We start from the raw sequence: 72,089 nt of genomic DNA on the forward strand, positions 1-72,089 counted from the left end.
CCCGACAGCGCTGGAAATCCCGATCGTGGATAGGTAAGTATAGACTAACCTAACCCCCCTAACCCTAATCCTCCTTAGGGGTGCCTAACCCTAACTTCCCCCCCAAGTGCCTAACCCTAATCCCCCATCTAAGTGCCTAACCCTAACCACCCCGTTCCCCGCTGCCTAAACCTAAGTCCCCCGGGGGGGTGCCTAACCCTGTCCCCCCCGGGGGTGCCTAACCCTCCTTCCCCCTAGCCTAGCCCTAACCCTCCCGGGGGGGTGCCTAACCCTCAGTCCCCCCCGGGAGCCCTAAATCTAACCCTCCCCCCCCGCGGCTGTCCGCTCGCGGCACCCGGCATCACTATGATCGTGATGCCGGGCGCCGGTCTCCCGACATCGGGGAAATGCGGGCGTCTACATCCAGACGCCCGGCATTTCACCCTTGCCGGTATATAGGCAGTCGGCTTCCCGATTGCTTCCCTATTGTTATTATAGTAGATAAATAGGCTGGCCTGGGATCCACAGATTACGATAGCTATGGCATTAAGCAACAAGTGTCTACATTCATTATTATTCTTTATTTGGTACGCATCCAATATCATGTGATATAATAATAATGGGCGTGATTCAGAACGGATCGCAATTTCAATCGCAGATGCGAAATCACGCGCAACGCAGCTGGGAAAATCCGCTACTGCCTGCCACAGCTCAGCTCGCAAAGAGACGCCCGCTGCTGCCTTCTCTCATCCGTCCAACCTCGCACTTCTAAGTAAATGTCGGTACCATCGATGCACATTGGCCTGTCACTCGCAATTTGCAGCAGGTTTGACCAGCCGCAGAAACTGCAAGTCTCGTCACACGCAGTGAGTCCACAAGCTGCGTATGCAGTCGCAGTGGCTAATTTACACACACGCCCATACAACGGCGTTCAAATGGACAGGCACGCCTGCGTCACCACCCTCAAACGCTGACAGCCTGTCACTCGCTCTGCGATGGATTCCTCTGCGTGCGTAATCGCAGTGCAGAACCTCTGGTACACCAATAAATAATAGTGTAATTCAAGGTGTTTAAATTGCATAATGTGGCCAATACAGACATGTCAGTTTTCATGTGACTTTTTAAAAAAAGCTCAATAATGGTTTAAATGATGTGGGGCAGGTATGCAGAGGTATAAATTATGTGCGACTATTTTGTGGAGGCGTAAATGATGTAGTACAGGCATGTGGAGGCGTAAATGATGGGGGACAGGTATGTGGAGGTGTAGATGATGTGGGACAGGTACGTGGAGGTGTAAATGATGTAGTACAGGCATGTGGATGTGTAAATGATGGGGGACAGGTATGTGGAGGTGTAGATGATGTGGGACATGTATGTGGAGGTGTAAATGATGGGGGACAGGTATGTGGAGGTGTAAATGATGTGGGGCAGGAATGTGGAGGTGTAAATGATGTGGGGCAGGAATGTGGAGGTGTAAATTATGTGGGACAGGTATGTGGAGGTGTAAATGATGGGGGACAGGTATGTGGAGGTGTAAATGATGTGGGGCAGGAATGTGGAGGTGTAAGTTATGTGGGGCAGGAATGTGGAGGTGTAAATGATGTGGGACAGGTATGTGGAGGTGTAAATGATGTGGGACAAGTATATGGAGGTGCAAATGATGTAGGACAGGTATGTGGAGGTGTAAATGATGTAGGACAGGTATGTGGAGGTGTAAATTATGTGGCACAGGTATGTGGAGGTGTAAATGATGTGGCACAGGTATGTGGAGGTGTAAATGATGTGGGTCAGGTATGTGGAGGTGTAAATGATGTGGGTCAGGTACGTGGAGGTGTAAATGATGTGGGACAGGCATATGGAGATGTAATTGATGTGGGACAGGTATGTGAAGGTGTAAATTATGTGGGACAGGTATGTGGAGGTGTAAATGATGTGGGACAGGTATGTGAAGGTGTAAATGATGTGGGACAGGTATGTGTAGGTGTAAATGTTGTGGGACAAGTACGTGGAGGTGTAAATGATGTGGGGACAGGTATGCGGAGGTGTAAACGATGTAGTACAGGTATGTAGAGGTGTAAATAATGGGGGACAGGTATGTGGAGGTGTAAATGATGTGGGTCAGGTACGTGGAGGTGTAAATGATGTGGGACATGTAAGTGGAGGTGTAAATGATGTGGGACAGGTATGTGGAGGTGTAAATGATGGGGGACAGGTATGTGGAGGTGTAAATGATCTGGGACAGGTATGTGTAGGTGTAAATGATGTGGGACAGGTATGTGAAGGTGTAAATGATGTGGGACAGGTATGTGAAGGTGTAAATGATGTGGGACAGGTATGTAAAGGTGTTGTATTGATGGGAGAGGAGTTTAGAACTTGCAGATGGGAGCTAAAAAGCTTTTTTTCTAACTTTTAACAAATTAGTTTTAAAACACAGAAAAATCACTTTACAGACAGTTGTATCCCAAAATACTGGAAAGACTTTAATGTGCTGAAAAACACTTGCTGGCTATCATTTATCCACCATAAGTAAAAAGTCAAAAAATTGTACTAACGATCAAACGATATAGATGGGTCGTTAACAACTGCAAATCATTAACATTATAAACCGTTTGGCAGCAAACAACCTCACGATGCATCTTCTATCTCTCCGTCGGCTGGCACAAAATGGTGGAGGGGGGTGTCTAGGAAAAGCGATGACATATTGTTCGTTGTTCATGAAATCGTTCATCATGCATACACACATAACAATGTGTGTCAAATCGTGAAAGACAGGTCGTGTTCTTTCTGCATGTTCAAAAGATCACAGACCCCGACCAACGACCAGCAGGAGCGTGCATCGGCATTGTTATCGTGCCTACACACGGGAGATTTTAAACGATTTCTCGTTACAATCGGTCGAAAAACGGCAATATCGTTTAAAATATCGTACCGTGTGTAGGCACCTTTAGTCTGAGACCCCCATTCACACTACACCAAAATCTGGGAAATTCCATGGTCGGATACGTTCACACTGAACCCGGGTCTGCCCTGGAATTTGGTGTGGACTTAAAAAGGACATTTTTTTTTGTTCACAGTAATGACATAATATAAAAATTTGCATTTTTAGAGTGAAGGCCACAAAGTTTGTTGCCAATTGTTTTTTATTGAAAAAGAATTAATTTTTACATTACAATGTAAGAAAATTATGGATATAGCCTTTATAAAGTTTTGGTGTATACATAGACAAAATTTCCACATAAAAAAGTTAAACATAAAATAATACACACTTACATTCGTTTGCTCCCCTTCCCTGTGGTCCGAGTGCCTGCAGTTGATGTCATCTGTAGGTGCATGGAACATCCAATACGTTGTCTAAAAACCTGGGTTGGATGCATTCACACTAGAACCTACCCAGGTTTCACCTGGGAAGAACCCTGGTACAGAGCAGAGTCATGGACCCAGGACTTCGACCTGGGTCGTTTCTGTTCACACATATTCACGTCCAAATACCTGGCTTTTTGTTGTATGTCTGAATGGGGTATGAGTGTACAACCTAAAATGTTCTCCATTGCCACAAGTAACCAATCAGATTCTACTTATCATTTATCTAGCACCTTCTAAAAGATAATAGCTAGAATTTGATTGGTTGCTATGGGCAACATCTCCACTTCTAAAAACTCTCACTTTAGTAAATATACCCCTAACAGTCTGGATTTTAGTGATATCCATCCTTGAGCACAGATGGTTAAATCAAAATAACTGAGGTTCTAATTAAGACACCCATGCTCAAGTATGACTATCCTTAAAACCTGGACTGTTCGTGTGTCTTGAGGACCGTGGTTGGGAACCCCGGCCCTACCCATACATGCCTACTCTCCCGATTTGGCCGGGAGCCTCCCGAAAATTGGGTGCCGCTCCCGGCCCCCCGGAAAAGTAGGCAGGTCTCCCGACTTCTCCAGTCCCCCCCGCAATGTAGCGCTAAACCCCCGCGTCATCATAACCCCGCCCCCTGCCTCGCAATGCCGGTAATATCGGCATTGTATAGCGGGGGCGGAGCCTAAATCATGTGATTGTGTGGCTCCGCCCCAAACCCCGCCCCTAAACAATGGTAATGCCTCCGGACACGCCCCTCTATAACGGCCCCGCCCCCCTGCTAAACCTACCTGGCTGCTTCCTCCCGGAGGAAGCAGCCAGGATGTAGGCAAGTATGGCCCTACCCCTCACAACAAGATAGCTAAAACAGCACAAGACAGCTCAAACACGCTGGTAATGCAGCCATACTTAACACAAAGGATCTTCGAAAATAATCAAGAATGTTAACATGATAAATTGCAATAATAAACAATTACCATTAATTTTATTAATAAATCATTATTCTACAATGGCTTTTTTTAATAAGTGAGATATCTGTGATATCTCGTGTTAAATTCTTCATCAATAGCGATGATACTTATCTCTGTAAAAATATTGCGTTGATTTTCATTTTCACAATATTGTGATGCTGATCAGTAGGCCCCGTAGTGATTTAACCAACAGAGAATATTTTTTATTCTATTTATTCACACAAAACTATTTTTTTTGCTGCAGTCTTTCCCCTTAACTGAATGCAGGTGACCAGATGGGGGTCATTATCACCCATTATAGATGTCTGCGTGTAACCTGTCATCATTCTCCAAATGAGAAGAAATACACTATGAGAAAAAAAATAAAAATAACTTAATTGCGTGATATATTCATTATTGTAACTGTTGATACCTATTATAATCAATATCAGTATAAGTACTCTCTTCCCATGATCACTGATTACATCACCAATGTAGTTACTAGTTTACATCCACTGAGCGGAGTCACCAAAGAGCAGTGCAGTAAGGATAATGGATGTACAAATCTAAAATAGACAGGGGCGTATCTATAATGGGTGCAGGGTGTGTGGGGAACACGGGCCCCTGGGCATACTTGCCGACAATCAGCTCCAGCCTTCCGGGAGGGAGCTGATTATCGGCTAACAGCGTGGGACGGGGACGGCCATTGGGGGCGGAGCCGGTCAGGTTGTTTCTCATTGGGGGTGGAGCCGGGGGCGGTTCCGCACGATCGCGTCATCATGGCTCCGCCCCCTCTTCACAATGCCATTATTTTCGGTGTTGTGAAGCAGGGGGCGGGGCCACGATGACGCGATTCAGCGCGAATCGCGTCACCGGCCCCCCGTGCTGCGGGGTTTCTAGTTGTTTCAGGGGGGAGGTAGGGAGGGTCAGAGACTTCCGGGAGGCTTGCCTGCCTTTCTGGGGGGCCGGGAGCGGCACCCAAAAATCGGGAGGCTCCCGGCCAAATCGGGAGGGTAGGCAAGCCTGCCCCTGGGTCCAGGGGGGCCCCGTACCACACACCCTGCACCGATAATATTACTTACATCTCCGGAGTCCCACGTCGGCGCTGGCGTCTGGCGCTGTAAAATGACTAGAAAATGGCCGCGGCGGCCATTTTCCCGTCGTTTGCGCATGCGCAGTACAGGGAAAATGCCCGTCGTGTCCATTTTCCCGGTGATCTGTGCAGACACTATAGACTCTGGGCACACTCTAGTGCCCAGAGTCTATAACTCCGGCGCTGGCCACGCGCAACTCAGTGCGGAGACTGCACATGGACCCCCTCCTCTCTAGAAATACCCCTGAAAATATAACAATGGTTTTGATAACCATAAACATGTAAACCTGCGGTATTCAGCCCTCCAGCTGCTGTGGAAATACACATCCCAGCATGCCCTGCTACAGATGTGCTATAAGCTAAAACTGTGTCAGGGCATGCTGGAAGGTGTAGTTCCACAGCAGCTGAGGGCTGCATGTTAAATACCCCTGATGTAAGCCCTGTCCAGGGCAATCCCAGGAGAGTAATATACAAATTATAGTTTCACTCATCAAACCCCCTCTGTTACGTGTAACATCCTGAGGGTCCATACTGTCATCCCTGTATTTTAAGGGGACATCCTCCTACCTCGCATCTCTCTCCACTGATTCCATTACGCACTGTACAATACAATAGAGACTCATTACGTAATGAATTATGCATTCCAACGAAAGCCCCTGAATTCAGACCTTGGGTATCGTTGTTAGTTGGAGTGAACAGTTTTGTAATTCCTTGTTAATAGCCGTTGTTTGAGCTGTAATAATAATTCTATGGCACCTGGTGGAATTATTAATGTAAGGAAGAGTGGAACGGTGACATTATTCTGCATTCACCGTCCCAAGACTTGGAAATGACCCATCCTCTGTCCGGCAGGAATGTATATATCACTCCGGACCTCTCTGTCATTTGCAATTTTAGGCTTCTTAAATGGTTTGATATAATAAATGTGACTCTTTAGTTAAAACAAATAGCTGAGACCTAAATTTGGCTGATGTAAGGACAACAAGGCCCTAAGTAGCTAAGTACATTCTCAGACCCTTTTAAGATTATTAACTAAAAAATTTAGTCTGACCTCAGTGTTTATACGCTGTATGTTTATAAAGTCCATTATCTCTCTTTCTTAATAAACAATTCAAAGTACTATTCCAGTATGAGGCATCCAGCAATATAAATCAGGTTGCCAACAGAACCTGCAATGTGTAACTTAATTCCAAGTATATATTAGATAATCTTAACACCCTGTGGAACAAAGTGAGCTGCACTGACGTAAACAGTTCTCCTTATAAAAGAAAACTTTTGCCCATTCTGCCATTAATTAGCGAGGCAATCCCATAGAGAAAAAAAAAAAAGCAGTGTGTTTTATTATTAGCATATATCAGAGGAAGCTTGGCAATTACCATTTTTCCTTGGTTTGTTTCTCCAGGCTGCTATTGTTGATTTAAAGTTCTGCACTGTCATGTGGCTACCGTGGCACCCAGTCATATTGCACAAGATAGGCCTGATTCTAAGTTGGGCGCATCTTAAGAAACTGACGCATTTCCCGAGTCAACTGTGGATGGTTCTTAAACTGATAACATGTTGTGGGCAGGCAACGCACGTGCCAGCCAAAGTGCCACGAACTCACGGGTAGTTGGAAAGTGGATGCTAGCCTGTACTTCGGCATTGGCGAGACCCAGTACTGAGGCGCGGAATCTAACGTGTTGGCGGTATACACCAGGGACCCACGCAAAAAGGTTTGGACTTAGCTACATCCGACACGCAGGTCGCGGCCCTCAGGCTTTCCCTAGTACAGGTGCTGGTGTAGTCTGTAATGGAGCCGAGTACGAAGAAGACGCGTGCACTGCGCCTGCACGAGCCCCCTGGAGCGAGCGCAAAAAGTGCTTGCTCCGGGACTTACTACAAAAGGGACGGCTGTCGATGTTGATCGACAGCTCGCCAATTTTGTAGGCGTGGCGGGGGGGGTGGCTTCACAGACGGAGGTGTGGGCGGCCACACTGACATCACCAGTGATGTCAGTTAGAGAGCTTCTGGCTCAATTTGAGCCAGAAGCTCTCTGGGGCTTGCGGCCATGAGACCCTACCACAAGGGCCTCGTCGCAAGCCTGATGGTCGCGATGGTCTTGACCATTGCGACCATCATCATGGCCGCTCACAATAGCTGTGGTTGGTAACCCACAGCTATGCGAGTGGCCAAGAGGCTGCATCTAAAAAAACAAGCGCCCGCCCTGATTCAGAGCGAGCGCTCGCTTTTTGCGACCGCCTCTGAATCAGGCCCAGAATCAGGTCACAGCAAGCCAAGGTCAGGTACGAGCAGTAGAGATCACAAGAACGCTGGAGTATGGTTTGGGAGACTGTTCTCTGCCAAAGGAGAAGTGGCCAGGCTTCTCCTTATATAGCTCTACTTCAAACGGACGCCCGCTGTGTCCTGGGGCTGCGCGCAATTCAGGAAGATGCTACCGTCTCGCTTGAAGCTATCAGTTAGAAAACCTAAGTGACAGAGGGCCTGATTCAGAGCCAGACGCTATTTGCGCTCGCTCGTTCAGAAAAAGGGGCCGGATATTTTAATAGAGCGCTCGCCCTTTGCGGTCTGTTGACGCCTCTATGTCTGAGCGAGCGAACGAAACATGCGCTCGCTATTTTGTAAAGACGCCCCCTGGCCGTTCGCATCATACGTCATCTCTGCTATTTATTAGATTAATCGAGTACATCGAAAGGCATCTGAACTGCTCGCAGTGCTTGTGGTAGGATTTTCCTACCGCAATCATGCGAACAGTTCAGGCTAAGAGACAACCAAGTGACGTGGCCGGTGACGCTGCTTTGTTAATTATGCACACCCTTAAAATGCCGGTTTTGACCGTTTGGCACGCCTGCGTTCGGATCTCCACTCCCCGTTTTCAAGCACCTTTCCCTGTTACCACCCACAAACGCCTCATCCTGTCACTCAAATTAGCAGGCACTCGCTATTTTGCGAACACGCGATTTCCGACCGCACTGACCGCATTACGACCCATACGCATGCGCAGATGTGCGAACATCGCTCGGAGCGAACGAGCGGCCGCTTACGAGCGGCTCTGAATCAGGCCCAGAATTCCAAACTTTCCTAACATCTTGTACAGACAGGGGGCAGACTGAGCAGAAAATCTAGCAGTAGGGTATAAATTGCAATATCTGCTCCAATTGTGGAAACATTCATAGAAAGTTGTTAAATGTTTTTTGACCCAGTCACATAAAAAGATCTGTGTGATGTTTTAAGAAAGCAATAATATATATTATATATATATTGATAATAGCATATATAGGGTTACTGCACTTCCCAAAAGCAATAAAACATTTTCTATGTAATGAATAGGCACAATAATAAGTGATAATCGCAAAATGAGCCATTCATCTGCTAAAGTCCACGCGTGGAGGTCACAATAACACATCACCCGCTTGTGTAGAGTTTGTAGACTTATAGTATGGAGGTCACTGGTTGAGGAACTGAAACGATCCCCATAGATCAAGCCAATGTTTTTTTTTTCACTTTAATACAGAAATAAGAATTACATTCACAATATGTAGACATGCATCAGCAATTAGAGATTTAGAGCTGCATTCGCCAGATCAAAGCACAATCCCGATCCATCAGCCACGCGTTTCTTGACTCAATATCACAGGCTTTCAGTATTATTATCCTTTATTTATAATATGGCGCCACAAGGGGTCTGCAGCGCCTTACAGAGTACATAAACAGTATAACAAAACAAGAACTAAGTGACTTACAGTATAGAACGTTGACGAACATGGACAAGGTCTATAAACATTGCTGCAGCAGCAGTCTTAATACCCTAAATGAGCTGCGGGTCAGTGTAAGAGAGGAGCGGGCAGCCTCAGTACCAGCCCCCTCCTCTCTCGCAGCGCAGTGGCTCTGTGACATAGTGTACTGCACATGTGCAGGTCTCCGGGAACATGGCCCCCGGCCTATGCGCCTGATTCAGAGCCGGACACTCTGACCAGAGCGCTCGCTCTGAATCAGGGCCCTCCTACCTAAAAATGGAGCGGCCTCCTGGCCGCTTGTATAGCTGTGGGTGACCACCCACAGCTTATGCGAGCGGCCAAAAATATGGTCGCGATGGTCAAGACCATCGCGACCATCGGGCTTGCGACGAGACCCTGCGGTAGGGTCTCGCTGCCGCAAGCGTAGGAGTGCTTTTGGCTCTATCAGAGCCAAAAGCACTCCCACTGACATCATTAGTGATGTCAGTGGGGCCGGCTCCAGACGGAAGGCGTTCCCATGGGAACGCCTCCGTCTGGGCAGCAGCGCCCCCGGCACGCCCACCAAAGGGGGCGTGCTGTCAGTCACCATCCACAGCACGCCCCCTTTGGTGCGAGACCCATAGCGACAGCTTGGCTGTCGCTATGCGGGGCTCGTGCATGCGCACGACGGAGCTCCCTCTATCGGTTGCATGCGCATTAGGGCACCATCAACCTGCTTGCGAGCGCTCAGCGCTCGCGAGCGGGTCTGAATTAGGCCCAATGTTCCTGGAGACATCTCTATTGCACATGCGCAAATCTCTGGCAAGATGGGCAGTGATTTCTGTCTGTGGCGCAGGCCGAGACGGGACTACGTAGAGGTAAGTATAATTCTATGGGTGCAGGGTGAGCGCGTGGGCCCCACTGGACCCAGGGCCAGTATGCACCGCACATCCCGCACCCATTACAGTGCTGTTGTTGGCAGTGGGAAGGATATGATGGTATAAACGAGGGAAGGAAATGCACATCAGGGAAGAGGGCCCTGCTCACGGGAGCTGACAATCTAAAGATACTAGGTACACACCTGAACGGCTTCACTCGTCACCCAAACAATTTTACGACCTTCTTAGCAATAAAATGGTCTTGATAACATCTGATTTTGAGTGTACACCTAGTGATTTATCTGTATTAAGATTGTCACAAAGTTTGCAGTTTTTAAATGAACTATCGGATAGGGGTTGGGTACGGGATGCCGGTGCTCGGATGCCAGCATCCCGACAGGGTTAGGATACCAAACAGGCGGTAACCTAACCCTCCTCTCCCTACCCCTCCCTCCCCGTTGCCTAAACCTAACCTCCCCCCTAGTGCCTAACCCTAACCTCCCCCTCCCCGCACCCCAAACTTAACCATCCCCACTGGTGTCTAACCCTCCCCCTATTGCCTAACCCTCCCCCTTACCTTTGGGATGCTGGCGATCGGGATGCTTGCGCTGGGAGTCTGACAGGTGTTGGGATTCCGGCGTCGGTACCCTAAGTGTCGGCATCCCTTTTGCCGGTATACTGACCAGATCTCTCGGATAGATAATCCGAAATTCATACACACTACAAAAAGTGCACGATACCGGCTTATCGTATTGGAGAAATGTCCCGCAGCAGCTCCGATCCAATCATCAGTCTCAACGGGTTTTGAGAGTATGGAACGGCCTGATTATTGCCTAGTGTGTGCCTGGCTTTAGCAGTGACGATGGCCACCACTGTAGTAAATATAAATGTAAAGTCCCTTTGTGTATGTATTACACACTCTGTAGGTTCTGAGACACTGGCCTCAACCATTTCTACTTGTCTTAGATGGGGCTTATTCCCATCAAATATTCTTTCTAAACTGTTCACCTTTTGTTTTTATTTGCCTACAGGCACGCATTAATTATGTATTAATTCCATCCATCTGTCGAAGCTGAATAATTGGCTGAGACAAGTTCAGTTTAAAATTTAATCGCAGCGACGCCATCTTGCGAATGGCCGCAAGACGCCATCTTGAAAATGAGATCACAAGACGCCATTTTGCAAATGGCCGCCTAAGCGCCATTTTAGGTAAACTCACATTTTAGTACATGTGGCGATAATACTAATAGCACCATGCGATTGCATTTTTCATCATTTCCCATATGCACATTAATACATACAATAGCGCTGTTAACTAGTCGCATATTAGCGAATGCATAGGACTTTGTATGAAACCGCTGTTTTATTAGCTTTATGCGCACGCATCTGCCCCAAGTTAACTAGCGTCCTTATATCAAACCCTCAATACCCACACATTACATATTCACACATAAGGTTCAATAAGCTTTAGTGTATGATTTAAGTAGGTTCAGTTAGTTTAAATGCTAAGAAATAAAGATATTTGATAACTAAGGTATTATACATGCTAAACCAGTCGTGTTTGGAGTTGTACTGATGCACACTCTTTTCACAGTATTCCGGTGTTATCGGTGGGGAGATCGCATCATGCATTCCCGAGTTATGGATCGCAGAGCCTACAAGCAACAAAATGTATATTTTAGAAACAACTGTTAGGATGCTGACGAAGGCGTGAAGAGGAAGACCCCCAGCTGTTAGAGGCAGGGAGAGTCTGTTTGAACCAGCCTGTTAAATGTGCTGTAACAGATGCTTCACCCCTGAGAACCAATGATATCAGCAACAGACTTCCCTTTTGTCCTGTTTATTTTGGAGGGGTATAAATATGAGTGCACAAACGCTGATTCTTCATCTTCGTGCTGAATGCTGAATGACGAGGGGTCTCTTGCTGAAGCCTATCTCTGGGTCCGGAAGCGCCTGCGTATGTATACTGTACTTGGGTCTGTATAATTTCCTTTTGTGCCTAAATTGTGTCAATTGCGTGTAACTGTCTGAACTTTTACCTGAATATCACTTGTGTTTTGGAACCACAGATTCCACGTCTAAGTCTTTATTTATGGTGTGACTGCGTACGCAAATTAGCGTCATCCTTAGAAGGTATAGGCAGGACATTAGGAGGTATAGGCAGGACATTAGAAGGTATAGGAAGGTGTGTATAGAGGTTCTGATCCAGTATCGTTAGTTGGGGGCTCGTAGTGAAGTCACTTACCTGCTCACACGGTACATACGGTCATCGATATTTCAGCAAAGGGTGGAGTGGCCACATGCAGGGTTTTCCTGCAACCGCTTTGTGCTGAAAAATCGCATCCGTCTCCGTGTGAATCAAGGGAGCTGACTAGAATCCAGGGACAAGAGAGGAAAAAGTTTGTTTTCCTCTGTTGATAGAACCTTACGTTTAAAGGGGTGTCGCAGTACTGAGTACGCGGCTAAGTCGCAGGTTTGCGCATAGCAAAGACGCACTTTTGCGTACGCAGTTAAAAAGCCATTATACGGTTGCGGGGTAGTCGCATTATTGTGTATGCGGCTGGTCGCACAATAGCGTATACGTACTTCCGGTTGTGCTGCCACGTGTTTGAACAAAGCCATTGAGGTTTTCATTTTTTTCTATTACCAATATCTGGGTTAACGTGTATTTTTCTGCGCAGGAAAAAAGTGTGTAACAGTGAATATTTGTTGAACAAAGTTAAGGGTATCGTATGATCCTTAAAGGCTAGGTGCAAGGGTTAGTCTAGCCGCTCGGTAAGCAGCTTTACCGTTCTATACACAGTAGCAGGTGTACATGTTGTCTTTGTTGTAGAGAGGTGCGTGAGAGTAGCCGACATACAAACTCTCATAGGTGTGGAAGTTGCCTGACTAAATCTTATCCGGGTGTGGAAGTTGCCTTTTTCAAATCTTATCCAGGTGTGGAAGTTGCCTTACTAAATCTTATCCAGGTGTGTGGGCGCCGCCGACTTAAATCGTCCACAGGTAAGTGAAAGTGTCTTTATTGTCTTTCACCGGTTTAAATCTTTATTGAAAAGTGTAGGAGTTGTCTCAGAATGGGAGCCACGCAAACAGTAGAGATGTTAGGCAAGGATGTGCTGCTAATGGAGGCGCCAATCGGATCGGCCTGTCGTATCATGTATACCAAATACGGTACTTATGCAATAAGGTATTGTGATTTATGGTTTAATATGACGAGAAAGAGTGTTAGACCGTTTCCCAGAATTGGTAGTTTCGATAAAAATGTGTTAGACAATGTCCGGGATCACATCAGTTTGATGCGCTCCCGAGAGAAAAAGGTTAAATATTTTGAATGTTTAAAACTGTGGCAGCATGAAGGGGATGCGTGGCTTAACAATGTGCAAACGACGCAAACTAGCATCACGAGCACATTGTCAGAAAATACATCCGCGACGCTAGATTGCAATATGGGCGAGCAGCAAAATGGCGCGCACGTGCGACAAGGTAGCGTCGTGGAGAGTATTGCCAGCAGTTCACGCTCACCTCCCCCACCTTATGTGGATGGAGGTGCACGTACAGTAACCAAAAACACCCATAAAAATGTAACAAGCAACTTGTACCCTCTCTTAAGCAATTATAAAGAAAATGTTCATGATGCGGATGATGAGCCTATTGTAATGTCTGCCATTTCCCATGCTGTGCAGATGATAGATGCTGCATCACCACAATCACGAGTGGTGCCACCATCTCCATCGGTAACAGCAAGGGAAGTGTTAATGCCCTCTGCACCCGTAGAGGAAGTTGTTCATACCATACGTAGCAGCAGCAGACTAAACCCCCAGCCAGGTAATCAGGTCAAAGGTAGCAGTGCTACCGGTCTGCATCCCATTCGGACAATAACTGTTCCAAATGGAAATGCAGACACAAACGGTATAGTGCCCACGAGGGAAGTAGTAATGCATTGTCCTTGGACAAGAGCAGAACTAAATTCCATCATAAATGATTTCCCTGATCCCAAAAAGGAATTAGCCAAATGTCAAAGATTTTTGAGAAATTTGGGTAGTTCACATGAGCCCACTAATAAAGATTGGCGTGTGGTGTTAAGGGCCTGTCTGCCACGCAATATCGACGTGACAAAATTTATCACGGATTGTGTATTGGATGGTGACGTTCCCTTAACAGACCAAGTAAACCAAGGTAACATTTACCGCAATGTAACTCAATTGGGTATATATTTTCCAGTAGTAGTTAACTGCAACAAAATTTTCACCATTAAACAAAAAGAGAGTGAGACTGCAGAAGATTACTGCGATCGGGCTCTGCAGGCTATCACCCAGTACACTGGGATAGAAGATATTAAAGATAGCACTCACCACAGGGGAATGATAGTTACAGTACTTATGGACGGTCTGAAAGAGAGTTTAAAAACTCGGGTTCAGACCTCACAGCCTGGCTGGCGGGGACTTACAATAGATACCCTCATAGAAACCGCTACTGAACATGATAAAAACATCTCCAAAAAGAGAGAAGCCCAGAGCGAAAAACTAATGGCAGTCAGTATACAAGCTCTGGAGGGAATGACGGTAACACCACAGCCAACATACACACTTGCACTTGCACACACACTCACTTCTGAACAAGTATGTGCTCTCACTAACTCCACTCAACAACAAACACAGCTCTATCCCACTAACCCGATGCAACCACAGGTCCCAGGCTATCCACCAACCTCTTATCCCCACAATACCCTTACCCTCCCTATCCTTACCCATATCCACCACCTTTACCCTCTGCGCAAACCTCACAACACCACATGTCTTCACCCGAAACACGAACATGTTTTAACTGTAAACAAACAGGACACTTAAGTAGAAACTGTACAGTAAAAGTGATCTCACAACAGGGAAGACCTAGATATCCCCATAAGGGATATGCACAGAGGCCAGCAAATGTTCACCAGGCACCAGCTCCAATTGTAGCCGTAAATGCTTTATTGGAGAATGGTAGCCAACGCTAGGGGTCAGGTCATACCTATAGTCTACAGATGGTCAGGTTAATGGGAAGTACTAGGGAAGAACCGGTCATGATGGTTGATGTAGCTGGTACTGAATATCCTTTTCTTGTAGACACAGGGGTGACCAGGTCGGTGATAAAATCTCCCGTTAATTTGCAGGTGACAAACGAGACAGTACCAACAATGGGTGTAACAGGTAAAGTGGAACATTATCCTTTAACAAAGTCCACAGAGGTTACTATTGGGCCGTTGCATACCAGACATTCTTTTCTCCTGGCTGCTGCGGCTCCTACTAACCTACTGGGCAGAGACTTGTTATGTAAAATGGGATGTGTTATATATTGCACCCCTGATGGTGTATTTTTAGATATCCCAGAGAGAATGGTATACGAGGTGCGGGATATGTTAGACACTCCTCAAAGGATAATGTATCACTCTACCGTTTTAAATGAAACTCCATCACAAGTAGATGAAATGTCCCTAATTCCAGATTCCCTTTGGACTAAAGATGGACAGGACACTGGATTAATGGCAAACGTAAGCCCTGTAATGGTAAATTTAAAAAGCGGAAGGCAAGCTCCAAAAATTCCCCAGTACCCACTAAAGCAGGAGGTAGAACTAGGGGTTTTACAATAATTGAGCAATTATTGCAACAGGGAAATTTAGTTCGTACAGCTAGTGTAGCCAACAGTCCCATCTTTCCAGTGAAAAAGAGTGGTGGGAGGGGTTATAGGCTGGTACAAGACCTTAGAGGTGTTAATAAGGTAGTAGAGAGCCAATTCCCCGTAGTGCCGAATCCAGCTGTCATTTTGATGCAAATCCCACCAAATGCAACCCATTTCACTGTCATTGACCTCTGTTCAGCTTTCTTCTCTGTGCCTCTCCATCCTGACTGTCAGTATCTATTCGCATTTACATACAGAGGTTTACAATACACATGGACACGATTACCCCAAGGTATCATAGACAGCCCCAGTATTTTCTCCCAGGCATTGCACGACTGTTTACAATCTTTTCAACCTGCCAAAGGATCTGTTGTAATTCAATATGTGGACGATTTATTGCTATGTTCTGACTCGTTTATGTCATGTTTGAATGATACTAAACTTTTGTTACTTCATCTCTCACAAACAGGACACAAGGTGGCTAAGGACAAACTACAGCCGTGCCAATCCAGAGTAAAATATTTGGGACACTGCCTAACCCAGGGGTTACGACACCTTCCAACAGATAGAATCCAGGCCATACAAAACATGACACTGCCGCAGAATCAACAGCAAATTCGTACCTTCTTGGGAATGTGTGAATACTGTAGAATGTGGATACCAGGTTTTTCAATTTTGGCCTTACCTTTACAGGAATTAGTCTCTTCCTCAAAGCCCGATCGTGTCATACACACAGAGGAATCAGAACAGGCTTTCCTCAATCTTAAGGATAGTCTGACAAGAGCTCCATGCATTGGGAATACCTGATTATGAAAAACCTTTTGATTTGTATTGTACGGAAGCCGATGGTTGTGCTGCAGGTGTCCTTACACAAAAACATGGTGATGCCAGTAGGCCCGTAGCATACTACTGTGCCCAATTGGACACGGTAGCAAGATCACTCCCTACCTGTTTCAGAAGTGTAGCAGCTACCGCTTTATTGGTGAGTAAAAGTGAGGACGTAGTATTGGGCCATGATATGATTGTCTACACTCCGCATGCTGTATCTGCTCTGTTGAACTCAGCTCAAACCAGACACGTCTCCTCGGCAAGGTTCACCAAATGGGAACTAGCTTTAATCGCTCCTGCAAATATTACAGTTAAACGTTGCAGTACGCTGAATCCAGCAACATACCTACCATATGTACAACATGATGTACAAAGGGTGGAAGGAGAGGAGTTGCAGGCGGGAGGTGAGTTCGGCAGACATAATGATACGCACGATTGTATGACATATCTGAATCAGACCTTTACTGCTAGACCTGACATACATGACACACCTTTAGAGAATGTGGATGTAACTTTTTATACGGATGGGAGTTGTCATAGACAAACAGACACAGGTGAATTATGTACAGGTTATGCTGTTGTAAATGACACAGACACCATAGAAGCTAAACCTCTCGGTCCTCCTCACTCAGCCCAGGTGGCAGAGTTAGTAGCACTGACTAGAGCATGTGAACTGGCAGCAGACAAATCTGCTAACATTTACACTGACTCGAGGTACGCGTTCAGGGTGGTGCACGATTTTGGGGCTCTATGGCGTCTGAGAAATTTTATGACAGCAGCAGGCACACCAGTTGCACATTCCCGACACATAAAACATCTTTTAGAAGCAATCCAACTGCCCAAAGCAGTGGCAGCAATTAAATGCAAAGCCCACACATGTGAGGATGACCCGGTGTCACTGGGCAACAACAGAGCTGACGAAGCTGCAAAATGGGCAGCAGGGTTAAAAATGTTTCCTCCAACTGAAACAATTATGTCATTTCAAACTAATGATATGCTGAAATTAATTGAGATGCAAAATTTGTGTTCAATTCAGGAAAAATCCATTTGGAAGTCCAAGGGGTGTGGGCAAGAGTCCTCTGGGCTCTGGATGGACGGACATGGTAAGCCAGTAGCCCCCAAGGCATATTACCCCAGCCTGGCTGAGGCAGCACACGGTCTGACTCATCTGGGTAAACAGGGTATGTGCAAGTTGGTGAGGGCATACTGGTGCGCACCAGGTTTTTCTTCACAAGCAGAAAAGATAGCAATGTCCTGTCTGACCTGCTTGAGAAAGAACATAGGGAAAGCGATCCCTACCAAACCGTCCCACATTCCACCGACTGATGGACCTTTCCAGGTGATACAAATTGATTTCATCCAATTACCACCCTGCAGGAACCTTAAGTATGTATTAGTGTGCACAGACATATTTTCTAACTGGGTTGAGGCATACCCAGCGGCCACTAATACTGCTGCGTTCACTGCCAAGAAAATAGTTCAGGAATTTGTATGCAGGTACGGTATCCCTAAAATTATCGAGAGTGATAGGGGTACCCATTTCACAGGTGATGTTTTTCAAAATATGTGTAAGCTGATGGGTATTAATAACCGACTTCATACCCCCTACCGACCGCAAGCCAGTGCCAAGGTAGAGAGGATGAACGGGACTATTAAAAATAAGCTAAGTAAAATCATGGCAGAGACTGGACTAGGATGGCCAGAAGCATTACCTTTGGTCCTACATAGCATAAGGACCACTCCTAGACCTCCTCTGAATCTGTCCCCATTTGAAATATTGTTCGGTAGACAACCTCATTTGATTATAAGTCCACAGGAAGATCTAAAGGGTAACAACGAGGTAACTGTGAAGTATCTTATATCAATGAGTAAGCAGTTAAAGCAACAGCAGCAGAAACTGAAATTACAAAAGTCCAGGAATGATGATGTTCGTCCATGCAAGATGACGTTTTGCCTCTTTCTGAGTTCCGTTTTTTTGGAGGGAAAAATCCGAACTCCACGTGCAAACTCGAACCTATCCGAGCCTGCACATCCCTAATATATATATATATATATATATATATATATATACACATACAAATATCAGGGTACGCCCTTACACACTATAGCACATCTTTTACGCAATATAAGCCCGTATTCAATTTGAAGCGTTAAGTCCGGATCCGCGTTAAGTTACCGCCGATGACATAATTATTACCTGTTTTGGTCTTACCCCGTATTCAATTTGAAAAACTCTCCACCTAAGCGGAAAGTGAATGCAATGTAATAGGCGGTAAAGTATCGCCTATGAATAGCAGACGGAAAAAAGTGCAGAATTGGGGTTTTGGGGTGCAACGTTGTGGGAACCCCCATGCAGCCTTCAGACAGTCCCCCAAAGGTAATCTGTGTCATATTTTTTTTTAAAAACAAAAACTTAAGGACACCCCAAAAATTTACTTTGAAAAAGGGGGCAAAAAAAAAAAAAGTTGGGGTACAAATTTAAAAATTAGCGAACTTGACTCTGGGGGGGTCCCCAAGTATGCCCCAAGAGTTTTTTTGATTGCAGGTGTTTGCGGCAGGTGGATTTTCACAATTTTTTCAACTTCACTTTTACAACTTTAAATATGCTGGCCCCCATTTTCAAGTACCCCAAATTTGCTGGGATAACTTATTTTCTGGAAAAAATACTCCTGAATACTATTCTGCACCACTTATACAAAAACGTTATTTAGCAGCCATTGAGCCCATTTAAAAACACAAAATACCTTCAGCAAGACAAATTGGGGGGTACCATAGGTAATCCCCATGTCAGAGCATCTTTTTGGGGGTATCAGGCTGATTTCCCCAAATCTAACAGTAATTTCCGCTTGTTAAAGTATCGCCCGGTCCCGTTTACGCCTACTTTCAAATTGAATACGGGGTAAAGCGTGCATGTGTGCGATACTTTTCCGCCTCCAAAACAGGCGCAGTTGGCGTTAAGTCCGGGCCGTGTTAACTTAACGCAGTTCGGCTCAAATTGAATACAGCTCATAGGCGGGTAGCACTACAATGTGGCATAATGTGTATCAGGGGGCACTAGGATGTAAAATAAATAATGTGTTTCGGGAGCACTATGATGTCGCATAATCATACTTACTGACTTCATGTCGGCTTTCTCCTCATAGCAGGTTGGTGTGGCATGGCAATAGGTGGGCGGTACGGGGGCATAGTGGCTCAATCGTGTTATCATGGCCCTGACCCCCACTGTACAGAGCTGATATTACAATCACTAAGAAGCGTTGGGCGGGGCTACAATGGCACGATTCAGTGCAAATCATGTCATGTCATCGGCTTCCCCCAGGCTGCCCACTTTTGCTCAGTAAGTGGGTGGCCACAGAGTGGTGTGGGCAGCAGTGGGGGTGTGGTGGAAGGTTCCGGGAGACTTGCCTAGTCTTCCAGGTGGCCAGGAGCACGACCCTATTTTTGGGAGGCTTCCAGACATTTTGGGAGAGTAGGAATGGGCATAATGTGTATCGGGGGGCACTACAATGTGGCATAGCGTCTACTTTGACACTAGACTGTGGCATAATTGTTCCGGGGCACTACAAAGTAGCATATGCATCTTGGGGTGCATTGCTATGTGACATAATGTGTACCTATCTACAGTGTTGCATAAGGCCTGATTTCATTGGTCAGACACAGAAGGACACAATGCAGCATGTATTGGAGGTCACCTGTCTGTGACCCATGGCACAGACCACACCCCCGGTACATACTAAACCCCCACAACTAGTCACAGCCCATTGTTTTGGTCACACCCACTGCAGTAGCACACAATAGGCCCTTCATGAATTTCAGCTCCAGGCCCATGTGGACCTCTGGCACTGGATGTCAGTGGTGAGCTTCCGCCTCTATTAAGAGCCAGAAGCTCACTGGGGCTTGCGGGAATGATACCCTACTGCAAGGATCTCGTCGCAAGCCCTGATGGTCGCGATGGTCGAGACCATCGCGACCATCACCTGGCCACTCGCAATAGCTGTGGGTGGTCACCCACAGCTATGCGAGCAGCCCGGAGGCCGCACCAAAAAAAAAAAAAAACCCTTGATTCAGAGCGAGCGCTCTTTCAGAGCGTCCGGCTCTGAATCAGGCCCACTGTCCGTCCCCTCCACGATCCCTTGACGCAGTGAGAATACAGACATATCGGGAGCCAGATATGTCTGCATTCTTACTGCGCATACGCCGGCGTCCAAGAGCAGCAGGTCAGACCTGCTGCAATGGATGCTGGGAAAAGGGGGCGGAGCCAGCGCCGGGTGCCAGGCAGACAGCAGGGAAGTTTGCAGCTTACCTGCTCTGTTCGGCTTGCGGCACAGGTTACGCCATCCTCAAATGGCAAATCTGTAACGCAGGAGAGGAACGGAAAGCTGAAAGATTAAACCGAACCATCTAGTATGTATTCAAAATATCAATATTAGAATATCAAGATGGTCTGAATGTCAACATGGACGTTATGTAGACAGCCAGAATGTCGACGTTGACAATGTGAATGTCAGCATAGCAGTAGAATATCAGGATTACAGCATACCCAGGGCCAGCGCTACCACTAGGCAAGATAGGCAGTTGCCTAAGAGTGCCGACCACTGCAGGGCGCCGCTGGATTGTTGTGTAGTGTGGACCGCACATAAGTGTAGCCCGCACTGTGTTTGTTTTAGCAGCCGATGAGAGTCAGACAGACTCTCATCGGCAGCTGCGCCCACTGACTTACCCGGGCTGGAGCTCACTCATGAGCTCCATTTTACGGCTCCCGCAGTGGGTGATGGGAGAGACGTCATGACGTCTCTCCCATCATGCAGAGCGGGCCAGCCCGGGAGGATGCCGGGCAGAGGAGCAGATGCCGGAGCGGGGATTAAAGTAAGTGGAGGGTTTTTTTTTTCCACGTGTATGTCTGGCTGGGGTGGACGGACTACTACTACTACGGGCACTGCACACTGGTGGGACAACTACTGGGGGCACTGCCTAGAGGGGGATTACTACTGGGGGGCACTGCTGGGGGGGACTGCTACTGGGGGCACTACTACTGGGGGCACTGCTGGGGGGGGACTGCTACTGGTGGCACTGCTGGGAGGACTACTACTGGGGGTACTGCATAGGGGGGGACTACTACTAGGTGCACTGCTGGGGGAGGAGTACTACTAGGGGCACTACTGGGGAGGACTGCTACTGGGTGCACTGCTGGGGGGACTACTACTGGGGGCACTGCACTGGTGGGACCGCTACTGGGGGCACTGCATAGGGTGGGATTACTGCTGGGGGGGGGCTACTACTAGGGGCACTGCTGGGGGAGGGCTGCTACTGGGGGGGATTACTACTGGGGCACTGCTGCGGGAGAGACTACTACTGGGAGCACTGCATCGGGGGGACCACTACTGGGGGCACTGAATAGGAAGGATTACTACTGGGCGCACTATATAAGGGGCAATGCATAGGTGGGGGACTACTACTGGGGGCACTGCATAGGGGGGCCACTAATGGGGGCACTGCATAAGGGGGGCCACTACTGGAGGCATTGCATAGGGGGGACCAATACTGCTGCCACTACTGGGGCCACTACTGGGGGCACTGTATAAGGGGTACTATTGGGGGCACTGTATAAGGGGTACTACTGGGGGCACTGTATAAGGGGTGCTATTGGGGGCACTGTATAAGGGGTACTACTGGGGGCACTGTATAAGGGCTTGTGTAGCTATCGAGGGGGGGGGCCCTGAGCATACCACAAGGAGATTTAAAGGTATACAGATGTGTCCACATACTTCTTCTTTGCACATTAAAAAGCCCTTCTAGTTGCGTCATGCCATGATTAGGTAGCGCCAAGTGTCTTTTCGTGCAACTTTTTACCTTCAAATGCATCCTATTCGCACCAGCAGCTTCTGCTCACTAAAATGATACGTGGCATGCCTATGTCTGTGTGCCACTGCGGGTGTATCTGCATGCGAAATGCTACGTTACAGTGTCAGCGGCGGTGACACTGTAACATAGCATTTCGCATGCAGATACACCCACAGTGGCACACAGACATGGGCATGCCACGTATCATTTGAATCAGAATAAGCTGCTTGTGCATCCTATTTGCAACGCTTTCCAAATAAGACGCATCTGAAGGCAAAAAGTTGCACGAAAAGATGCTCGGTGCTCACACGTTATGTTTAATGCGACTTGTAGCACACGGAGGGTAGATGTATGTGGACACAGATGTAGGTTCTTCCTCCATCATAGAAGGGCAACAGTTACATGAACAGGCGTTAAATAGGCCTTGAATTATCCAGGTGCGAGTGAGGTGCGGGTTCAGGATCCTGTCCACCAAGTGGCACCAACTTCCTACTTGTCGGGTGCCACTTTTTGGACAAAATGCATTGGCTTATCGCCTAAATATGTGTACGCTGTTTAGGTATGACCGCAAGTCTGTTCAGAAATCCTGCTATGGAGGGCTCCTGAATATTGCCACTTTTCACTATTGTTAATCCCCCCCCAACAAAAACAAAACACTGATTAGCATATGCAAATACAGGGAATAAGGGGGAGATGTATTAACGGCAATATCGCCAATGCGATACATCCCCCCGACTTCGCGTACATACCGCGGTTAATTACCGCGGTATGTACCAAGAATATCGCAAAGAACAGCTCTCTCGATGACAGCTGTCCTTTGCGATGCTGCCGGGCAGAGGGACTTCCGGGTTTAACACCCAGAAGTCCTTCTGCGCATGCGCAGAAGGACGTGGGCCGCGGGGGCTCATGGGATCCCTCCCAGCCCCGAGCATTGCGCTAAGAAGCCCATAGGCTTCTATTGGGTAATGCCACCTGAAGGTGGCGTTACCTAGCAACGCGAAGCAGCAGAATGCAGCGCATTCTGCTGCTTAATACATACGGGGAATGCGGTAAAACCCACGAAAACTGCATTTTCGGGGGTTTTACCGCATTTTCGCCGATGATACATCTCCCCCTAAGGACCATATCTATATTACCCAATATGCCAAAAAGTTGGACTCACCATCCTCCCCTTACTACCCATATTTCCAAACCAACAATACCTAGAGAGCACTGAAAAGAGTGGCTAACCAATAAGCATTGATGTTGCATTTATCAAGTTAATTCTATAAAATGATAGGTAGGAGCTGATTAGTTGCTATGGGCAATTTATCCACTCTTTTCACTGCTTGATACATCAGCCCTGAAGTCTTCTTTAACTCCATTTTTTCATACATGACATTTGTTCTAACCACTTGCTGACCGTTGCAGAGTTTTAAAAAAAAAAAAAACTTCTTGGAAGAGTGGAGCTTCTTTATATTCTATCACTCTGCTCAGATTCAGATTGGTGCATTTACACACAGGGGCGTGGTCAAAGAGCAGCAAGTTTATAAAGACGTAACGGACATAACAAGCTTTGCTATTTAAGCTTTATAGCCAGCTTTTTTCCATATTAACAATGCTGTTTTGGAAACCTGGGCCAATCTGAACAATGTACAGTATTGTATCTTCCTATTTTAATTTAAATGTTTACGTTAAGTCCTCCTGTAAACATTTTACCACTAAGATTAGTTCCAAAGTTATCCTCTTAGGAAACTATTGAACCATTGAACTATTGAATCCAGTCCAGAACTATGAAATCATATTGCAAATGAAAGAAATGTGGCTTCGCTTCTTCAAGGCCTGGAAGATTTTATTTCATAAACTTGAAACTCGTCGGAAACATGCGATTCTTCCCAGATGTTCTGCGTGCATCCAAAACACTGGAAATAAACCTGTCCTTAGACAGATCAGAAGAATAGACGGCAGACCGATCCAAGGCTTGTATAATGAAGTTTGTATGTGACTGTCTCTGGGAGAAAGAAAACTTGGGGATGAATGGAGATTTTACCAAATAATTACACCATGTTTATTCTGATGAGACAAACTGATCTCGCTAAATACAGATATGACATATGTTTTGTGACCAAATGATAATTCGCCGTGGTTTCGTGTCTGATGAGTGGATTTGTGGTATCTGAGGAAAGTTGGGGTCTGACCAGTTGAATGCAGAATTACTAGTTCCTGGAACTCTGTGGGCTGAGGGAATTTTCATCGAACTCTTCTGTAAACGGAGCCAGTAACGTTCTGACTGGCGAAACAGCCAGATGTTTCTGAGACACCGATACTTATTTCAGGGAAGTTACTGGGTATTTTTCATGGTAGACACAAATACTGGGAAGCTTTATTTTTACACTGTAATTTAGACTTGAGCTAGGATACCCGCCTCCCAATTCTAAATCTGTCCTCACATTTTAATTCCCCTCCCTCCCAATGGTTTTGCCACGGTGCAAAATTGAATTTTATATCTGGGTTAACTCCAATGTGTATATAACTCTGTTATCCATGTTAGATTGGTGAATATAGTGTTAAATGGTATATTTGGGTAAAGATACTTAGGGCCGTATTAAATTTGGAGCGAAAAGTCATTGGAGGTTTTGCCGTCAAAAACTTATAGCGCACGTCCCCGCGTATCTCCGTATTCAATTCCAAATTGACGAAAACGGGACCCGGCAACAACAAAAACAGCAAAAAAACATGTCATTTTTGGGGAATCAGCCTGATACCCCCCAAAAGATGCTCTGACATGAGGGTTCACTATGGGTACCCCCGAATAGCCCTGCAAAAGGTATTTGGGTTTTTTAAATGGTCTCAATAGGTGCTATTTAGCGTCTTTGGTAAAGTGGTGAAGAATAGCATTTAGCAACTTTTTTTGGGAGAAATAATTTGTCCCATTAAATTTGAGGTACATGAAAATGGGTGCAAGCATGGTTCAAAATCACTTAAAGTGCACCAAAAAAAACGCACCTTCAGCAAACACCTACAAAAAAAAAACCTCCCCCATACTTACAGACCCCCCCAAGGGAGAGGGGGGAGTTGTACTGTGTGGCATAATGTGTAAAGGAGAGGGGGGGTTGTACTGTGTGGCATAATGTCTAAGGGAGAGGGGGGAGTTGTCCTGTGTGGCATAATGTGTAAGGGAGAGGGGGGGTTGTACTGTGTGGCATAATGTGTAAGGGAGAGGGGGGTAGTTGTACTGTGTGGTATAATGTGTAAAGGAGAGGGGGGAGTTGTACTGTGTGGCATAATGTGTAAGGGAGAGAGAGGAGTTGTTCTGTGTGGCATAATGTGTAAGGGAGAGGGGGGGAGTTGTACTGTGTGGCATAATGTGTAAAGGAGAGGGGGGTTGTACTGTGTGGCATAATGTGTAAGGGAGGGGGGGGAGTTGTACTGTGTGGCATAATGTGTAAAGGAGAGGGGGGGTTGTACTGTGTGGCATAATGTGTAAGGGAGAGGGGGGAGTTGTCCTGTGTGGCTTATTGTGTAAGGGGGAGGGGGGGAGTTACTGTGTGGCATAATGTGTAAGGGAGAGGGGGTAGTTGTACTGTGTGGCATAATGTGTAAGGGAGAGGGGGGACTTGTACTGTGTGGCATAATGTGTAAGGGAGAGGTGAGGAGTAGTACTGCGTGGCATAATGTGTAAGGGAGAGGGGGGGAGTTGTACTGTGTGGCATAATGTGTAAGGGGGGAGGGGAGGAGTTGTACTGTATGTGCCATAATGTGTAAGGGAGAGGGGGGAGTTGTCCTGTGTGACGTAATGTGTAAGGAAGGGGGGGGGAGTTTTACTGTGTGGCATAATGTGTAAGGGGGAGGGGAGGAGTTGTACTGTGTGGTATAATGTGTAAGGTGGAGGGGGGAGTTTTACTGTGTGGCATAATGTGCAAGGGGGAGGGGAGGAGTTGTACCGTGTGGCATAATGTGTAAGGGAGAGGGGGTAGTTGTACTGTGTGGTATAATGTGTAAGGGAGAGGATGGGGAGTTGTACTGTGTGGCATAATGTGTAAGGGGGAGAGGGGGGAGTTGTACTGTGTGGCATAATGTGTAAGGGGGAGGGGAGGAGTTGTACTGTGTGGTATAATGTGTAAGGGGGAGAGGGGGGAGTTGTACTGTGTGGCATAATGTGTAAGGGGGAGGGGGGAGTTGTACTGTGTGGCATAATGTGTAAGGGAGAGGAGGAAGTTGTACTGTGTGGCATAATGTGTAAGGGAGAGGGGGGAGTTGTCCTGGGTGGCATAATGTGTAATGGGGGGAATTTATACTGTGTGGCATAATGTGTAATGGGGGGAATTGTACTGTGTGGCATAATATGTAATGGGGGGAATTATACTGTGTGGCATAATGTGTAATGGGGGAATTTGTACTGTGTGACATAATGTGTAATGGGGGAATTTGTACTATGTGGCATAATGTGTAATGGGGGAATTTGTACTGTGTGGCATAATGTGTAATGGGGGGAGTTTGTACTGTGTGGCATAATGTGTAATGGGGGAATTTGTACTGTGTGGCATAATGTGTAATGGGGGAATTTGTACTGAGTGGCATAATGTGTAATGGGGGAATTTGTACTGTGTGGCATAATGTGTAATGGGGGAATTTGTACTGTATGGCATAATGTGTAATGGGGGAATTTGTAGTGTATGGCATAATGTGTAATGGGGGGAATTAATACTGTGTGGCATAATGCGTAATGGGGAATTTATAATGTGTGGCTTAATGTGTAATAGGGGAATTTGTAATGTGGGCATAATGCGTAAGGGGCACTACTACAATTTAGTGTAATGTGTAAGAGACACTACTACAGGTATGTAGTGTAATGTAAATAAGAGGCACTACTGTGTGGTGTAATGTGAATTGGGGGTACTATAGTGTGGCCATGTCCTTTCCCTATGACACCATGCCCTTTGTCCCTGTTTATGATGGGGGGCACCAAAACTCTTTCAGGCACAGGGCGCCAAACTTTCTAGCTACGGCTCTGATTATGGGGATGCAACCAGGATCCCAACTGTCAGAATGCAGACTGTCACAGATTCCGATGGGGAGTATTAGGGTTAGGTTTAGGCCTAGGGGAAGGGACAGTTAGGGTTAGGCACTAGGGGAAGAGTCAGGCTGCAGGAAGGGACAGCTAGGGTTAGGTAATAGGGGAAGGGTTAGGCTGCGGAAAGGGACAGTTAGGTACTAAGGGAAGGGTTAGGCTGCAGGAAGGGACAGTTAGGGTTAGGCACTAGAGGAAGGGTTAGGTTGCAGGAAGGGACAGTTAGGGTTAGGTACTAGGGGAAGGGTTAGGCTGCGGAAAGGGACAGTTAGGATTAGGCACTAGGGGAAGGGTCAGGCTGCAGGAAGGGACAGTTAGGGTTAGGCACTAGGGGAAGGGTCAGGCTGCGGGAAGGGACAGTTAGGGTTAGGTACTAGGGGAAGGGTTAGGCTGCAGGAAGGGACAGCTATGGTTAGGCACTAGTGGGGTTAGGCTGCGGGAAGGGACAGTTAGGGTTAGGTACTTGGGGAAGGGTTAGGCTGCAGGAAGGGACAGTTAGGGTTAGGCACTAGGGGAAGGGTTAGGCTGCAGAAAGGGACAGTTAGGGTTAGGTACTTGGGGAAGGGTTAGGCTGCAGGAAGGGACAGTTAGGGTTAGGCACTAGGGGAAGGGTTAGGGTTAGGCTGCAGGAAGGGACAGTTATGGTTAGGCACTAGGGGAAGGGTTAGGCTGCAGGAAGGGACAGTTAGGGTTAGGCACTAGGGGAAGGGTTAGGCTGCAGGAAGGGACAGTTAGGGTTAGGCACTAGGGGAAGGGTTAGGCTGGAAGGGACAGTTACGGTTAGGTACTAGGGTTAGGGTTAGGCTGCAGGAAGGGACAGTTATGGTTAGGCACTAGGGGAAGGATTAGTGTTAGGCTGCAGGAAGGGACAGTTAGGGTTAGGCTGCAGGAAGGGACAGTTAGGGTTAGGCACCAGGGGAAGGGTTAGGCTGCAGGAAGGGACAGTTAGCATTAGGCACTAGGGGAAGGGTTAGGCTGCGGAAAGGGACATTTAGGTACTAAGGGAAGGGTTAGGCTGCAGGAAGGGACAGTTAGGGTTAGGCACTAGGGGAAGGATTAGGCTGTGGGGAGGGTTAGGTACTAGGGGAAGGGATAGGCTGCAGGAAGGGACAGTTAGGGTTAGGCACTAGGGGAAGGGTTAGGCTGCAGGAAGGGACAGTTAGGGTTAGGCACTAGGGGAAGGGTTAGGGTTAGGCTGCAGGAAGGGACAGTTAGGGTTAGGCACTAGGTGAAGGGTTAAGGTTAGGCTGCAGGAAGGGACAGTTAGGGTTAGGCACTAGGGGAAGGGTTAGGGTTAGGCTGCAGGAAGGGACAGTTAGGGTTAGGCACTAGGGGAAGAGTTAGTGTTAGGCTGCAGGAAGGGACAGTTATGGTTAGGCACTAGGGGAAGGGTTAGGCTGCAGGAAGGGACAGTTAGGGTTAGGCACTAGGGGAAGGGTTAGGCTGCAGGAAGGGACAGTTAGAGTTAGGCACTAGGGGAAGGGTTAGGCTGCAGGAAGGGACAGTTAGGGTTAGGCACTAGGGTTAGGGTGCAGGAAGGGACAGTTAGGGTTAGGCACTAGGGGAAGGGTTAGGCTGCAGGAAGGGACAGTTAGGGTTAGGCACTAGGGGAAGGGTTAGGCTGCAGGAAGGAACAGTTAGGGTTAGGCACTAGGAGAAGGATCAGGCTGCAGGAAGGGACAGTTAGGGTTAGGCACTAGGGGAAGGGTTAGGGTTAGGCTGCAGGAAGGGACAGTTACGGTTAGGCACTAGGGGAAGGGTTAGGCTGCAGGAAGGGACAGTTATGGTTAGGCACTAGGGGAAGGGTTAGACTGCAGGAAGGGACAGTTAGGGTTAGGCACTAGGAGAAGGATCAGGCAGCAGGAAGGGACAGTTAGGGTTAGGCACTAGGGGAAGGGTTAGGGTTAGGCTGCAGGAAGGGACAGTTAGGGTTAGGCACTAGGGTTAGGGTGCAGGAAGGGACAGTTAGGGTTAGGCACTAGGGGAAGGCTTAGGCTACAGGAAGGGACAGTTAGGGTTAGGCACTAGGGGAAGGGTTAGGCTGCGGAAAGGGACAGTTAGGGTTAGGTACTTGGGGAAGGGTTAGGCTGCAGGAAGGGACAGTTAGGGTTAGGCACTAGGGGAAGGGTTAGGCTGCGGAAAGGGACAGTTAGGGTTAGGTACTTGGGGAAGGGTTAGGCTGCAGGAAGGGATAGTTAGGGTTAGGCACTAGGGGAAGGGTTAGGGTTAGGCTGCAGGAAGGGACAGTTAGGGTTAGGCACTAGGGGAAGGGTTAGGGTTAGGCTGCAGGAAGGGACAGTTAGGGTTAGGCACTAGGGGAAGAGTTAGTGTTAGGCTGCAGGAAGGGACAGTTATGGTTAGGCACTAGGGGAAGGGTTAGGCTGCAGGAAGGGACAGTTAGGGTTAGGCACTAGGGGAAGGGTTAGGCTGCAGGAAGGGACAGTTAGGGTTAGGCACTAGGGGAAGGGTTAGGCTGCAGGAAGGGACAGTTAGGGTTAGGCACTAGGGTTAGGGTGCAGGAAGGGACAGTTAGGGTTAGGCACTAGGGGAAGGGTTAGGCTGCAGGAAGGGACAGTTAGGGTTAGGCACTAGGGGAAGGGTTAGGCTGCAGGAAGGGACAGTTAGGGTTAGGCACTAGGAGAAGGATCAGGCTGCAGGAAGGGACAGTTAGGGTTAGGCACTAGGGGAAGGGTTAGGGTTAGGCTGCAGGAAGGGACAGTTAGGGTTAGGCACTAGGGGAAGGGTTAGGCTGCAGGAAGGGACAGTTATGGTTAGGCACTAGGGGAAGGGTTAGGCTGCAGGAAGGGACAGTTAGGGTTAGGCACTAGGGGAAGGGTTAGGCTGCAGGAAGGGACAGTTAGGGTTAGGCACTAGGGGAAGAGTTAGTGTTAGGCTGCAGGAAGGGACAGTTATGGTTAGGCACTAGGGGAAGGGTTAGGCTGCAGGAAGGGACAGTTAGGGTTAGGCACTAGGGGAAGGGTTAGGCTGCAGGAAGGGACAGTTAGGGTTAGGCACTAGGGGAAGGGTTAGGCTGCAGGTAGGGACAGTTAGGGTTAGGCACTAGGGGAAGGGTTAGGCTGCAGGAAGGGACAGTTAGGGTTAGGCACTAGGGGAAGGGTTAGTGTTAGGCTACAGGAAGGGACAGTTATGGTTAGGCACTAGGGGAAGGGTTAGGCTGCAGGAAGGGACAGTTAGGGTTAGGCACTAGGGGAAGGGTTAGGCTGCAGGAAGGGACAGTTAGGGTTAGGCACTAGGGGAAGGGTTAGGCTGCAGGAAGGGACAGTTAGGGTTAGGCACTAGGGTTAGGGTGCAGGAAGGGACAGTTAGGGTTAGGCACTAGGGGAAGGGTTAGGCTGCAGGAAGGGACAGTTAGGGTTAGGCACTAGGGGAAGGGTTAGGCTGCAGGAAGGGACAGTTTGGGTTAGGCACTAGGAGAAGGATCAGGCTGCAGGAAGGGACAGTTAGGGTTAGGCACTAGGGGAAGGGTTAGGGTTAGGCTGCAGGAAGGGACAGTTAGGGTTAGGCACTAATGTTAGGGTTAGGCTGCAGGAAGGGACAGTTATGGTTAGGCACTAGGGGAAGGGTTAGGCTGCAGGAAGGGACAGTTAGGGTTAGGCACTAGGGGAAGGGTTAGGCTGCAGGAAGGGACAGTTAAGGTTAGGCACTAGGGGAAGGGTTAGGCTGCAGGAAGGGACAGTTAGGGTTAGGTACTAGGGTTAGGGTTAGGCTGCAGGAAGGGACAGTTATGGTTAGGCACTAGGGGAAGGTTAGTGTTAGGCTGCAGGAAGGGACAGTTAGGGTTAGGCTGCAGGAAGGGACAGTTAGGGTTAGGCACTAGGGGAAGGGTTAGGCTGCAGGAAGGGACAGTTAGGGTTAGGCACTAGGGGAAGGGTTAGGCTGCAGGAAGGGACAGTAATGGTTAGTTACTAGGGGAAGGGTTAGGCTGCAGGAAGGGATAGTTAGGGTTAAGGTGCATGCATACGATAACAATATTGTTCAACGATATATCGTTCATATCGTTCCATGTGTATGCAACCAACGACCAATGATGCGCGCTCCTGCTGGACGATATCATCCATGCAAACAGGCCAATCTGGGCGATATCGTTATATTCCCTATAAGGATACACGACCGTTGGTAATTTCGTTGGTGTGTGGATGAACAATATCATTCATCCAGCACACCAGGACTTTCAAAGGAGATCGTTCAGCGATATCGTTCGCTGAACAGGACCGTCCCGTGTGTATGCACCTTTAGGTCGCGGGAAGGGACAGATAGGGTTGGGCTGCGGGAGGCGTGGGCTAGAATTGAGGTTAGAATACTTACTAAAACCCGTTGGTATTCTGAGGGACAGTTAGGGTTAGGCACTAGGGTTAGGGTGCAGGAAGGGACAGTTAGGGTTAGGTACTAGGGGAAGGGTTAGGCTGCGGAAAGCGACAGTTAGGTACTAAGGGAACGGTTAGGCTGCAGGAAGGGACAGTTAGGGTTAGGCACTAGGGGAAGGGTTAGGCTGCAGGAAGGGACAGTTAGGGTTAGGCACTAGGGGAAGGGTTAGTGTTAGGCTGCAGGAAGGGACAGTTAGGGTTAGGCACTAAGGGAAGGTTTAGGCTGCAGGAAGGGACAGTTAGGGTTAGGCACCAGGGGAAGGGTTAGGCTGCAGGAAGGGACAGTTAGGGTTAGGCACTAGGGGAAGGGTTTGGCTGCGGAAAGGGACATTTAGGTACTAAGGGAAGGGTTAGGCTGCAGGAAGGGACTGTTAGGGTTAGGCACTAGGGGAAGGGTTAGGCTGCGGGGAGGGTTAGGTACTAGGGGAAGGGTTAGGCTGCGGGAAGGGACAGTTAGGGTTAGGTACTAGGGGAAGGGTTAGGCTGCAGGAAGGGACAGTTAGGGTTAGGCACTAGGGGAAGGGTTAGGCTGCAGGAAGGGACAGTTAGGGTTAGGCACTAGGGGAAGGGTTAGGGTTAGGCTGCAGGAAGGGACAGTTAGGGTTAGGCACTAGGTGAAGGGTTAAGGTTAGGCTGCAGGAAGGGACAGTTAGGGTTAGGCACTAGGGGAAGGGTTAGGGTTAGGCTGCAGGAAGGGACAGTTAGGGTTAGGCACTAGGGGAAGAGTTAGGGTTAGGCTGCAGGAAGGGACAGTTAGGGTTAGGCACTAGGGGAAGGGTTAGGCTGCAGGAAGGGACAGTTAGGGTTAGGCACTAGGGGAAGGGTTAAGGTTAGGCTGCAGGAAGGGAGTTAGGGTTAGGCACTAGGGGAAGGGTTAGGGTTAAGCTGCAGGAAGTGACAGTTAGGGTTAGGTGCTAGGGTTAGGCTGCAGGAAGGGACAGTTAGGGTTAGGCACTAGGGGAAGGGTTATCCTGCGGAAAGGGACAATTAGGGTGAGGCACTAGGGGAAGGGTTAGGCTGCAGGAAGGGACAGTTACGATTAGGCACTAGGGGAAGGGTTAGGCTGCAGAAAGGGACAGTTAGGGTTAGGCACTAGGGTTAGGGTGCAGGAAGGGACAGTTAGGGTTAGGCACTAGGGGAAGGGTTAGGCTGCAGGAAGGGACAGTTAGGGTTAGGCACTAGGGGAAGGGTTAGGGTTAGGCTGCAGGAAGGGACAGTTAGGGTTAGGCACTAGGTGAAGGATTAAGGTTAGACTGCAGGAAGGGACAGTTAGGGTTAGGCACTAGGGGAAGGGTTAGGGTTAGGCTGCAGGAAGGGACAGTTAGGGTTAGGCACTAGGGGAAGAGTTAGGGTTAGGCTGCAGGAAGGGACAGTTAGGGTTAGGCACTAGGGGAAGGGTTAGGCTGCAGGAAGGGACAGTTAGGGTTAGGCACTAGGGGAAGGGTTAGGCTGCAGGAAGGGACAGTTAGGATTAGGCACTAGGGGAAGGGCTAGGCTGCAGGAAGGGACAGTTAGGGTTAGGCACTAGGGGAAGTGTTAGGCTGCAGGAAGGGACAGTTAGGGTTAGGCACTAGGGTTAGGGTGCAGGAAGGGACAGTTAGGGTTAGGCACTAGGGGAAGGGTTAGGCTGCAGGAAGGGACAGTTAGGGTTAGGCACTAGGTTTAGGGTGCAGGAAGGGACAGTTAGGGTTAGGCACTAGGGTTAGGGTGCAGGAAGGGACAGTTAGGGTTAGGTACTAGGGGAAGGGTTAGGCTGCGGAAAGCGACAGTTAGGTACTAAGGGAATGGTTACGCTGCAGAGCAGGGACAGTTAGGGTTAGGCACTAGGGGAAGGGTTAGGCTGCAGGAAGGGACAGTTAGGGTTAGGCACTAAGGGAAGGTTTACGCTGCAGGAAGGGACAGTTAGGGTTAGGCACCAGGGGAAGGGTTAGGCTGCAGAAAGGGACAGTTAGGGTTAGGCACTAGCGGAAGGGTTAGGCTGCAGGAAGGGACAGTTAGGGTTAGGCACTAGGGGAAGGGTTAGGGTTAGGTTGCAGGAAGGGACAGTTAGGGTTAGGCACTAGGTGAAGGGTTAAGGTTAGGCTGCAGGAAGGGACAGTTAGGGTTAGGCACTAGGGGAAGGGTTAGGGTTAGGCTGCAGGAAGGGACAGTTAGGGTTAGGCACTAGGGGAAGAGTTAGGGTTAGGCTGCAGGAAGGGACAGTTAGGGTTATGCACTAGGGGAAGGGTTAAGGTTAGGCTGCAGGAAGGGAGTTAGGGTTAGGCACTAGGGAAGGGTTAGGGTTAGGCTGCAGGAATGGACAGTTAGGGTTCGGTGCTAGGGTTAGGCTGCAGGAAGGGACAGTTAGGGTTAGGCACTAGGGGAAGGGTTAGGCTGCAGGAAGGGACAGTTAGGGTTAGGCACTAGGGGAAGGGTTAGGCTGCGGAAAGGGACAGTTAGGGTTATTTACTAGGGGAAGGGTTAGGCTGCGGAAAGGGACAGTTAGGGTTAGGCACTTGGGGAAGGGTTAGGCTGCAGGAAGGGACAGTTAGGATTAGGCACTAGGGGAAGGGTTAGGCTGCAGGAAGGGACAGTTAGGGTTAGGCACCAGGGGAAGGGTTAGAATGCAGAAAGGGACAGTTAGGGTTAGGCACTAGGGGAAGGGTTAGGCTGCGGAAAGGGACATTTAGGTACTAAGGGAAAGTTTAGGCTGCAGGAAGGGACAGTTAGGGTTAGGTACTAGGGGAAGGGTTAGGCTGCAGGAAGGGACAGTTAGGGTTAGGCACTAGGGGAAGGGTTAGGGTTAGGTTGCAGGAAGGGACAGTTAGGGTTAGGCACTAGGTGAAGGGTTAAGGTTAGGCTGCAGGAAGGGACAGTTAGGGTTAGGCACTAGGGGAAGGGTTAGGCTGTGGAAAGGGACATTTAGGTACTAAGGGAAAGGTTAGGCTGCAGGAAGGGACAGTTAGGGTTAGGTACTAGGGGAAGGGTTAGGCTGCAGGAAGGGACAGTTAGGGTTAGGCACTAGCGGAAGGGTTAGGCTGCAGGAAGGGACAGTTAGGGTTAGGCACTAGGGGAAGGGTTAGGGTTAGGTTGCAAGAAGGGACAGTTAGGGTTAGGCACTAGGTGAAGGGTTAAGGTTAGGCTGCAGGAAGGGACAGTTAGGGTTAGGCACTAGGGGAAGGGTTAGGGTTAGGCTGCAGGAAGGGACAGTTAGGGTTAGGCACTAGGGGAAGAGTTAGGGTTAGGCTGCAGGAAGGGACAGTTAGGGTTATGCACTAGGGGAAGGGTTAAGGTTAGGCTGCAGGAAGGGAGTTAGGGTCAGGCACTAGGGAAGGGTTAGGGTTAGGCTGCAGGAATGGACAGTTAGGGTTAGGTGCTAGGGTTAGGCTGCAGGAAGGGACAGTTAGGGTTAGGCTCTAGGGGAAGGGTTAGGCTGCAGGAAGGGACAGTTAGGGTTAGGCACTAGGGGAAGGGTTAGGCTGCGGAAAGGGACAGTTAGGGTTAGGTACTAGGGGAAGGGTTAGGCTGCGGAAAGGGACAGTTAGGGTTAGGCACTTGGGGAAGGGTTAGGCTGCAGGAAGGGACAGTTAGGATTAGGCACTAGGGGAAGGGTTAGGCTGCAGGAAGGGACAGTTAGGGTTAGGCACTAGGGGAAGGGTTAGGCTGCAGGAAGGGACAGTTATGGTTAGGCACTAGGGGAAGGGTTAGGCTGCAGGAAGGGACATGGTTAGGCACTAGGGGAAGGGTTAGTCTGCAGGAAGCCACACTTAGGGTTAGGTACTAGGGGAAGGGTTATGCTGCAGGAAGGGACAGTTAGGGTTAGGCACTAGGGGAAGGGTTAGGCTGCAGGAAGGGACAGTTAGGGTTAGGCACTAGGGGATGGGTTAGGCTGCAGGAAGGGACAGTTAGGGTTATGTACTAGGGGAAGGGTTAGGCTGCGGGAAGGGACAGTTAGGGTTAGGCACTAGGGGAAGGGTTAGGTTGCAGGAAGGGACAGCTATGTTTACGCACTAGTGGGGTTAGGCTGCGGGAAGGGACAGTTAGGGTTAGGCACTAGGGGAAGGGACAGTTAGGGTTAATTTGCATGCATACGATAACGATATTGTTCAACGATATATCATTCATATCATTCCATGTGTATGCAACCAACGACCAATGATGCGCGCTCCCGCTGGACGATATCGTCCATGCAAAGAGGCCAATCTGGGCGATATCGTTACATTCCCTATAGGGATACACGAACGTTGGTAATATCGTTGATGTGTGGATGAACAATATCATTCATCCAGCACACCAGGACTTTCAAGGTAGATCGTTCAGCAATATCGTTTGCTGAACAGGTCCGTCCCGTGTGTATGCACCTTTAGGTGGCGGGAAGGGACAGTTAGGGTTGGGCTGCGGGAGGCGTGGGTTAGAATTGACGTTAGAATACTTACTAAAACCCGTTGGTATTCTGAGTGTCGGGATCGTGTACCCAACCAGTATTATGATATAGTTCAGGCACCTTTTGTCAGTTTGATGTATATGTTATTAGTATGTTGTAGTGTTAGGCAATGTATTGCGATAGAGATATGGAGGATAACAGGAATGTGTATGTAGTTAAGGCATATTTGTCATATTCATGGATATGTAACTGGTATTTTGTAGTGTTAAAATGGGTCTTATACTATGGGTAAAAGTAATGCTTGGGTACATGTGTGAGATTGGTAGATATGTAATTAGTATGTTGTACTGGAGTTTCCGAGGGTAAAACGATTGTACTCTACGGGGTATATTTACTAAAGTGAGAGTTTTTAAAAGTGGAGATGTTGCCCATAGAAAACCAATCAGATTCTAGCTATTATCTTTTAAAAGGTGCTAGTTAAATGTTAAGTAGAATCTGATTGGTTGCTATGGGCAACATCTCCACTTAAAACTCTCACTTTAGTAAATATACCCCTAGATGTAGTTCGAACACCTGTGGTAGATAATGTTTTATTGTTTATTGTAGGATTGCTGAGTTGGGCAGTAACTTGCACAGGGGAGCAGAGTGAGGAAGTAGAGGGGGATCCGTTACATTCTGTGATAGCGCCTGTCATTTTTAGTTACGCCCCTGCCTCTTACAGCACTAACAGTAAAGGATTTCACTACAATCCTGCAACAAAACATGAAACCGCAACACAGGGCACCTTAACGTCAGTACTGGAAGTAAAATAAATATAGACGAATGTATAATAGAGTTCAGAGACCACATGTGAAAATACTGCAAGCCGTCAAATACACAGCTTGCAGAAATGTATACATGTACTTTCAGGCCACCTTGAGAATGGGTCGAACAGTCATAGCTCTGTTCTAAGCCCACGTGAGACAGGTCCAGGAGGACGTGGTTAATCATCCCAGGATTTGAGCTTCACAAGAAATAGTTTAATGGCCACATGCTGAGTTCAGCTCAAGTTCTGAGGGTTTCGTGTTTTCCTTATAAAACCCACAATCTACCATAGGAATGAATTTAGCGCTTGCCAAATATATAACTGTTGTATATTATTTCCTCATTATACCCTCCTAGATTTCATAACAAAGGTTTGTTTCTAAGGAAGTAATACCAATGATGCATTAAAAAGAGGGTTTTAATATCCGCAGCGCCAGGCTTATCTCACGCAATAGGCCCGCTACAAAAGTTTTTTTTTTGTATAAGATTATTAAAACAATGAAATTGCGCACAGGAACGCAGATTCTAAAGAAGCAATACAGGATTTTTATGTGGGAGGAGACTTATACCCCTTTTACACCAGAGTGAAGACCCGTGTTATTGCAGGGTTAACCCGTGTAGCTCCTTGGTGTAAAAGGTAAAGGGTTGGATTGCCGGGTCGAGTGACCTGGCAATCTAACCCAGGTAACTTTCAGGGTTTAACACGGGAATAACCCGTGAAACCCTGCAGTGTAGACGGCGCTATCCGGGTCAGGGTGACCTGGATCATACCTGCCGATTGGCCGGCTTCAGTGGCACTTGGAGATGATGTCATCTCCAAGCGTCCACTTCAACGCCGGAAAAGCTGGGTCTCTGCAGTGGGCTCCGGGGTGAACGGCGCAGACTCTGGCATATCCTGGGTTGGCGCCGGGGAAATTCCGGATTGGAACCCTGTTCCAACCTCCCGGTCAGACTCGGATTTTCGGTGTAAAAGCGGTATTATAGAGAGAGGGATCCACTCTGTTGTCAATAAAGTTTATTCAGTGTCATGGAACATTTGGGGCAGTGCGAGATCAGGGGATGAGAATGAGACCCAGCAATATTGTCCCTTTAGAGGTGAGAGGGCCGTTCCATGTGACGGAATGGGCCATGTGGATACATTTAAAATTAAGTCCCATTCCATGAATAAAGTTGAATAATGAATCTAGAACTTTCTTTATTTTATCATAAATTAGTTAAAGCTTAAAGCTGATACTAGTAAAATAAAAGTTAAAAAAAAAGTCATCGTTGCAAAAAAATAAAAAAAATTAAAATACGAGCCTCAGACAAAATATATAAATCCTTCCGAGGTAATGTAACATTAAACTTCTGTGAAATTAGACCGGGCTGGGCTCTTATTTTTCCTGTGCAGGGTAAGTAAATCCAATGGTTTAATAATATATTCTAAATATTTGTGAACTTGTTATTTGTACAAAGAAAAAAACAGTTGTTTTGGTGACGGAGTGGGACATCCAGTGTGACGGAAAGGGACATGTTAATTTTCATTGTCTAATGTAGCATGAATTTAAGACACACAGTTAATTCTTTTATATATATATATATATATATATATATATATAAAAATAATTAATTAGTAGTAAATGTACAAAAAAATATATTATTATGGAGTCATAACAAACCTTTTAAACTTCCTCTTGAAATACTGCTATCCACGTGCATTTGTTTCCAATAGTAGCTAGCGTCAGGTTTAGCATTTACAGAAATACTAGTGTTACCACATGTCTCTTCACCAGTATAGGAAATACTTATGTTTTTAAACTAAATTTTCGGTGAAAAAGCAGAGATTTTGCAAATTTTTTTTGTCAGTTTGGTTGCACTCTATGGAATGGCCCAGGAGGGGCCTATTAAGGGGACGGAGCTACCTGTTGTGTAGGCTGTGTACCTATGCTATTGCCCTGGGAGGGAAAGTGGCTCATTTTCCTAGTTGTGACTTTATTATATACTTATCAAATGTGAACTTACTTATATAGTTGGAAAAAACTGGAGGATAAATAAGCGCTACCTGGATTATATTTATACAATAATATAAACTGAGTAATAACGAATCGCACTTTCCCATCTGGTTCTGGGTGTCAGCTAACACAAGAGGTACAAATAACAGTGGTAATCTGCTATTAAATAAAGAGGTATTTTTGAAGTGGACTTGGTATATAGCGACAGCAGTGCTTAAATGTAAATAATATAAATATATTAATGTTTTTGATTTTATATAACAATATTAAATAATTTAATAAATATACAGTGTACAAATACAATAAAAAAGTTGAGAAATATTAATATTAATAGTGTCAGTGCAATTAGTAGATTATGTAAAATTCTAAATATTCCAAAATAAATAATGCAACTGTGAGTGTGTTTTACATTTAAAAATATTCTTTACTGGATAAATATATAGACTTAGGAAAGTATAACCAATATTAATAAAGTGTCAGTGCAAAATGTGCAAAGTAATGCAAATAAGCATACACCTCTGTGTATGTAATAAACCTGATAATATGTCTTATTTATAAATCAGAGAGACAAGTGCTGTGTATATATAAAATATTACCAACATTTTATTAAGCTAATAAAAACAATAATTTATAAAAGGAGAGAACATAAAAACATACAAATAACAGGAAATCACTGTTTAAAAGAGGGATCTCGTAGTAAACATAATAGACAATTCTAGTGCAAAGTATGCAAGTAAATGGCAAAGTGATGAATGCTTATCTTGTTATAAGTTTATAGCTGCATACACACAACGATTTCGTAAATGAACGATTTTAGTATACAATTTTCGTTCATTTTTTCAAGAGAAATATAGTTTACTAAAATCGTTCATTTACTAAATGTAATGAACGATTATTATTTTTTACAAACAAACGATTTTTGCATATTCCCTTACTGAAAATCGTTGAGTTGGTCAGTCTGACTGAACTACAAACTACAAACGTGAACGCGCATGAACGAAAATCATTCATCATTTTAACTCAGAAAGTGAACGATTATTTTCAACGATTGAACGATACATTATATCGTTATCGATAATCGTTCAAAAAATCGTTGTGTGTGTATGCACCTTTTCAGTTAAGTTCATATAAGGCAGGTATGGAGCTCCCCTTATATAGATGTTAGTCTAATTGGTTCTGCCCTTTTTGCATTCTTTCTGCTGGGGGATTTCCAGCCGTCACACAGCAGTCATTATACTCTGCAGAATATATTAGCATAATACATGAATATTAAGTTAATTATTAACCAGACATGTTATAGCTCACTACAAACTCAGAAGCCAAACCCTACTTGTGCTGTCAAAATCATTTGCCCAGATCTTTTCCTTCCTACGTTCTGTCCTGGAATGTCCCCAGAGTGGTGTTTTCCCCTTTCCTCGATGTCTTCCATGTGCGATAACTGGTATAGGGCTGTTTCTTATTCTGCATTAAATATAGACATCAAAGAGTTTATTTCTCCCTTTCAAACGATGACTAAAAATAGTTCATCTCCTGTTAGTTTATGTATTGCCTATTGTTAGGTGCACTGGATGTGATTCATTACGGATCGCAATTACAACAGCGTGCGCAAATCGGCCGATGGTTCGTACTGCGCATACGTATGCTTCGCAGTGTGCTGCGTGAGTTATCATTGCGATTGCTCTGCGATCACGCCCACAGAAAGAGCCATCGCTGATCAAGGGAAGGGGCATCAGCGTTTGGGGGCGGTGACAGAGGAGTGGGTGGAGAAACGCAGGTGTACCTGTCTGTTTGAACGGCGTTGCATGGGCGTGCAAAAATTAGCCACTGCGACGGCCTGCGCAGCTTGTGCACTCACTGCGTAACGTCGTGGTTGGCAATATCGGAGTAAGGTCTGACATGTTGTAATTGTGCATGAGGGGCCGATGTTACCGATGTATAGGCAGGACTGCAATGTATTACGGATGTGAGATAGCGGTAGTGGGCGTCTCTATGCGGGCTGTGCGACAGCTTTGCAATTGCATTCATTAGCATATTTTCGCAGTAGACCTGCTCATGTGATCGCAGCCGCTATGGCAATAGCGAACTGTAGTGAATCAGGCCCTCTGTTCAGAATGAGCCTTAAAAGCTTTCACTGTCCACACATGGACTTAGTAGCAGTTTGTTTTGCACTGCATCTGGGATATGTAGTCTTCAGATTATCCTGGTAAACCCAGTTTTTTTTTTTTTGTTTGTTTTTTTCAAATTGAGTGATCTTTATTAAAAAATGTTCACGGTTTACAGAACAAAAAAAAAAAGATAAACAAAATAAACATCATGAAAACATATAGAAGTACAAACATCAAAATTAGCCACGTAACAGGGTCCTGTGCCTCTGCCGCCCATTCCCCCGCCATCATAAGGCTGGGCCCCAAGGGGGTGGGTTGGTGGGAACGCCATGGCCGAAGCAGCACACAGGGGATGGAGCGTCCAGTCTAAAGGATGCTCCAGCCGACACTGCAGCACCGATAGTGGCTACAGGGTGCCGCACCAGGCACCCTGCTAATCAGATGCAGGGGCTGCGACGGTGCCGCTCCCAGGTCGCTCCACCCTGTGCGTCGGTCTTGGCTGCACTGCCCTCTGTACGTCCCTCATTAAAATAGAGAGGAACATTGGGGCATCACAGAGCAATAAACATTCAGGGCCCACTACTCTGTTTGCTTTGATACGCTCTCTTTCCTCTAAAATAATAATTTCCTGCATCTACTTGCATACCTCCCAACTGTCCCGCATTTAGCGGGACTGTCCCGTTTCTCTGGGACATTTGTGATACCCTATACTATGGGTTTATTCACAATGTAATCATACAATATAGTATAGCAGTAAAGATGGAAATAGTGAATCCTTTCTTATGTTTATTATACTTTGCAAGAACAAAGAAACACTTGGCATATATCAACAATGCATTTCAGTAGACAGTAACACACACATTAACACTCCTGTTTATTTTATTTTTCAGGAACCTGCAGATCACTAGCGAACTCTGGACTTCGAACCTGCAAACTATAAATGGGTAAGTATTCTCTAGTGGCAATTAACAAATGACTAATTTTGCAATTCCCCTAACATCTCTAAAATATATACAAAAACCTCACGTGAGAATGATAAACGGACAAGTTTACATCAAGGATACAATTGCAAAGTTGTGTTACTTTTCTTTACACCTTTTTAGGAAAATGTTTTCCTCACACTACTGCACTTTACAGGTCTCATATACTGCTAGTTCAGCGCTGAAATAGTTAATAGGGTGCACCCTTCGTTGCCCGGGATATGAAGAATAGTTCTTAAACTAGCTACAGTACTTGCCTGTATTTAATGCAATACTGTAATCCTCTGTATATGATCCTGCTGCGATGGTGTTGGTATTACAGTCAGTTCCCTCTCTGCTTTGCAACCTTAGATCATACTCATAGAATTACAGGTGCTGGCACTGAAGTGTCCCCCTAACACTGCTGGTACCTGTTGTACCTAATCTCCATTATGTGGTATCAGGGGGTTTATCTTTTATATACTATTATGATGCAGTCTATAAACCCCAGGCTGATCTCTGCAGGGACTGCTGTGCATATGTAACGGTGGACAGCTGTAGGCCTCCAGTTAATAAGCGCCAATGTCACTGAGTGTTTATTTGGGAGGTTGCAGCAGCTTCTTACCTCCGGCTCCTTTACAAGCTCAGTCTCTATATTTCTGTAGCTCCGCTGAGGCACTCCCTTGGGGGTCGTCCGACACACCTCTCTTATGCTGATTGTTCTCAGAACCTCCCCGGAGGACACTGCTTAGTCCCATTGGATGTTCCCCGCCTCAGAGACCTCCGCTGCTCATCCCGGAGTACGGCCGCAGCACTCAGGTAAGCATCAAGGCAGCGCAGCCCCTTCTCCTGTCCAGCTACCTCCCCAACTGCACACACCAACTGCCATTTTTTCTCTAGGTCAAATCCTTGAGCCTGCTACAGTACTCACTGGTCCCCTAACGTCCACCACCACTGAGGAGGCAGTGCAAATAGTCCCTGAACTTTAATGAAACCAGTTAAATCATGCCCTATATTAGACAATGGCAGGAGTCACGTTAATATTTTACATTTTCATAAAGGCACATCAGCGTGGGTAGGAACACAGGGTGTTGGTGGGGTGCCACATACTTCCCCACTAGAATGATGCGTGTCCTCACGCATCTTAGACCTCTATATACTCCTGAAGACATCCACTTTATACATCAGTATCTTTTTGGAATTATTTAAGTACATATTAGGTACATTCTTTCATTGCATGACGTAGATCACAATTAGTTACAATTACCAGGTAAGTCTAGAAAACTTTAGCTCCTTGCTATAATGTAACAATAGCATAAACAGATTACTACATTTGCTACATATTAACACAAAGTTTCTTCAAGTTATGTACTTTTGAACACTCTACCTCACAGGCTAGTGTCTACATTGAATATGCGGGGCATTCTTGTTTTCCTTTTTCGATTTTCCCAGAACTCTTTGCATAATTAATGCTATTTCACTTGAACTTAGTTCAGTATACTCATGGACTGGGAATTTATACTCTGATGCCATAGACAGTAAGGGCTCTTTGGATACAAGACATGGCTCCTCCAGAAAAACAGATTTCGATATTTCCATAACAGAATCCAGGCAATTCTGTTCAGGGGACCTCAACCTCTCTGCTAAGGGTGAGTCCGGAGCTTTCTTTGTGTCTTCTTTATGTACAGCTGTACTCAACTCTTGTTGATTGCAGAGGAGCATATAAGAAGCGCTGTCATACACTCTTGGTCGACTCTTTGCTTGTGGTTCTTGAGGAGATGTTGGGCGGACTATTTCTTGCTGGTACTGGCACACCTGTATATTTTGCGTTCCTACATCTTTACCAAACACTCCATCCAGCCTTTCACCACGCTCTGGGAGATCGGGATATTGTTTGTGTCCGTATGGTCTCTTTAGCCAGTAGGATGGGTAGCGACTCCTCCAGTAAGGCCGTTGTTGATTAACCCTCTTTTCCTCTGCCACTCTTTCTACTTCTTCTAGACTCTTTTTACCTTCACTGTGTCGATAGTTATGTGGAGGACCTCTACGATGCGGATAATGCCAATAACGGTTGTGGCTTGATGCATATTTGCTGCCTTGGACTGGAACTCCACCAGGACCAGTTACATTAGTGGCCTTTGCACCTTTCTCTCCTTCAACCACGTAAAACTCTACCAACTCCCCATCTCCCAGACTTCGAAGATATTTTCTTGGGTTGTTCTTTAGGATGGCCGAGTAATGTACAAAAATATCGCTCTTGGTGTCATCTCGATTTATGAATCCATAGCCTCGTTGCATGTTGAACCATACAACCTTTCCTGAAATCCTTTTTGCGATAGCTGATGTAACATTCCCTGCAGTCGGCGTGCTCATAAATTTTATTTTGTTCTGTACTATTGGGCTCAGACTTGCATCTCTGGGTTGCCCTTCTTCCATTTTTGGAACTATTCTGTCTGTCTCTCCTGAGGGCTGGTCCTCAGGCTGTCTCTGGATGCAATAGCGTTCAATGTGGCCACTTTGCCAGCACTTTCTGCAGATAGGCCTCCCTTGTGTATCAAATTGGTCTGTTGGACGTCGACCTGTCTCTCGAGGACTGTCCCAGTAAGACTGTTTCCTTCCCCCATTCTCTTGGTGCCAGTCTCTGCATTTTGCTCCAGCCTGCTCTTGCCGAATCACTTTTATCTCCTTCATGATTTCAGTGACAGCACTAGTAAAAATTCCGATCAGATCTTGACCAGACTGTACTTGTTGGGTGACTATTTCCTTAGGCAATGTAGTGTCTGGCGTCATATATGGTTTGGCTTCTCTAGAATATCCAACTTCCCACTGTTCTGTAGATGAGTCAAATTCAAGATCAGCATTCTGATTGAGCCCAAGAATATCTAATACTGCTTCCTTGAACTTGGAGAATGGGCATATAGGATTCTGACGTCTCCACATCCTGAGCTGGGCCTGTATGGCTTCTCCTCGTGCCCCTTCGATAAATAAATTAGAGTCTCGTCGACTCGTTCTACTTCCCTCGATTCTCGTGCTTGGATGTCCTTCATAGCTTCCTGTAGGCCCAGAGCAAATTCTCTTAGTGACTCTTGAGGTTGCTGTTTCCTAGCATACAAACGTCTTCTAAGTTCAGAGACTGTCCTTGAGTCAAATATACTTTCTAACTTTTTGAAAATATCCTCCGCTGTTTTTCTTTCATCATCCGCCCACGCTTTCACCTCTCGCAAAGCAGCTCCTTTCAACTGTATAATGACTATTTCCACTCTTTGTTCATCATTCAGTGGATATAATTTGAACATTGATCTCATTTTGTCCTTAAATTCTTTAATAGTGCTTGCACCCTGTGTGCATATCTCCCCTGAATACATGGGTAAGCATGGAGCCCCAAAATAGTATGGCATCATAATGGGTGATGTCTGTGTCATATGTACCATACCACTGCTGGGTGAGGCATTTGTTGATGGTGAAGCTCTCTGTCCTGGAGAGGCAGGTAATCGTCTCCGGCCCGTGGTCGATGCAGGAGGCTGAGGTCCTGACATTTTCTGGTCGTATCCTGTTCGCGGACGCCAATTTGTGATACCCTAGACTATGGGTTTATTCACAATGTAATCATACAATATAGTATAGCAGTAAAGATGGCAATAGTGAATCCTTTCTTATGTTTATTATACTTTGCAAGAACAAAGAAACACTTGGCATATATCAACAATGCATTTCAGTAGACAGTAACACACACATTAACACTCCTGTTTATTTTATTTTTCAGGAACCTGCAGATCACTAGCGAACTCTGGACTTCGAACCTGCAAACTATAAATGGGTAAGTATGCTCTAGTGGCAATTATCAAATGACTAATTTTGCAATTCCCTTAATATCTCTAAAATATATACAAAAAACCTCACATGAGTATGATAAACGGATAAGTTTACATCAAGAATACAATTGCAAACTTGTGTTACTTTTCTATACACCTTTTTAGGAAAATGTTTTCCTCACACTACTGCACTTTACATGTCTCATACAATGCTAGTTCAGCGCTGAAATAGTTAATAGGGTGCACCCTTCGTTGCCCGGGATATGAAGAATAGTTCTTAAACTAGCTACAGTACTTGTCTGTATTTAATGCAATACTGTAATCCTCTGTATATGATCCTGCTGCGATGGTGTTGGTATTACAGTCAGTTTCTTCTCTGCTTTGCAACCTTAGATCATACTCATAGTATTACAGGTGCTGGCACTGAAGTGTCCCCCTAACACTGCTGGTAACTGTTGTACCTAATCTCCATTATGCGGTATCAGGGGGTTTATCTTTTATATACTATTATGATGCAGTCTATAAACCCCAGGCTGATCTCTGCAGGGACTGCTGTGCATATGTAACGGTGGACAACTGTAGGCCTCCAGTTAATAAGCGCCAATGTCACTGAGTGTCTATTTGGGAGGTTGCAGCAGCTTTCTTACCCCTCCGGTATCAGCTCTCAACCTCCGGCTCCTTTACAAGCTCAGTCTCTATATTTCTGTAGCTCCGCTGAGGCACTCCCTTGGGGGTCGTCCGACACACCCCTCTTATGCTGATTGTTCTCAGAACCTCCCCGGAGGACACTGCTTAGTCCCATTGGATGTTCCCCGCCTCAGAGACCTCCGCTGCTCGTCCCAGAGTCTGGTTGCAGCCCTCAGGTAAGCATCCAGGCAGCGCAGCCCCTTCTCCTGTCCAGCTACCTCCCCAACTGCACACACCAACTGCCATTTTTCTCTAGGTCAAATCCTTGAGCCTTCTACAGTACTCACTGGTCCCCTAACGTCCACCACCACTGAGGAGGCAGTGCAAATAGTCCCTGTACCTTAATGAAACCAGTTAAATCATGCCCTATATTAGACAATGGCAGGAGTCACATTAATATTTTACATTTTCATAAAGGCACATCAGCGTGGGTAGGAACACAGGGTGTTGGTGGGGTGCCACATACTTCCCCACTAGAATGATGCGTGTCCTCACGCATCTTAGACCTCTATATACTCCTGAAGACATCCACTTTATACATCAGTATCTTTTTGGAATTATTTAAATACATATTAGGTACATTCTTTCATTGCATGACGTAGATCACAATTAGTTACAATTACCAGGTAAGTCTAGAAAACTTTAGCTCCTTGCTATAATGTAACAATAGCATAAACAGATTACTACATTTGCTACATATTAACACAAAGTTTCTTCAAGTTATGTACTTTTGAACACTCTACCTCACAGGCTAGTGTCTACATTGAATATGCGGGGCATTCTTGTTTTCCTTTTTCGATTTTCCCAGAACTCTTTGCATAATTAATGCTATTTCACTTGAACTTAGTTCAGTATACTCATGGACTGGGAATTTATACTCTGATGGCATAGACAGTAAGGGCTCTTTGGATACAAGACATGGCTCCTCCAGAAAAACAGATTTCGATATTTCCATAACAGAATCCAGGCAATTCTGTTCAGGGGACCTCAACCTCTCTGCTAAGGGTGAGTCCGGAGCTTTCTTTGTGTCTTCTTTATGTACAGCTGTACTCAACTCTTGTTGATTGCAGAGGAGCATATAAGAGGCGCTGTCATACACTCTTGGTCGACTCTTTGCTTGTGGTTCTTGAGGAGATGTTGGCCGGACTATTTCTTGCTGGTACTGGCACACCTGTATATTTTGCGTTCCTACATCTTTACCAAACACTCCATCCAGCCTTTCACCACGCTCTGGGAGATCGGGATATTGTTTGTGTCCGTATGGTCTCTTTAGCCAGTAGGATGGGTAGCGACTCCTCCAGTAAGGCCGTTGTTGATTAACCCTCTTTTCCTCTGCCACTCTTTCTACTTCTTCTAGACTCTTTTTACCTTCACTGTGTCGATAGTTATGTGGAGGACCTCTACGATGCGGATAATGCCAATAACGGTTGTGGCTTGATGCATATTTGCTGCCTTGGACTGGAACTCCACCAGGACCAGTTACATTAGTGGCCTTTGCACCTTTCTCTCCTTCAACCACGTAAAACTCTACCAACTCCCCATCTCCCAGACTTCGAAGATATTTTCTTGGGTTGTTCTTTAGGATGGCCGAGTAATGTACAAAAATATCGCTCTTGGTGTCATCTCGATTTATGAATCCATAGCCTCGTTGCATGTTGAACCATACAACCTTTCCTGAAATCCTTTTTGCGATAGCTGATGTAACATTCCCTGCAGTCGGCGTGCTCATAAATTTTATTTTGTTCTGTACTATTGGGCTCAGACTTGCATCTCTGGGTTGCCCTTCTTCCATTTTTGGAACTATTCTGTCTGTCTCTCCTGAGGGCTGGTCCTCAGGCTGTCTCTGGATGCAATAGCGTTCAATGTGGCCACTTTGCCAGCACTTTCTGCAGATAGGCCTCCCTTGTGTATCAAATTGGTCTGTTGGACGTCGACCTGTCTCTCGAGGACTGTCCCAGTAAGACTGTTTCCTTCCCCCATTCTCTTGGTGCCAGTCTCTGCATTTTGCTCCAGCCTGCTCTTGCCGAATCACTTTTATCTCCTTCATGATTTCAGTGACAGCACTAGTAAAAATTCCGATCAGATCTTGACCAGACTGTACTTGTTGGGTGACTATTTCCTTAGGCAATGTAGTGTCTGGCGTCATATATGGTTTGGCTTCTCTAGAATATCCAACTTCCCACTGTTCTGTAGATGAGTCAAATTCAAGATCAGCATTCTGATTGAGCCCAAGAATATCTAATACTGCTTGCTTGAACTTGGAGAATGGGCATATAGGATTCTGACGTCTCCACATCCTGAGCTGGGCCTGTATGGCTTCTCCTCGTGCCCCTTCGATAAATAAATTAGAGTCTCGTCGACTCGTTCTACTTCCCTCGATTCTCGTGCTTGGATGTCCTTCATAGCTTCCTGTAGGCCCAGAGCAAATTCTCTTAGTGACTCTTGAGGTTGCTGTTTCCTAGCATACAAACGTCTTCTAAGTTCAGAGACTGTCCTTGAGTCAAATATACTTTCTAACTTTTTGAAAATATCCTCCGCTGTTTTTCTTTCATCATCCGCCCACGCTTTCACCTCTCGCAAAGCAGCTCCTTTCAACTGTATAATGACTATTTCCACTCTTTGTTCATCATTCAGTGGATATAATTTGAACATTGATCTCATTTTGTCCTTAAATTCTTTAATAGTGCTTGCACCCTGTGTGCATATCTCCCCTGAATATATGGGTAACCATGGAGCCCCAAAATAGTATGGCATCATAATGGGTGATGTCTGTGTCATATGTACCATACCACTGCTGGGTGAGGCATTTGTTGATGGTGAAGCTCTCTGTCCTGGAGAGGCAGGTAATCGTCTCCGGCCCGTGGTCGATGCAGGAGGCTGAGGTCCTGACATTTTCTGGTCGTATCCTGTTCGCGGACGCCAATTTGTGATACCCTAGACTATGGGTTTATTCACAATGTAATCATACAATATAGTATAGCAGTAAAGATGGCAATAGTGAATCCTTTCTTATGTTTATTATACTTTGCAAGAACAAAGAAACACTTGGCATATATCAACAATGCATTTCAGTAGACAGTAACACACACATTAACACTCCTGTTTATTTTATTTTTCAGGAACCTGCAGATCACTAGCGAACTCTGGACTTCGAACCTGCAAACTATAAATGGGTAAGTATGCTCTAGTGGCAATTATCAAATGACTAATTTTGCAATTCCCTTAATATCTCTAAAATATATACAAAAAACCTCACATGAGTATGATAAACGGATAAGTTTACATCAAGAATACAATTGCAAACTTGTGTTACTTTTCTATACACCTTTTTAGGAAAATGTTTTCCTCACACTACTGCACTTTACATGTCTCATACAATGCTAGTTCAGCGCTGAAATAGTTAATAGGGTGCACCCTTCGTTGCCCGGGATATGAAGAATAGTTCTTAAACTAGCTACAGTACTTGTCTGTATTTAATGCAATACTGTAATCCTCTGTATATGATCCTGCTGCGATGGTGTTGGTATTACAGTCAGTTTCTTCTCTGCTTTGCAACCTTAGATCATACTCATAGTATTACAGGTGCTGGCACTGAAGTGTCCCCCTAACACTGCTGGTAACTGTTGTACCTAATCTCCATTATGCGGTATCAGGGGGTTTATCTTTTATATACTATTATGATGCAGTCTATAAACCCCAGGCTGATCTCTGCAGGGACTGCTGTGCATATGTAACGGTGGACAACTGTAGGCCTCCAGTTAATAAGCGCCAATGTCACTGAGTGTCTATTTGGGAGGTTGCAGCAGCTTTCTTACCCCTCCGGTATCAGCTCTCAACCTCCGGCTCCTTTACAAGCTCAGTCTCTATATTTCTGTAGCTCCGCTGAGGCACTCCCTTGGGGGTCGTCCGACACACCCCTCTTATGCTGATTGTTCTCAGAACCTCCCCGGAGGACACTGCTTAGTCCCATTGGATGTTCCCCGCCTCAGAGACCTCCGCTGCTCGTCCCAGAGTCTGGTTGCAGCCCTCAGGTAAGCATCCAGGCAGCGCAGCCCCTTCTCCTGTCCAGCTACCTCCCCAACTGCACACACCAACTGCCATTTTTCTCTAGGTCAAATCCTTGAGCCTTCTACAGTACTCACTGGTCCCCTAACGTCCACCACCACTGAGGAGGCAGTGCAAATAGTCCCTGTACCTTAATGAAACCAGTTAAATCATGCCCTATATTAGACAATGGCAGGAGTCACATTAATATTTTACATTTTCATAAAGGCACATCAGCGTGGGTAGGAACACAGGGTGTTGGTGGGGTGCCACATACTTCCCCACTAGAATGATGCGTGTCCTCACGCATCTTAGACCTCTATATACTCCTGAAGACATCCACTTTATACATCAGTATCTTTTTGGAATTATTTAAATACATATTAGGTACATTCTTTCATTGCATGACGTAGATCACAATTAGTTACAATTACCAGGTAAGTCTAGAAAACTTTAGCTCCTTGCTATAATGTAACAATAGCATAAACAGATTACTACATTTGCTACATATTAACACAAAGTTTCTTCAAGTTATGTACTTTTGAACACTCTACCTCACAGGCTAGTGTCTACATTGAATATGCGGGGCATTCTTGTTTTCCTTTTTCGATTTTCCCAGAACTCTTTGCATAATTAATGCTATTTCACTTGAACTTAGTTCAGTATACTCATGGACTGGGAATTTATACTCTGATGGCATAGACAGTAAGGGCTCTTTGGATACAAGACATGGCTCCTCCAGAAAAACAGATTTCGATATTTCCATAACAGAATCCAGGCAATTCTGTTCAGGGGACCTCAACCTCTCTGCTAAGGGTGAGTCCGGAGCTTTCTTTGTGTCTTCTTTATGTACAGCTGTACTCAACTCTTGTTGATTGCAGAGGAGCATATAAGAGGCGCTGTCATACACTCTTGGTCGACTCTTTGCTTGTGGTTCTTGAGGAGATGTTGGCCGGACTATTTCTTGCTGGTACTGGCACACCTGTATATTTTGCGTTCCTACATCTTTACCAAACACTCCATCCAGCCTTTCACCACGCTCTGGGAGATCGGGATATTGTTTGTGTCCGTATGGTCTCTTTAGCCAGTAGGATGGGTAGCGACTCCTCCAGTAAGGCCGTTGTTGATTAACCCTCTTTTCCTCTGCCACTCTTTCTACTTCTTCTAGACTCTTTTTACCTTCACTGTGTCGATAGTTATGTGGAGGACCTCTACGATGCGGATAATGCCAATAACGGTTGTGGCTTGATGCATATTTGCTGCCTTGGACTGGAACTCCACCAGGACCAGTTACATTAGTGGCCTTTGCACCTTTCTCTCCTTCAACCACGTAAAACTCTACCAACTCCCCATCTCCCAGACTTCGAAGATATTTTCTTGGGTTGTTCTTTAGGATGGCCGAGTAATGTACAAAAATATCGCTCTTGGTGTCATCTCGATTTATGAATCCATAGCCTCGTTGCATGTTGAACCATACAACCTTTCCTGAAATCCTTTTTGCGATAGCTGATGTAACATTCCCTGCAGTCGGCGTGCTCATAAATTTTATTTTGTTCTGTACTATTGGGCTCAGACTTGCATCTCTGGGTTGCCCTTCTTCCATTTTTGGAACTATTCTGTCTGTCTCTCCTGAGGGCTGGTCCTCAGGCTGTCTCTGGATGCAATAGCGTTCAATGTGGCCACTTTGCCAGCACTTTCTGCAGATAGGCCTCCCTTGTGTATCAAATTGGTCTGTTGGACGTCGACCTGTCTCTCGAGGACTGTCCCAGTAAGACTGTTTCCTTCCCCCATTCTCTTGGTGCCAGTCTCTGCATTTTGCTCCAGCCTGCTCTTGCCGAATCACTTTTATCTCCTTCATGATTTCAGTGACAGCACTAGTAAAAATTCCGATCAGATCTTGACCAGACTGTACTTGTTGGGTGACTATTTCCTTAGGCAATGTAGTGTCTGGCGTCATATATGGTTTGGCTTCTCTAGAATATCCAACTTCCCACTGTTCTGTAGATGAGTCAAATTCAAGATCAGCATTCTGATTGAGCCCAAGAATATCTAATACTGCTTGCTTGAACTTGGAGAATGGGCATATAGGATTCTGACGTCTCCACATCCTGAGCTGGGCCTGTATGGCTTCTCCTCGTGCCCCTTCGATAAATAAATTAGAGTCTCGTCGACTCGTTCTACTTCCCTCGATTCTCGTGCTTGGATGTCCTTCATAGCTTCCTGTAGGCCCAGAGCAAATTCTCTTAGTGACTCTTGAGGTTGCTGTTTCCTAGCATACAAACGTCTTCTAAGTTCAGAGACTGTCCTTGAGTCAAATATACTTTCTAACTTTTTGAAAATATCCTCCGCTGTTTTTCTTTCATCATCCGCCCACGCTTTCACCTCTCGCAAAGCAGCTCCTTTCAACTGTATAATGACTATTTCCACTCTTTGTTCATCATTCAGTGGATATAATTTGAACATTGATCTCATTTTGTCCTTAAATTCTTTAATAGTGCTTGCACCCTGTGTGCATATCTCCCCTGAATATATGGGTAACCATGGAGCCCCAAAATAGTATGGCATCATAATGGGTGATGTCTGTGTCATATGTACCATACCACTGCTGGGTGAGGCATTTGTTGATGGTGAAGCTCTCTGTCCTGGAGAGGCAGGTAATCGTCTCCGGCCCGTGGTCGATTCAGGAGGCTGAGGTCCTGACATTTTCTGGTCGTATCCTGTTCGCGGACGCCAATTTGTGATACCCTAGACTATGGGTTTATTCACAATGTAATCATACAATATAGTATAGCAGTAAAGATGGCAATAGTGAATCCTTTCTTATGTTTATTATACTTTGCAAGAACAAAGAAACACTTGGCATATATCAACAATGCATTTCAGTAGACAGTAACACACACATTAACACTCCTGTTTATTTTATTTTTCAGGAACCTGCAGATCACTAGCGAACTCTGGACTTCGAACCTGCAAACTATAAATGGGTAAGTATGCTCTAGTGGCAATTAACAAATGACTAATTTTGCAATTCCCTTAATATCTCTAAAATATATACAAAAAACCTCACATGAGTATGATAAACGGATAAGTTTACATCAAGAATACAATTGCAAACTTGTGTTACTTTTCTATACACCTTTTTAGGAAAATGTTTTCCTCACACTACTGCACTTTACATGTCTTATACAATGCTAGTTCAGCGCTGAAATAGTTAATAGGGTGCACCCTTCGTTGCCCGGGATATGAAGAATAGTTCTTAAACTAGCTACAGTACTTGCCTGTATTTAATGCAATACTGTAATCCTCTGTATATGATCCTGCTGCGATGGTGTTGGTATTACAGTCAGTTCCCTCTCTGCTTAGCAACCTTAGATCATACTCATAGAATTACAGGTGCTGGCACTGAAGTGTCCCCCTAACACTGCTGGTACCTGTTGTACCTAATCTCCATTATGTGGTATCAGGGGGTTTATCTTTTATATACTATTATGATGCAGTCTATAAACCCCAGGCTGATCTCTGCAGGGACTGCTGTGCATATGTAACGGTGGACAACTGCAGGCCTCCAGTTAATAAGCGCCAATGTCACTGAGTGTCTATTTGGGAGGTTGCAGCAGCTTCTTACCTCCGGCTCCTTTACAAGCTCAGTCTCTATATTTCTGTAGCTCCGCTGAGGCACTCCCTTGGGGGTCGTCCGATTGTTCTCAGAACCTCCCCGGAGGACACTGCTTAGTCCCATTGGATGTTCCCCGCCTCAGAGACCTCCGCTGCTCATCCCGGAGTACGGCCGCTGCCCTCAGGTAAGCATCAAGGCAGCGCAGCCCCTTCTCCTGTCCAGCTACCTCCCCAACTGCACACACCAACTGCCATTTTTTCTCTAGGTCAAATCCTTGAGCCTGCTACAGTACTCACTGGTCCCCTAACGTCCACCACCACTGAGGAGGCAGTGCAAATAGTCCCTGAACTTTAATGAAACCAGTTAAATCATGCTCTATATTAGACAATGGCAGGAGTCACATTAATATTTTACATTTTCATAAAGGCACATCAGCGTGGGTAGGAACACAGGGTGTTGGTGGGGTGCCACATACTTCCCCACTAGAATGATGCGTGTCCTCATGCATCTTAGACCTCTATATACTCCTGAAGACATCCACTTTATACATCAGTATCTTTTTGGAATTATTTAAATACATATTAGGTACATTCTTTCATTGCATGACGTAGATCACAATTAGTTACAATTACCAGGTAAGTCTAGAAAACTTTAGCTCCTTGCTATAATGTAACAATAGCATAAACAGATTACTACATTTGCTACATATTAACACAAAGTTTCTTCAAGTTACGTACTTTTGAACACTCTACCTCACAGGCTAGTGTCTACATTGAATATGCGGGGCATTCTTGTTTTCCTTTTTCGATTTTCCCAGAACTCTTTGCATAATTAATGCTATTTCACTTGAACTTAGTTCAGTATACTCATGGACTGGGAATTTATACTCTGATGGCATAGACAGTAAGGGCTCTTTGGATATAAGACATGGCTCCTCCAGAAAAACAGATTTCGATATTTCCATAACAGAATCCAGGCAATTCTGTTCAGGGGACCTCAACCTCTCTGCTAAGGGTGAGTCCGGAGCTTTCTTTGTGTCTTCTTTATGTACAGCTGTACTCAACTCTTGTTGATTGCAGAGGAGCATATAAGAAGCGCTGTCATACACTCTTGGTCGACTCTTTGCTTGTGGTTCTTGAGGAGATGTTGGGCGGACTATTTCTTGCTGGTACTGGCACACCTGTATATTTTGCGTTCCTACATCTTTACCAAACACTCCATCCAGCCTTTCACCATGCTCTGGGAGATCGGGATATTGTTTGTGTCCGTATGGTCTCTTTAGCCAGTAGGATGGGTAGCGACTCCTCCAGTAAGGCCATTGTTGATTAACCCTCTTTTCCTCTGCCACTCTTTCTACTTCTTCTAGACTCTTTTTACCTTCACTGTGTCGATAGTTATGTGGAGGACCTCTACGATGCGGATAATGCCAATAACGGTTGTGGCTTGATGCATATTTGCTGCCTTGGACTGGAACTCCACCAGGACCAGTTACATTAGTGGCCTTTGCACCTTTCTCTCCTTCAACCACGTAAAACTCTACCAACTCCCCATCTCCCAGACTTCGAAGATATTTTCTTGGGTTGTTCTTTAGGATGGCCGAGTAATGTACAAAAATATCGCTCTTGGTGTCATCTCGATTTATGAATCCATAGCCTCGTTGCATGTTGAACCATACAACCTTTCCTGAAATCCTTTTTGCGATAGCTGATGTAACATTCCCTGCAGTCGGCGTGCTCATAAATTTTATTTTGTTCTGTACTATTGGGCTCAGACTTGCATCTCTGGGTTGCCCTTCTTCCATTTTTGGAACTATTCTGTCTGTCTCTCCTGAGGGCTGGTCCTCAGGCTGTCTCTGGATGCAATAGCGTTCAATGTGGCCACTTTGCCAGCACTTTCTGCAGATAGGCCTCCCTTGTGTATCAAATTGGTCTGTTGGACGTCGACCTGTCTCTCGAGGACTGTCCCAGTAAGACTGTTTCCTTCCCCCATTCTCTTGGTGCCAGTCTCTGCATTTTGCTCCAGCCTGCTCTTGCCGAATCACTTTTATCTCCTTCATGATTTCAGTGACAGCACTAGTAAAAATTCCGATCAGATCTTGACCAGACTGTACTTGTTGGGTGACTATTTCCTTAGGCAATGTAGTGTCTGGCGTCATATATGGTTTGGCTTCTCTAGAATATCCAACTTCCCACTGTTCTGTAGATGAGTCAAATTCAAGATCAGCATTCTGATTGAGCCCAAGAATATCTAATACTGCTTCCTTGAACTTGGAGAATGGGCATATAGGATTCTGACGTCTCCACATCCTGAGCTGGGCCTGTATGGCTTCTCCTCGTGCCCCTTCGATAAATAAATTAGAGTCTCGTCGACTCGTTCTACTTCCCTCGATTCTCGTGCTTGGATGTCCTTCATAGCTTCCTGTAGGCCCAGAGCAAATTCTCTTAGTGACTCTTGAGGTTGCTGTTTCCTAGCATACAAACGTCTTCTAAGTTCAGAGACTGTCCTTGAGTCAAATATACTTTCTAACTTTTTGAAAATATCCTCCGCTGTTTTTCTTTCATCATCCGCCCACGCTTTCACCTCTCGCAAAGCAGCTCCTTTCAACTGTATAATGACTATTTCCACTCTTTGTTCATCATTCAGTGGATATAATTTGAACATTGATCTCATTTTGTCCTTAAATTCTTTAATAGTGCTTGCACCCTGTGTGCATATCTCCCCTGAATACATGGGTAACCATGGAGCCCCAAAATAGTATGGCATCATAATGGGTGATGTCTGTGTCATATGTACCATACCACTGCTGGGTGAGGCATTTGTTGATGGTGAAGCTCTCTGTCCTGGAGAGGCAGGTAATCGTCTCCGGCCCGTGGTCGATGCAGGAGGCTGAGGTCCTGACATTTTCTGGTTGTATCCTGTTCGCGGACGCCAATTTGTGATACCCTAGACTATGGGTTTATTCACAATGTAATCATACAATATAGTATAGCAGTAAAGATGGCAATAGTGAATCCTTTCTTATGTTTATTATACTTTGCAAGAACAAAGAAACACTTGGCATATATCAACAATGCATTTCAGTAGACAGTAACACACACATTAACACTCCTGTTTATTTTATTTTTCAGGAACCTGCAGATCACTAGCGAACTCTGGACTTCGAACCTGCAAACTATAAATGGGTAAGTATGCTCTAGTGGCAATTAACAAATGACTAATTTTGCAATTCCCTTAATATCTCTAAAATATATACAAAAAACCTCACATGAGTATGATAAACGGACAAGTTTACATCAAGAATACAATTGCAAACTTGTGTTACTTTTCTATACACCTTTTTAGGAAAATGTTTTCCTCACACTACTGCACTTTACATGTCTCATACAATGCTAGTTCAGCGCTGAAATAGTTAATAGGGTGCACCCTTCGTTGCCCGGGATATGAAGAATAGTTCTTAAACTAGCTACAGTACTTGTCTGTATTTAATGCAATACTGTAATCCTCTGTATATGATCCTGCTGCGATGGTGTTGGTATTACAGTCAGTTTCTTCTCTGCTTTGCAACCTTAGATCATACTCATAGTATTACAGGTGCTGGCACTGAAGTGTCCCCCTAACACTGCTGGTAACTGTTGTACCTAATCTCTATTATGCGGTATCAGGGGGTTTATCTTTTATATACTATTATGATGCAGTCTATAAACCCCAGGCTGATCTCTGCAGGGACTGCTGTGCATATGTCACGGTGGACAACTGTAGGCCTCCAGTTAATAAGCGCCAATGTCACTGAGTGTCTATTTGGGAGGTTGCAGCAGCTTCTTACCTCCGGCTCCTTTACAAGCTCAGTCTCTATATTTCTGTAGCTCCGCTGAGGCACTCCCTTGGGGGTCGTCCGATTGTTCTCAGAACCTCCCCGGAGGACACTGCTTAGTCCCATTGGATGTTCCCCGCCTCAGAGACCTCCGCTGCTCGTCCCTGAAGTACGGCCGCAGCCCTCAGGTAAGCATCCAGGCAGCGCAGCCCCTTCTCCTGTCCAGCTACCTCCCCAACTGCACACACCAACTGCCGTTTTTTCTCTAGGTCAAATCCTTGAGCCTGCTACAGTACTCACTGGTCCCCTAACGTCCACTACCACTGAGGGGGCAGTGCAAATAGTCCCTGAACTTTAATGAAACCAGTTAAATCATGCCCTATATTAGACAATGGCAGGAGTCACATTAATATTTTACATTTTCATAAAGGCACATCAGCGTGGGTAGGAACACAGGGTGTTGGTGGGGTGCCACACTGTCCTGCTGTCTCGCCCGATCCACATTGTCCCTCAGTGGGGGGGGAAGTTGGGGGAAGCATACATGCTGCTTTGCTTTGCAGAGCAGCGTGTATGCAGAGCTAGAATAGACGCTGTGCGCATGCGCACAGCATCTATTCAGAGTACAGGGGGGAAGCCCGGGCATCTCGGAGATGCTGGGCACGCCCCTTTAGTGATGTAAACGGGGGCATGTCATCAGACCACGCCCTTTACGATTAGGCCATGCCCCCTTTTCGGACGTACAAATGTTGGGAGGTATGTACTTGTCTCTACTGTCAGCTGGAGTGCCAGAGAGATTATAGACCTTACCATAGGCATCAGAATAGGTGGCTGCGGACGGTCAGGGGCTGTGCTTTATAGCAATAGGCCGCATGGAGAAGGAGGTGTAATGTGCTGTCTCCAAGTTAAAACACAGCACATTACACCTCCTCCTCCGTGCGATGCAGGGCCTGTGCAGCCTATTGCTATAAAGTACAGCCCCTGTCCATCCGTGGCTGCCGCTACAGTCCCTGTGCTCCCAGGTAAGAGGGGGGAGGTGGGCGCAGGGGCAACGGAATGATTTTATGTTGCCCCCCCAGCATAAAATCGGTCTGACGCCCCTGGTCCTTACGACTCAAGTGGGAGGTGGACCTTGGTCCTCTCTCAGATGAAGACTGGAACCTTGTCTTTGGTTCTCCCAGTACAGCTATGACCTATGCCCGATTTCAGCAGAAGCAGTTGTATCTTCTTCATAGAGTCTGTTGGATGCCTGTACTTTGGGGAAAGCTTGGACGCTTGGCCTCCGCTTCCTGTCCTAAGTGCGGAGCGTCTGCTGCTGACTTCTGGCAGCTCTTTTGGTCTTGTCCACTAGTTGCTGCTTTCTGGTCCCATGTCCTGGTCTCTATGGCTGGCTCATACTTGCCTACTTTTGAAAAACGTTTTCAGGGAGATTGTGAAAGCAGCACCTAAGAGCGCGATGGTAAAGTGGGCGTGTACTGATACATCTGAGAGGCGTGTCATAAACCTGACTTACATCCATATGTGAATGAGCCTCAAATCAGTTAGTAAGATCTACTAGTTGATGAAAACACACTGATACTTATCAGAAAATACATGTAACCATAGGGATCATTGTGCCTTATAATCAATGCAGGGACATGATACTAATAATCCCATTTGTATGTATATATCTCTGGGAGGTTTTATTGTATAACAGCTATATAATGGGAGTAAGGTGCAATCAGGGAGATTGCTAGACTCTTCAGGGAGACAGGGAGATTGCTACTATTTCAGGGAGTCTCCCCGACAATCAGGGTTTGTAGGTAAGTATGGGCTGACTCCAGGATTCAACTGTTGTTATTTACTCCAAGAACGTGTTTATTTGGATTTTTGGGGATTTGGGCTTGCAGAAACATTGAGCTGCTGTTTATAAATGTATGTTACTGTGTTTTTTACACTAGCTAATGTATGTATTGCTAGGCATTGGATGGCTCCTCTGCCTCCCTCTTTTGCCTCCTGGATTACCCTAGTTAACTCCACAGTGTCCCATGAGAGGTTAATGTACATTAAAAGAAAGTGTCCTTCTAAATTTGGTAAGGTATGGTCCCTATGGCAGTCTACTCGGCATCCCTTGGATCTGGACTCTCCTCCAGGTTAATTTTCTTTCTTGTGTCCTGATGTTGTTGCCGTCACCTTTTTGTGCACGTTTGTGCTGTTACTAAATTATGCTCTGGCTTAGACGGCTATATGGTTACTGTTGTTCTAGGTTATGCTGTTTGACAGCTGTTCTTGCAGAGCCTGGTTTTTTTTATAGCTCTTCTACCCGAAAGTCTCTTGATGTGTATAATGCTGTATTATTTCTATTATTTTTGTTTATTATTAGTTGGTAATTTATTTATTTTTTCAGTAAATTTTGAAATGCCAGATTAAAAAATAAATAATAATAATAATCTGGTTTGTGCGGCTGTCGGCAACTACAGCCACTTTATGGTGGCTCAGAATCAGCTGCGTGGCCCGTGTCATAGCCTTTGAGTGGCCGCAGTACTTAAACTTTTCTTACGAAAATTTTCCAGACACTCTACTAACCAGGTGCAGGGGCCGTGGGCGAGTGGCAGTGCTGTCTATAGGGCTCTGCGCGGTGGTCCTGCCCTGGAGGCCGTGAACTACACCCTTAGGTCAATAACAGTTCAATGATACAGCAGCCTGGGCTTTGCCTGCGGGACAATAAATTGTCATTAAGCTGAATGACGTCAATCCCTCTACTCTTAGAGAAGGCCTAGCCAGGGCCGGATTGAGGGGGGGGGGGGGGGGGCGACAGGGGCGGTCGTCCTGGGGCCCCCACACACAGAGGGCCCCCCACACAGGGTCGATGTGACCTTGCCGAGAACTGGTGTCCAGCTGGACACCTGTTCCCGGCTCAGTAGCCGCAGCTGTTCTACCTAATGCAGTCAGTGCTTCTGCATCAGCTTTCACCTATGGAGGAAAGGGACCAGCTCCACACGTTAGCGGATGCAGGGGGTGTTTCTGAGTACCTAGACAAACCAATTTCTCACAACAGTGACTGGCTGCATCAGTGGCGGAGCCATTTACAACAAGCCCTGCCCCCATACACACGCAAATCGCGGGAATTACACCGCAGGGGCGGGGCCTGGTCCTACAGCAGCTGCTGCTGTATCAAGTGACGGTATGTTTGTGTACTGTTTCAGTGTGTGTGTTTGTGTGTGTACGTATTGTGTCATGGTGTATATGTGTATACTGTGTATGTGTTAGTGTGTACGTATGTGTTAATGTGTATATGTGTGTTAGTGTGTGTATGCTGTTTATGTGTGAGTGTGTATGTTGCATATGTATATTTATATTTAGGTTCCCCCACCCCCAAAGAAAATCCTGCATTTGCCCCTGTCTTTATCTGGCCAGGGAAAGGGGGGGGGGAGGGCAAGGCTGGTGCTTTAATGGGGTAGGCTCTGTGTGGCTTGGAGGGGGCCCCCGCAAGTTAGGGGTCTATTTACTAAGCAGTGTTAGGAGACAGAGTGAAAAGTGATAAGGTGCCAGCCAATCAGCTCCCAACTGTCATTTTTCAAACACAGCCTGTGAGATGACAGTTGGGAGCTGATTGGCTGGTACCTTATCACTTTTCACTCTGTCTCCTAACACTGATTAGTAAATAGACCCCTAAGCCTTAATCCGGCCCTAGGTCTAGCCCATTTGAAACTCCTGCAGATACCTGGTGTCATACAAAGTACACTCGGTCTGGAATATGGAGGCTCCATGGGGATGATAAGGAAGCATAGTTTAATAAACATAAAATTGTACATAACAGTAAAGTGATAAAAAAGGAAATACATTATTGATTAAAACTGAAAGCTTATTCAGGCCTGCAGGTATCACCTGGGTCCCTGGTGGAAAATGTTTAAGAAGCTCTAAAAAAAACCTCATACAATAGAGCAGTGGTTCTCAAACTCGGTCCTCAGGACCCCACACAGTTCACGTTTTGCAGGTCACCCAGCAGGTGCACAAGTGTATTCATTACACTGACACATTTTAAAAGATCTACAGGTGCAGCTCACTATTTCACTAGTAATTATGTGAGGAGACCTGCAAAACATGCACTGTTTGGGGTCCTGAGGACCGAGTTTGAGAACCTGTGCAATAGAGTGATACTTGGCCTAGAACACAATTAGAGTAATGAAATCATCTCTCATGTATCATTAATTACCATTTATTAATATAAAACATTACAAATCAATATGAGCTCTCCCAATTAATACAAAACAGTTACAATGAATGTTAGATCCACATTAATAAAACAAATCTCCCTAAATTGATTTAAAATGAACATAAAAGCTTCGAAATTTACTACCACAAGTAAATATTACACCCAACATATCAATCTGAGCTCTACCCACTGTCCTCTGTAATAAAATTAACTGGCCTAGTCATAAATAATACATTTATTATGATAAGGGTCATTTTATATACATGCAATTTATTAATATTTAATTGATAGATACACCACTTCCACAGTGATCGCCATCCAGATCTATAGGGATTGCTGATCACTCTGTGGGCCCCTGATCTGCTCAACCAAGTATACGAAAGGAACCTGTACATTCATGGAACCGTACTGCTATTACCCCACACTGTCATTACTCCTCTATTCCACCACATCCTCTCTGTGACTCTCCAGCCTCATGCCTCCACTTCCTCTCAAGGCTTAAGCCCCCCGTGCTATCCGTCCTCACTGCCCGACCTGACTCTCTTCAGCCTCATGCCCCTGTGTCTTTCCAACCTCAGAATCCCCCCCCCCCCGAGTCTATCAAGCCTAATACCCCCTAGTGTCTCTCCAGCCTCATGCCCCGGATGTCTCTCAGCCTCTTACCTCCCATTTGTCTCTGTAAACTCGTCCCCTGTGTTTCTCCAGCCTCATGCTCCCATGTCTCTCCAGCCTCATGCCACTGTATATTTCTAGCCTTATGCCATGGCTCTCCAGAATCATGCTCCCCACGTGTCTCTCAAGCCTCATGTTCTCATATCTCTTCAGCCTGAGGCCCCCTGTGTGTTTCCCAAGCCTCAGGCCCCCTATTTCCCTACAGCCCTTGCCTCCCTTTTGTCTCTCTAGCCTTATGGCCCCATGTCTCTCCAGCCTCATCCCCACTTTTTCTTCAGCCGGATGCTCATCAGTGTCTTCCCAGCTACATGCTTTCCCCTTTATTGCCTCCAGCCTCAAGCTACCACATGTCTCTACAGCCTCATGTCCCCTTGTATCTACAGTCTGATGCCACACCGTGTCTCTCCAGCCTCATGCCAACTTGTGTCTCTCCAGCCTTATGCCACCTGTGTCGCTCCACTCTCATGCCACCATGTGTCTCTCCAGCCTCATGCCACCCTGTGTCTCTCCTGCCTGTCATCTGTCCTCACTCTGTCTCTGCCAGCCGCTGTATCTCTGTTACCCCCCCCATCTTCCTCTTTCTCTCTGATCCCCTCACCCTACTGGAAGGGAGAGGGTGTTTGTAGGTAGAGCCACGGGGCCACAACATATTTGATCTGACAACACATACACATAAAATAGGGGATATATTTTCAAATGCATCCACAGATAAATCTGGCACTTAAACAGTCACATTTGTGCAGGTCTGTGGTGTATGTCAGGCGTTACTACAGGCAACTGTACATAACAAGCCCAGATGTGTAGCACAAACAGCATTTCTCAACCCAGCCTACTTATAACTAAAAGGGAACATCCACTAGGCGACTAGTGAAGGACTGAACAATGATGATATCGTTATCGTTCGACAGATAATCTGATAGATAATAGTTCATAAAATCGTTCAGGAATTCGTTGGTAACAAAATCGTTACCTGTGTTTGCACCTTTAAGGTATTACCCTACACTCACTATTGTCACATATTATTACCCTACACTCACTATTGTCACATATTATTACCCTACACTCACTATTGTCACATATTATTACCCTACACTCACTACTGTCACATTATTATTATCCTACACTCACTATTGTCACATTATTATTACTCTATCTACAATCACTATTGTCACATTATTATTACCCTACACTCGCTATTGTCACATTATTATTATCCTACACTCACTATTGTCACATTATTATTATCCTACACTCACTATTGTCACATAATTATTACCCTACACTCACTATTGTCACATTATTATTATCCTACACTAATTTTTGTCACATTATTATTACTCTACACTCACTATTGTCACATTATTATTACCCTACACTCACTATTGTCACATTATTATTACCCTACACTCACTATTGTCACATATTATTACCCTACACTCACTATTGTCACATTATTATTACCCATCACTCACTATTGTCACATTATTATTACCCTACACTCACTATTGTCACATTATTATTACCCTACACTCACTATTGTCACATTATTATTACTCTACACTCACTATTGTTACATTATTATTACCCTACACTCGCTATTGTCACATTATTATTACCCTACACTCGCTATTGTCACATTATTATTACCCTACACTCACTATTGTCACATTATTATTATCCTACACTAATTTTTGTCACATTATTATTACCCTACACTCACTATTGTCACATTATTATTACCCTACACTCACTATTGTCACATTATTATTATCCTACACTCACTATTGTCACATAATTATTACCCTACACTCACTATTGTCACATTATTATTATCCTACACTAATTTTTGTCACATTATTATTACTCTACACTCACTATTGTCACATTATTATTACCCTACACTCACTATTGTCACATTATTATTACCCTACACTCACTATTGTCACATATTATTACCCTACACTCACTATTGTCACATTATTATTACCCTACACTCACTATTGTCACATTATTATTACCCTACACTCACTATTGTCACATTATTATTACCCTACACTCACTATTGTCACATTATTATTACTCTACACTCACTATTGTCACATTATTATTACCCTACACTCGCTATTGTCACATTATTATTACCCTACACTCGCTATTGTCACATTATTATTACCCTACACTCACTATTGTCACATTATTATTATCCTACACTAATTTTTGTCACATTATTATTACCCTACACTCGCTATTGTCACATTATTATTACTCTACACTCACTATTGTCACATTATTATTACCCTACACTCGCTATTGTCACATTATTATTACCCTACACTCGCTATTGTCACATTATTATTACCCTACACTCGCTATTGTCACATTATTATTACCCTACACTCACTATTGTCACATTATTATTACCCTACACTCGCTATTGTCACATTATTATTACCCTACACTCACTATTGTCACATTATTATTATCCTACACTAATTTTTGTCACATTATTATTACCCTACACTCACTATTGTCACATTATTATTACCCTACACTCACTATTGTCACATATTATTACCCTACACTCACTATTGTCACATTATTATTATCCTACCCTCACTATTGTCACATTATTATTACCCTACACTCACTATTGTCACATATTATTACCCTACACTCACTATTGTCACATTATTATTACCCTACACTCACTATTGTCACATTATTGTTACCCTACACTCACTATTGTCACATTATTATTACTCTTGTCAGTCCTGTTTCTTTCCCATTTACTTTACACACATTTCTGACCATCTCTCACTTCCTACACATGGATGGTATATAGGGGGGCATTATACCCTACCCTCCAACAAGTCCGCACTCACCATTGTCACAATATAACACCACACTCACCATTGTAACATTATAACCCCACACTCACCATTGTCACATTATAACCCCACACTCACCATTGTCACATTATAACCCCACACTCACCATTGTCACATTATAACCCAACACTCACCATTGTCACATTATAACCCCGCACTCACCATTGTCACATTATAACCCCGCACTCACCACTGTCACATTACAACCCCGCACTCACCATTGTCACATTATAACCGCGCACTCACCACTGTCACATTACAACCCTGCACTCACCACTGTCACATTATAACCCCGCACTCACCATTGTCACATTATAACCCCGCACTCACCATTGTCACATTATAACCGCGCACTCACCACTGTCACATTACAACCCTGCACTCACCACTGTCACATTATAACCCCGCACTCACCATTGTCACATTATAACCGCGCACTCACCACTGTCACATTACAACCCTGCACTCACCACTGTCACATTATAACCCGCACTCACCACTGTCACATTATAACCCTGCACTCACCACTGTCACATTACAACCCTGCACTCATCACTGTCACATTATAACCCTGCACTCACCACTGTCACATTATAACCCTGCACTCACCACTGTCACATTACAACCATTACCCTACGCTCACTATTGTCACATTATTACGCTACACTCACTATTGTCACATTATTACCTTACACTCACTATTGTCACATTATAACCCCGCATTCACCACTGTCACATTACAACCAGGGACGGATTAAGCCTTTGGGGGGCCCGGGGCACTTAAGACAGGGGGCCCTCCCCCTCTTGTCAGCACCGGTCCCTGGCTGTGCCCATTGTGTGTGTGGGTCCACACCGCACACCCTACACCCATATTATATTAAACTTACCTCTCTGGAGTCCTGCATCGGCCTGCCCTGAAGACAGAAATCACCAGGAAAATGCGCTGCAGCCATTTTCCTGGAGATTTGCGCATGAGCAATAGAGAAGTCTCCAGGAACATAGTGGGTACGCCATGTTCCTAGAGACCTGAGCATGCACAGTACACTCTCGCACATAGCAGGGGTTACTGTGCTGTTGGAGAAGGGGGGGAGGGGGCCCGCACAGAAGCTGCACACAGCCCACTACTCTCTTAAACTGCCCATGGGTGTAAATACTTTTGTAAGGCCCATAGTTATGTTTTCAAGGGGTTCCCTTTCAAGGTGCACACACTTTCCCTTTAGCCAGTATAGAATAAAGGAAGCAGCAATTCCCTGTACCTACATCCACTTATTATCACTGCTTCCATGTGACAAGATGCCTTAAAGTGTTATGGGGCATAAACATTAGTACAAAAAAAAAAAATACATTTTGTACACAGGGATATGAGATTTTACATTTCATGGCAGTGTGTAAGGGACATGGGCCCCCCTGCCACAGTGAGCTCTGCGTCAGCCTGCGCTGCTGCAGACTGTAACATTCACTACTGTGTGGGGTGGGTGCTCACCTCTCCATAGTCCAGACTCCAGACTAGTTTGCTTTACATTCTTTTCAGCAGAGTGCAGCTGCTTTCAGATGTGTGTGTTCCCTCACTGTTCATGTTCAGTCTCCAGTCCGCCTGGTCCGTCTCTCTACAGTGACGCTTGTAGGAGGCGTGGTCCCTGCAAGCCCTTCAGCTGCTACTGTAGCTGTGACTGTGTAACTCTTTGTGCAGCATGGCTGTGTGCAGGGAGCAGGGGAACTTTATGAAAGCCTGCACACCCTCTGCATCTACGATAGCCGGCCAGGCAGTAAGCAGAGAATGTTGTCTGGGCGCTCTAGTGCCAGAGCTGGGTCAGAGAAGCTCTGGCTGGGGGGCCCCCTGAGAGAGGGGGGCCCGGGGGTACTCGCCCCCTGTGCCCCCCCCTTAATCCGGCTCTGATTACAACCCTGCACTCACCACTGTCAAATTATAACCCGCACTCACCACTGTCACATTATAACCCTGCACTCACCACTGTCACATTACAACCCCGCTCTCACCACTGTCACATTAAAACCATTACCCTACGCTCACTATTGTCACATTATTACACTACACTCACTATTGTCACATTATTATTACCCTACACTCACTATTGTCACATTATTACCTTACACTCACTATTGTCACATTACCCTACACTCACTATTGTCACATTATTACCTTACAGTCACTATTGTCACATTATTATTACCCTTCACTCACTATTGTCACATTATTACCTTACACTCACTGTTGTCACATTATTACCCTACACTCACTATTGTCACATTATTATCTTACAGTCACTATTGTCACATTACCCTACACTCACTACTGTCACATTATTATTACTCTTGCCAGTCCTGTTTCTTTCCCATTTACTTTGCACACATTTCTAATCATCTCTCACTTCCTACACATGGATGATATATAGGGGGGCATTATACCCTCTACTATTCGCTACTAATAAACACCACTCCCATCCACTATTTATTAATTCTACTTCACAGTATTATTAGTTTCTAACACACATACTGCTTTTCCTACTTCTTCCCTCTGTTACTGTTTTGTTTTTTTATCTGTCTATCAATTCATTTAGGCCGAGTACAAAAATCCAAGAGTCCAGAGTGAGATCGGACACTGAGGGAGGCAAGTTCTGCCGCTGTTGCCGGCGTTCCTACGCCGCTGCAATGGCAACTCGCCCCCCTCACCTAGTGTTCACTCTAAGTATGGCGCCGGGCAGGGTGTCGGACCTAGAAAGGGCACTCTAGCGCACGCCCGAAAAGGGGGCGTGTATTTAAGATGCGCCCCCTTTTAATTACTCTTGGGGGCGTGCCTGACATTTTCGGACATGCCGGGCTGCCACCAAGTTCTCCTCTCTAGATGCCGGCGGCGATTGCTGCACCGATAATTGTCCCACTCGTGGGACACTGCAGCCCGCTGGTGGGGACGGCACCCGCCATATTGTTTTAGCCTAACGGGAATGCTACTCACCCTTATTTTGAAAAACCGCTAATATCAATTTGAATGATACCCTCGCATATAATTTATTTTTTTCCCTTTTTTATTATATTCTATATTTTCACTTCATCAAACTTTGTTCTTCACACCTGGAACTGGTTTTAACTCTCTTCCCCCCCTTATCTCAGCACAATGCCGATAGTCCTGTGCATCTTATTAGCCAATTATCATTGTACTGACTCTCACTGCCCGCTACAGCTGTTGCTGCTGATTGTGACTTTTTCACTCTTCACACGTATCAGATCTACTTACTAAAGGCACACATCCACTAGGCGATTAAATTGAGCGATTGAACGATATTGTTCGATAATCGTTTGAAAATCGTTTGCAGATTGTTTAAAAAAGTGTTTAAAACGACCAGCGATGCGCGCTACCGCTGGTCGTTTGGACATCTATCATTGTACAAATATGTTGTGCAACCTGACGATATCGTCAGGTTCAATATGTTTGCAGATGATTGATGAGCCTGCACTGAACGACTGCTCGTTCAGGGCAGGCTCATCACAGACAGACAAACGACTGCACTATTACAATGTCGCAATCGTGCAGTCTTTTGCCTGTCCTCTAGTGCACAGGTTCTCAAACTCGGTCCTCAGGACCCCAAACAGTGCATGTTTTCCATGTCTCCTCACAGAATCACAAGTGAAATAATTAGCTCCACCTGTGGATCTATTAAAATGTCAGTGAGTAATGAATACACCTGTGCACCTGCTGGATGACCTGCAAAACGTGAACTGTGTGGGGTCCTGAGGACCGAGTTTGAGAACCACTGCTCTAGTGGATGTGTGCCTCAATATGCATCATTAATCCCATCTGGTGTAGTTAATCAGTGGTATAAAAGTCACACAATAGGCACTATGGGGGTAATTCATTTAGCAGCTTCTAGAACGGGACATCACATTCTTCTCCTACCTCTAGAACTCTCTCCCTCTCCCCATCACACTCTCCACTTCTCTACAAATCTTCAAATGATCTCTCACGAACCACTACTTCATCATAGCTTCTGTGCCTCCCCTGTCTGTCTGCCCCTCCCCTTTAAAATGTAAGTTCTCAGGAGCAGGGCCCTCTTCCCTCATGTGCTTCTCCTTATTTATACTTTCATCTACTCCTTGCTCCCCACAATGGCACATAACACTTGGTTGCTGACTCCCTGCTGCTTATTTTGAGTGTTATAATCGCTAAGCAGAAATGTGTATAAACCGTGTCCTTGTCCTGCATTGTATTGTACTGTAAGTCATCAGTTTCTTGTTCACTTATTTGTTTATGTACTGTGTAAGGCGCTGTGGAACACTTATAAAGGCGCCATATAAAAGCATAATCATAATCACGACCAGCAACATCGCTAGTTTTTCCCCTCGAACTCCATTGACGTATGTAGGAAAACTTACTATGTCCAGCCTGCCCCCATGTTTTATTGGTCAAAGTACTATAACCGATGTTCTTGATACAGTCTCACTTGTCTTGTTAACATAGATGCACAGCCGTCCATAGAGGACCGGTCAGTACCTACAAGCCAGAAGTTTGTGGAGCCTCCTCCCTTAGGATGTCTGTGACCTCCACTGCCATCTCCCTCACCAGTCACGGAAACCATGGCAGACTGGCAGGCAGAAATCTGCTGTCACACATGGTCCTGCAGCAGGAACTGGTAGCCCTACAAAAGCAACAACCAAAGCTTCTGAGATGTTACTGCTGCCATCATGACCACGAACCAAGTTTTGGTGGCCGTCCTGCAAAAATGACCAGACGAAGGAGAGGGTAGAGCCAGAACTTGTCCTCTTACAGCAGCAGCATCTTGTGACTGCTCCTTGGTTAACCTGCAGTCAGGGGTGACCCCAATGGCCTGGTGGGATCAGACTTAAGAAAAGAAAACAATGTAAGTTTTTTCCTTTTATTTAATTTCTGTTTAAGCATTACAAATGTCTGCTTCCATAAGTTACAATTATGTATGCCGTTAAACGGAATGGGTACGCAATACCGACAGTCGGGATGCCTCCTGTCAAAATACCGACAGCGGCATCACGATGGTTGGTATCCCGTCCGGGGTCGGGCAAGTATACTTACCCTCCGCCCAACACTCCCTTTTTGTAGCCCAACCCTAACCCTCCCCACCCCTAACCCTCCACGTTAGTGCCTAAACCTAGGTCTCCCCCCTTCGTGCCTAACCCCAACCCCCACCCCAAAAAAAAATAACTAACACTAAACCCGCTATGCTTCCTAAACCTAACACTCCCCCCCAACGGCTAACAGCTAAGAGGAGTATTTTGACGCCTATCTTAAGTCCCTTGTCGGACTTCTAGCGTCGGGATTTAGACCGGCGGCATCCCGGCCGCCGGTCTGCTAACTACATCCCCTACAGTGTATGAACTTCATTGCTAAGGTTTTTTTTTTTTTCAGTTCAGTAACAGGCATGTTATGCTGCAGGTGGCCCAATAAGTATTGGGGCTGATGATTCATAGGTCTATGCTTGAGCAATATTTTTGAAGTTTATCAATGTATTCCGATCTACGCAGGAGCCACACAGAGCAGGTGTAGATTAGATCAGGTCTTGCAATGTCACTCCTAGGACACGCCCCCATACTGCCCCTTAAATGTCTCTGCCTGTCAATCAGGCAGCGATATAGAAGGGTCTGCGTGTGATCACGCGGGACCCTTTCTACACACTCGCACGAGCAATTTCTCGATAATCGGGAATTTGCGTGCAATGCTGAATCAGGCCCTCAAATCTGAGTTTATAGGGTAACCGGTGAACGGATTTATCTGTTTAACCCAAAACTGTTTAAAAAAATAAAATAAAATGTAATACAAATGTGGAGAGAATCTCAAGAATGAAGTCATCAAATTCTGAACATTTCTTTGTAGGAGACACAACCAGACGAATTGGAGCCATTGAAGGGCCAACCAGACACATTCATGACGCAGACCTGTATTTTACTTGATGAGGGGTTTGGGTTTCATTCCCAACACAGTTTATACGATTGTTAAGTAGAGTTTCTGTTTATAACAACTCAGTTCTAGGGCTTGGCTTTGCCTAAAACCCAAATCTTTACCCATGTGTTTATGTTAATATTTCTGCTACATGGCTTCATGGAACTGATTTGCAGAGGTAGTTTTTGCTCAACTAATAGAGACTATGGGGTCTAGTTACTAAGCAGTGTTAGGAGACAGAGTGAAAAGTGATAAGAAAGTGATAAGGTGCCGGCCAATCAGCTCCCAACTGTCATTTTTCAAACACAGGCTGTGAGATGACAGTTGGGAGCAGATTGGCTGGCACCTTATCACTTTCTTATCACTTTTCACTCTGTCTCCCAACACTGCTTAGTAAATAGACCCCTCAATCCTTCATTACACATCTAACGGACTAAGGTTACCTTATATACGATTGCTCATTTCAGATTTGCTGCCAATCAGAGGCATCACC

This window comes from Taudactylus pleione, unplaced genomic scaffold, assembly GCF_031769625.1.
Source record: "Taudactylus pleione unplaced genomic scaffold, aTauple2 ptg000515l, whole genome shotgun sequence".
In the NCBI taxonomy this organism is placed as follows: domain Eukaryota; kingdom Metazoa; phylum Chordata; class Amphibia; order Anura; family Myobatrachidae; genus Taudactylus; species Taudactylus pleione.